We start from the raw sequence: 72,089 nt of genomic DNA on the forward strand, positions 1-72,089 counted from the left end.
GGGCATGTGGCTTGAGTGGGAGTGGAGAGGGAATGATGAACAACAGCTGGTTTTCTAGATTGTCACTGTAGTGCAGATGAGGATTTGACAGTTAGTCAGACCTAAAAGTTTCGCACTGGGAGTCTGGAAGCTGTGGGCCTCAGTTTCCACCTCTGTAAAAAGAGGGTTGGGGCCAACCGAACTTTTCCAGCTTTTTTTGTAACCTATGATTCTGGGGGCAAGTTTTGCTAGTAAGGAATGGGGAGACAGCCTGGCCCTGGGGAAGGGGCCGGAAGGAGGAGGAGGGGGTCACCAATAGGGAAAGGGGAAAAGGACAGGGGCCACTTGGGCCATGGAGAGTCACTAGCTGGACCGTGACATTTTGCCAGGAGTGGCTAGATTATCTGCACCTGCTTGCTTCTCTTTAGTGTAGACAAGTTTTTTCAGTATTTACATTTCTCCAGATCATATCAAGATCAAGGTCAGGTCAAGTCCATTAAGCCTAACCCTAGTTGGCAGAAAGTGAAACAGAAGAGGATGCCAGTGGTACCCGAGCCTCCCAGACCCCCTCTCTGTCCTCTTTCCAGTTAATGTTTCTGGTCTCCTGCCTCTGGCCACCCTCTACTGTGCGGGAGGACTGGCCTGGACACTGAAACCCCATACAGACCTATGTTCCAGAAAGTCAAGTGGATGAACTTTTCAGGAAGCCCTCTTTGGGGAGCAGGAGGGGGGGATGCTCAGCTGGCATTCAGTTGCTCACTGCATGGAGAATGCTTCCTTCAGCTTGGAAAGCCTTTCCCCAGGCCTGGACAGCCCACTCCCACAGGGACCCTCTAGTTGGCCTCCCTAGCCAAAAGGAGGCACAAAGCTCTTCCCAGCAGGAGCCCCAGGAGCTCCGGAAGGCACCCTTTGGGCGGGTTTTCTTTTTTTTTAGAATATCTTGTCTTTTTTTTTTTTCAGATTCTGTTTATTTATTTATTTCTCCCCTTCACCCCCACCCCCCTGCCCTGGTTTTCTGTTCTCTGTGTCTATTTACTGCGTCGCCTTCTTTGTCCTCTTCTGTTGTCCTCAGCGGCACGGGAATCTGTGTTTCTTTTTGTTGCCTCATCTTGTTGTGTCAGCTCTCCGTGTGTGCAGCCCCATTCCTGGGCAGGCTGCACTTTCTTTTGTGCCAGACGGCTCTCCTTATGGGGTGCACTCCTTGCGCATGGGGCTCCCCTATGCGGGGACACCCCTGCCTGGCACGGCACTCCTTGCACACATTGGCACTGCATGTGGGCCAGCTCCACACGGGTCAAGGAGGCCCGGGGTTTGAACCACGGACCTCCCATGTGGTAGACAGATGCCCTATCCATTGGGCCAAGTCCGCTTCCTTGGGTGGGGTTTTTATGAGATATTCAAAGTCTCCTTCAACTCTCCTGCCACTCAAACTCCGGAAGGCTGGGGTGATAGCTCTGAGGGAGGCCATTTCTCAGCACTTCTCCAGCTGGCCCAACTCCTCTGTTCCCTGAGCTCTGAACGTCAGCAGGGCAGAGCCAATCATAACCGTTCTGGCTTTTAGATGTTTTGAGAGACTCATCTCTCTAGCTGGCTTGTGATTTCCTTGAGGCCTGGCAGGTATGTTTTGGTGCTTTTCCTCCTCTTGGTTTGTTGGTACTGTCATGTTCAGTTCCTGGTGAATACTTTTGTATTCCATCCATATCTTTTTTTTTTTTTTTTTTTAAGATTTGTTTATTTATTTATTTCTCTCCCCTTCCTCCCCCCCCCACCCCCATCAACTGTTCTGTGTCTATTTGCTGCGTCTTCTTTGTCCGCTTCTGTTGTTGTCAGTGGCATGGGAATCTGTGTTTCTTTTTGTTGTGTCATCTTGTGTGTCAGCTCTCCATGTGTGGGGCGCCATTCCTGGGCAGGCTGCTCTTTTCTTTCACGCTGGGCAGCTCTCCTTATGGGGCACATTCCTTGCGCGTGGGGCTCCCCTACGCGGGGGACACCCCTGTGTGGCACCGCACTCCTTGTGCGCATCAGCACTGCGCATGGGCCAGCTCCACACAGGTCAAGGAGGCCCGGGGTTTGAACCGCGGACCTCCCATGTGGTAGACGGACGCCCTAACCACTGGGCCAAATCTACTTCCCATCCATATCTTTTTTATCCATCATTTGGTCATTCCCTGAGGCCCATGATGGGCGTTACCTTCCCAGGGGCTGGTCATATAGAGATAAAGAGGTGCACCAAAATTCAGGGCGGTGGGTTCTGTCCTAGGCTGGCTTCCATAGGAGCATCCAGGAGAGGACCTGGCCTTGCCTGGGTGGGTGAGAGGCGTAGAGGGCAGGGATTCTCAGAGGAGGTGATGTTTGAGCAGTGTCTTCAAGGAAAACCAGTCAGAGTTCCTTAGGTGGAGGTGGAGGGGTGGGAGAGAATTTGCTGCCAAAGGGCACATCAGACAGAGGGAAAACACATACGAAGGCTGGCAGGGCAAGAGAGCAGGGCCCCTTCTGTGCCTGGAGAGTTTGGTGCTGCTGGAGCATATGCATGTGGCAGGAGGTGAGGCTGAAGATGAATGTAGGATGAAGATGACAGAGGGTCTGGGATCCAGGCTAAAGGAGCTGGGGCCTTGGCTTGTAGACTGTGTGGAGATCTGTTAGGAGGTATTGCATTAGATCTGGAACAGAAGAACAGGAGGTCAGTAAAGGTAGGGCAGTGCAGAAGGAGAGGAACAGATTTGGAGAGACTTGGTGGTGAAGCATCAAATTGGATGTTCATTTAGACATGGTGGATGAGGAAGAGGGAGGAGGTGAGGCTGACCCCAGCTCCTGGGATCAGGTGACCTATTGCTCAGAGCTTCTCACCAGGGTGTGGGAGAGGAGGAACTTGCTGGGTGTGGGGCATGGAGGTGGATGCAGCCATGGATACACTGAGTTTTGGATACCTGGAGCCACCTGAGGAGAAGATGTAAGCATTTAGTGTAGAGTTTGGCAAGAGCTCACTTGTGGAAAATTGACTTAGGCATCATCAGCATTTGGGTGATATTTGAATCCCTGCAGTGTAGATGAGGTTATTAAAGGGGCTTGAATAGTGTGTGAGAAAGAGAAGGCCTAAGTTATTGGATGAGTTGGAAGAGGATGCAGGAAAGGGAGTGGGCAATGGACTAGGAGCAGAGCCAGAAGAGAAGGGGTTATGGAGATCAAACAAAGAATGGTGCAGAAGGAGGAGTTAATGTTTTTAAGGGCTGAAGATTAAGTCTGATAAGATTGGATTTGTCCATTGGAAGGCCATTGCCCCTTGGACCGAGTAATGATGGTAGAGGTCAGTGTGACCTCTCCTGATTGGGTGTTTGGTGCTTGGTACACAATGTGCATTCCATAACAATTTGTTGAATGAAGGACTTTGGATTCAAAGAAGAGACTTCTGTTTAAGATTTTGGTGAGACTTAAGCATCTTATCTGTCCCACCGTCCTGACCCTGAAGTGATCAGTAAAATAATGGATGAACAGGAAGTTTCCATTTCTTATCCAGATCTGGAAATTATAAGCTAACCTTGGCAAAATGTCAACACCTGCTTAAAAAGGCATAAATACACCCTGCCTGAGAGTTGGGGTCTCTGCGGCTTTCCTGTAGTTCCAGCCTCACTGGACCTTTGGTGTTCGGTTTGGTGTTCAGGGATGTTGTGACTCTGGAGGCAAAGTTTCTCTCTTTGGAGGATCAGCTGATGAGATCCTAGTCCAAGCCAGCAGCTATCATAAGGAGGGAGCACTGAAGTAGGAGTCCTGGGCGAAAATTCTGGTTCAAGCTCTGCGTTATATTGTGTGAGACATTCATCTCTCTGGAACTCAGTTTTACCATCTGTAAAGCACACACTCCCATACTGCATCCACAGGGGTATCCCAAGGATACGGTGGAATCATGGATGCTAAGATAATGTGAACAGTAGAAAGTGCTATACGCATGTGGAGTTTATTCAGTTATTCACTCTGCATGCATGTGTGCCATGCATGAATTCAACAAAAATGACAAAGCACCCAATAGGTGCTATGATTACAAAATACCAAGTGGTGGGGAAATAGGAGTGGGCAGACCCTGCGATAAGAGCTTACCTTTGGCCCTACCCATCCCTGCCCTTCATTTCCTTCTGGGCTGATGGGGCAGTGGGCATCCGTGCCCCTGGCTGGGAGGCGGCCACCAGCCCTGACATTACCCTGGAGTGAGATCCCAGAATTGGTATTCTGCTGCCCGGGCCTCGGCTGTGCTGGGGATTTTCCCTCTCAGTTCCTGTGGGCCGGGGTTTATACTGAAAAGGGCCAAGGGTTATTTTTCTGCTTTGTCACTTGCCTCTCCTGTGAACCAGCCAAAAAAGGGACATTGGGTATTGACATGGGTCAAGGTCACTGTCGGGAGTTGTATGTGAAAGAGAATCATGGGGCAGTGTCAGCAGACATGGAGAGGCTCTTGGCTTTGAATCAGGTGGGGGAACCGGGAGGAGGGGGAACTGGACAAGGTGAGTGACCTTAAGGAGGTCCCATCTGTAATGCGGGAGTCTTAACACCTGTCCTGTGTTCCCGGCGAGGATAAAGAGAGAGTTGGAAAGACTTTAAAAATGATTCTTCTTTCTCCTCCTCCTCCTCTTGCATTGATGCCAATTCATCATCAACATAATCAGGCCCTTATCTGACTCAGGTGTATCAGATCTAACATACAGGCAGGAACAATCAGCACTCAAGCCCTCCTCAGTTACCTGGCACCTACTTCGGGCTAGGCTCCTGGTGATAGGAAGAGTGTCCTGGAGCCACTCCTCTGAGGTGAATAAAATGAGATGGTGCCTGTTTAAAGGAGAAGAAGCAGAAGCCCAGGCTGACTCCCTGCAAGTGGCAGTTTCCTCATTTGCTCCTCCACCTGGGGCCCTGCACACCACCACCCCTCACTACTTCTGAAGACAAGTACACGAAGCCTTCCCAGAATGCGGTACCACTAACCAGAGCTGGGAAACACATCAGGCAACAGAGCAGTAAGCAGAGAGGAAGGCCAAGGTCCTAGCGATCCCACCCACTTCTTAAACTTGACGTATGGAGGCCCTTTTGGATCCCTCTTTCTGAGCTAGGTTTGCTGAAGAGCGCAGGAGCTAATGGTTTTGACCTGCTCCATCATCTCGCCTCCAGTTTTGGGGGATTTCCAGACTGATCAACTACTTGCCTGATCCCCTCCTCCACCAGCACCAGCTCCCTTTGTCCTAGCGTCATCTAAATCTGCCTTCCTGATGGACCAAGAGCTTCCTGAAGGCAAGAAAGATGTTTTATTTCTCCCTGGGTCTTGAGGGATGATGCAAGCCTGGCTCAGAGAAGGGGTGCAGTGAGCCTGGCTGCACGCAGGAGGGTGCGCTCTCCTAGTGACCCACTGCTCTCCAGGCTCCAGGGCTGTCCAGTGGGTGCCTGAGGGGTCAACATGGTTATCCACGTCGTGGTCACCTTGCTGGGTGCTGTCTCACACTCCCCCTTCTGATGGACTCCTCTGGGGGTTTGGGGACAGGTTTACTCAGTGGGACCATCACCGAGCATGCCCACTTTGTACTTCTTTGGATCTAAGTGACCACTCAATGTCCAATTTCCTCGTGAGGAAATTGGTTTCTGGCTTCTTGGCATCATTCTTTTCTATTAAAACTCACTGGGGTTGTAACCCAAAGGATTCTGGGTCTTGGAAGCACAAAATATCAAAGGAGGAAGAAGCCATGGAGAGTGAGGGGTCTGGCCTCATTATGTGCCCAAAAAGAAAATGTAGCTTACAGCTGTTTGGACCACTCCCCTCAGACACTAGTGGCTTTGTGATCCTGCCAGCAATCTGACTCACAGTGAATCTGAGGGGGTCATGGTGGGCCCCACTCAGGTGTGCCCATCCACCAGCAGGTACCTGGCAGGAGAGTCAAGGTACAGGGGATCATTGGGTTTTGCAGATTTATCTTTGGGGCTTAACCACCCATAAATGACTTCACAGTCCATGACATGCTGCCATTTGTAAATTAGATGAGGCTGAATGTGAACTATGGATGCTTGAGGCTCATGGGAGGGAATGAGATTTGCTGTGGGAGAGGTCCAGCTCATCACCCAGCATCTCTTCTCAAAATGGGTTGGCCATTTTCTTCCTGTGATCAAATGCCCACTAATTCCCATGAACTGGTAATAAAGAAGGCCACCTGCTGGGGCCAGTGGTGACAGTGAGGAGGAGTTCACGGTGCATAGGAAAGTCAGAAAGTAGAACTTTGAGGTACCTTAAAAATTTTAAGTTATATATTTTTGTCCTATGGGAAAAGTTATGAGTTGCACTATATTAGTAAATTCAGGGATTCACAAAATCCTTGGGATGCGTTCTTTGAAATTGTTACATGTCTGCTGAATACAAGAGCAAAAAACTGGAAAAAACTGGAAACTCCCTTAATAGAATATGAGATAAATACATTTTATGGTACTTTCATACTGAGGAATGTAATGCAGTTGTTAAGACCTGTAAGAGATGGTTTAATGAATGAGAAAAGCAAGGCACAGAAGAATATGTAAGTATAAGTTCATTTGTGTAAGTTTTAAAAAAAATTAATTTGTTTTTGATTGTGGTAAAATCTACAGAACATAAAAATAAAGTTAATCATTTTAAGTGGAAAATACTCTGACATGAAGTACACTGACAATACTGTGTACCTTTTACCACTATTTCCAGATTATCTTCATCAACCCAAACCAAAACTCATGCTCATTTAGCAAAAACGCCCCATTCTTCCTTCCCCACCCCCGTAACCACTGTTCTACTTTCTGTCTCTATGAATTTGCTTATTCAAAGTATTTCATGTAAGAAATACTTACATGAAATACTTTGTCCTTTTGGGTCTGGCATATTTCACTTAGCAGGTCCCTAAGTCTGCAGGGTTCATCCTTCATCCGTCATATGTCTATGCCACATCTTGTTTATCCGTTCCTCTGTTGACGGACACTTGATTTCGGTCTACCTTTTGGCTATTTCAGATAATGCTGCAATGAACATTGGTGTTCAAATATCTGTCCGAGTCTTTGCTTTCAGTTCTTTTGGGTCTATTTCTAGGAGTGGAACTGCCCGGTCATATGATAGTTCTATGTTTAACTTTCTGAGGAACTGCCAAACTTTTCCACAGCGACTGCACCATTTTAAAGAGTACTTACCATTTGCATATGTTTTCTAAAAGCTTACACATTCATATTCCAGGAGAGGTGCTATTTTTTTGTTTTGTTTTGTTTTTGTTTCTGTTGTTGTGTTTTTCTGGAAGAATACATAGAAATTGTGAGTGGGCGTTACCTTACGAAATCCTCACATCGACTCTCTGAACCTCGGTTTCCTCATCTGTAGAGTTGGTCTTATAATCCCACGTCCCAGGATGTTAGTGAGGCTCCAGGGGACACTCCCTGTGAAGGCAGCATGAGGTGGAGGAAGGATGGAAATCTTGAGTCAGGCAGATGGCCCTGCTCCTCTCTTGTGTGATTGTGGGAGAGTTGTCTTTCGCTTCTGACTCTCAGTTTTCCCCACAAACAAATCTTAAATATAAAGGGCCTTCCACAGCACCTGGTGCTTGACCACCTCCTCCCCAGTTGCCGAGCCGTACCTTCTAGGTCTTCGTGCACAGCTGGCCGTGGGCCCAGAGAGTCGCCCCTGGACACCAGATAGCAGCTGCCTTCCAGGTCTTCCTGCAGCAGCGGCTCTTCCGGCATCCCCTGACATCAGGGCCCCCTGCTGGGCCTGGGGGTCTCCCTCCCGGGTGGCCATAGGGAGAAGTCTGCTCTGACCCCCAGGCTCCTCAGATGCTTTTGGCGGGTGGGCATCCTTCCGGGAACGGGCCTAGACATCCAAAATCGATGTACTAAAAGCCAATTTGCCGAATGATCAATTTGCTGAATGACTCATTTGCCAAGGACTGAGGATTTGTTTTTTTCAATTTCAGTTTCCCTGCAGCTTTGGGTAACAGTTCCGGCAGCAGAATTTTGCATGAGTGCCACATTTCAGATGCTGAGCTTGACTCGAGTGCTCAATATTTGAGTTTGAAAGGAGAGGCTTGCGCCTTCCCCTGCCCCTGAATCTGCCTTGGCTCTGCTCTCCTGGCGAGCTTTCCTTTCAGAAGCACTTTCCATCTCCTCCCTGTTTGCAGACTTGCCCAGGCCCTGTGTCTGCCTCTTGGGCAGTGACAATGACGGTAGGTCGATCCCTGATGGAGGGGGGCTGGGACCCCTTCTCTGCGGGGGCTCAAGGCCTCCCTGAAGGAAGGAGAGATAGTGTTATTTCTTGCACACCTGGGCTTGTGGCCTAGGAGCCAGACGTGATTCATTATTATTTATCATTTCAATTAAAATTGTAACAAACATTGCAACACTGAGCATTTCTAATCGAAGAGAGTCAATCTTTTATTTATTTGTTCTAAACTTCAGTCTCTGAAGTTTAGCTTAGAACCATCTATTGCCAGCATGTAGGACTGTGAAATTTGCTAATCATTTCAAAAGTGGCAGTTAAAGATATTGAATTATGGGGGAAATATCAGTTATTTCAACTCTTTGATTTTCTCTCTCTTTACCTCTATGTGTATCCATATCCATAGCTATATCTAGAACTATCATTTCTGTCATGTCTACCTGTATCATCTGTTTTTCTATGTATCAGTAGGCAATTCGAAAAAGCTGAATATTTTACATGCTTTGGAATGTGTGATGCTCTTTGTTGGTAGATTTTCCTCCTTAACAGGCTTCACTTATATTTGCACCTATTCACGTACACATACCCGGGGACGTTGTTTAATCTTCGCCTCTTCATAGTGCTGCGGTGGTATCTTGAAAGGAGCACTGTGCTGGTGACCTCTGGGTAACGTAATTAATTTCACTGTGTCTCAATGTCTTCATCTGCAAAAACAGGTTAAAAACATCTACCTGATGAAGTTGCTGTGAGTACAGAAAGAGATAATATTGGAAAAACACTGTAATCTTTTACGGAGTTGAGCAGATACAGGATGTTGATCTGGCTTGAATCCTGGATAGGAAGAGAAAAAGAGCTGGTCTAGGCCAGGTGAAACAAATTACCACGGCCAGGCTAAAAAGCAGACAGCTCCTCCCCTGCTTCAACCCTTCTTGGGCTCTTCCAACCCCCAAGACTAGAGTCTTGCTAGCCTGGAGGCCCTGCTCCTGCCCAGCCTGGTCACTGACCCCTCTATCCCTCACGATTCTGAGATCCAACTGCACTGACTTTTAGCACATTTCTGGAATGTTCCATGCTTCTGCCTGCCTCAGGACATTTGTACAGGCCCTTTCTACTTCCTCACTTCTTCTCCAAAGACCATCTTTATATCTTAGCTAGAGCATCATTTTTTCCTCTGATACTTCCTCTTCTGTAGTTTTGCTCCTCCTAGTGAGTGCTCTTTCTTTGTACCCTGTATGTATTTATTCTTCAACAATTATAGCAACAGTTAATTGAGTCATTGCATAATTATTTGTTTAATTTCTGCCCTTTTGATTGGACTGTCTCACTCACCGCCACATCCCAGCCTTTAGGACTGTGCCTCGTGCATCGTGGGTGTTCAGTAAACATCGTTTGAATTAACGGATGAGTGAAAGAGTGAACAAAGTTGACCGAGGTTCTATTCTGGGGCAGGAGGGCAGGGAGTGATAACTGTCTGCCAGAAACCCCCTTTCCACTTTCTCATTCTGGCACAGCCCAGTAGAGCTGTTTTTGCTTCCCCTCCTTGGTCTCCCAGTCCTGGTCTCTGACTTTACTCTGAGGGCTGGAGTCGGTCAGTCCATCAGCAAACCTTCTATGACGTGGAATAGGGAGCAGCCTGGGTGACAGAGTGTATGGTCTGGAGGCCACCCAGGAGGGAAACAGCTCTAGGGCCTGGGGTGACTGGAGGGCTGCATGGAGGGTGGGGCTTGTAGCCCAGGCTGGATTGGGGCAGGTTGGTGGGGGAAACTCATAGTAAGTGAGGACTGTTCAACCCGTGAGGGCCTCAGCCAGTCCTATCTCATGAAGAGAATGCCCCCCATCCCTGGCAGAGCCTGGAGCAGTCTCCCTCGTACCCTAAAGCCTGGCCCTCTAGGGAGAAGCTTTGCTTACCTGGGCAAGCTCCTGCCAGTACCTGAAGGCAGAGAGGGAGGTGGTTCTCAGGTGACTTCAAGGACTGACTCATCCTTTACCTGCTTCTCCAGGCTATGTGCAAAGGTGGACTGAGGCCCACATGGGGCTCTAGCTTGCAGGCCTCGGGAACTGGAGGGCTGCTGGGGATGGAGAAGCTGTAATCCTCTGGTTTCTCACAATTACCCTGCCTGTTTAGCCTGTTTCTTGGCCTTAAGCTAGTTCAGATGAGCCCACCTCTCCCTAACTGCCCCCATGTCCTGCAGTCAGTGCACATGTGTTGTGATCCTTTTATTCCGGACCTCGGACCTGATACATCTTTTTAAAATTTTTTATTTATTAATTGTCTTTTTTTTTTTTAAGATACATAGATCACAAAAAATGTTACAATAAAAAATACAAGAGGTTCCCACATACTCCACACCCCATATCCCCCTCTCCTCCCACATCAACAACTTCTTTCATCAGTATGGCACATTCATTGCATTTGGTGAATACATTTTGGAGCATTGCTGCACGGCATAGATTATATTTGACATTGTAGTTTAAACTCTCCCCCAGTCCATTCAGTGGGTTATGGCAGGATATATAATGTCCAGCATCTGACCCCACAATATCACTCCAAATCCAGAAAATGACCCCACATCACACCTCTTCTTCCCTCTCCCTGCCCTCAGCAACTACCATGGCAACTTTCTCCACATCAATGATACAATTTCTTCCATTGCTAGAGTCACAATAGTTCTATAGTAGAATACCAGTAAGTCCACTCTAATCCATTCCTCCACCCTGTGGACCCTGGGATGGTGATGTCTACTCCACCTGTAAATCGAGAGAAAGCTTAGATCCCACATGGCTGATGGATGGGATTCTCCTGCTTGTAGTTGTAGGCACTCTTGGTTCCCTGGTGTGGTGGTTGACCAACTTCACCTCCCTGTTAGCTGACGTGGGTAAGTCCAACAAACTGGAGAGTAGGATTTGCAACTCTGCTGAGGCTCAGGGCCCACCTGGCACATGGCCAGTCCAGAGATTCACAAGTCTCCTGAGTATGCACCAACCCCAGCACCAACCACAGGTTCAATAAAAGTGACAGAAGAGGCATGTGTAGAAAGGTTGCATCTGAGTCCAACTCTATCACACTCAGGAGCACAAATTCCAAAGTAGGGTCCACTGACAAGGCACTGACCATGACCACAGAACCTGTGTGTCTCTGTAGCCCTCAGGAGTACTAGTACCTGGGGATGTATCTACTCTGGCTATCTTTGGGATCCTACTGAGACGTGAATAAGTGCTACCCCTCTGATGACCTCCAGACTCATTTTGAAGTCTCTTAGCCATACAAACTCATTTGCTTTTACCATTTCCCCCTTTTATTCAAGGTCTTTTTCTAGTTGCATCACCAGCTGGTGATTGGTAGTACTCCCTTGGCACCAGGGAGGCTTAACCCTGGGAGACATGTCCCACAATGAGGGGAAGGTAATGCATTTACATGCTGAGTTTGGCTTAGAGAGTGGCCACATTTGAGCAACATGGAGATTCTCAGGAGGTAACTCTTAGGTACCCTGCAGCTCTAGGTCTAGGTGAAATTTCAGGCACACAGGTTCATAAGCATAGTCATCCATATCAAGGGCTCATCATTGGACCATCCTTCCTCACTGGTCTTTGCCCTTGCACTTGGGGGCATTGTTGCTGTTCCATAGGGGAATGTAACAGAGTTCCCCTGGCTAGGAACTCAGCACTCCCTCATTTGTCAATTTTTTTTTTAGATTTATTTTTTATTTATTCCCCCCCTCCCCCAGTTGTCTGCTCTCTGTGTCCATTCGCTGTGTGTTCTTCTGTGACCACTTCTATCCTTATCAGCAGCACTGGGAATTTTTGTTTCTTTTTGTTGTGTCATCTTGTTGCGTCAGCTCTCTGTGTGTGCAACACCACTCCTGTGCAGGCTGTACTTTCTTTTGTGCTGGGCGGCTCTCCTTACTGGGCGTACTTCTTGCGCGTGAGGCTCCCCTATGCAGGGGACACCCCTGTGTGGCACAGCACTCCTTGCACTCATCAGCACTGCACATGGACCAGCTGCACACGGGTCAAGGAGGCCCAGGGTTTGAACCTCAGACCTCCCATGTGGTAGGTGGACACCCTAACCACTGGGCCAAGTCTGCTTCCCCTCAGTTGTCATTTGTAACTCTACCTACTACGACAATACTCAATGAATATCCAAACATTTTAGTATACCCTATATACATGCCCTGGACAACTCCTTCCCAACCATGTGTCCCCCATCAATAACACCCCACATCAGTGTTCCTCTGTCATCTAAAACTTCTTCAAAAATGAAGCCTAGTGTATTGCAAAATTCAGTTACGAGGAAAATGAAATAGTAATGATAGGTTTAAAGATTAGGAATAGAATATATACTAATTTAGAAAAACTAAAATAAAGTAAAAAATAAATTGGGGTATTAAAAAATTAAAAATATCATAAAACTTTGTTTTTGATGTTTTGCCTTTCATCACTGTAATAGGCGTTTCCCTGTATGTGCAGTGGCAAGGCAATTTCTTTCATTCCTTCCTCAGTGTCTACATCCTTTTTTTAAAAAAGTTTTAATTTTGTCTTCAAAAAAGTTTTAGATCACAGTACAGTCACATATACAATATAGGGGACTCCCATATATCCAACATCAAACCCTTTTTCTCCCTTCACCGGCAATGATCTTTTTACATGTTCATGTTATATTTGCTGCAGCTGATATATAGATATTGAAACATAGCTACCAAATACTGTTTCATCTTCTTTTACATTATGGTTTATATTTTAGACTGTACACTTTTCTAAATTTTTAGTTACATTGTGGTTTACATTTTAGACTATATACTTTTATAAATTTTTGGTGAAATTTAACAGTTCTATATCCATCATTTTAAAAAAGTCATGGAAGGGTGAAGGGGAGAGTATATGTTTGGTTGAGATGGAGAATATGCAAATAAAATTAACAACAAAAAACCACGAACAACGTATAGAATTAGTTATGCTTCCCTCTTCCCAGTAAGTTTTTTATGCAGCTGTAGAACGTTGGAGCAGAAGGGAAACTAGTTCAACCCTGACCTTTGAGAGAGGAGGCTGAGACCCCGGGAGGTAAAGTGAGACTCCCCGAGCCACCTGCCATGCCTCAGTGATGCATTCCTTGCTTAGAGTGTTGGGTGGCCCTCTCTTAAGCATGCTTAGGTGTCCTCTTTAAGAGGCAGTGGACAGCCAGCAGAGCCAGGCCCAGAAGGAGCAGGAGACTGGATGCAGCCTCTGAGGCAGGAAAGCACCGACCCAAGAACCCGGAGACCACGATTCCTTTCTGGTCCTAGTGCCTTCTGGCTGCAGAGTCCCCTGGGAGCTGCCCACCCTCTGGGAGTATCTGTTCCCTCATCTGCAGAATGGGAGTGTAATCTTGTGCCTGGATGGCTACTCCTCAGGGAGGGATACAGGGTTTGCCTGACTTCTGAAATCTTCCCTCATTCTAGGGCTGTCTGCCGTGGAGCCTGGGGCATGGGGCACGGGTCCCGGCATGGCCTGAGGCGTGCGAGGGCTGAGACAGCAACGTGGAAGAGGGTGCTTCCTAGGTGAGGGGCCAGGGGGGAGTTCCGTGGAACCAGCTTCTCTGGGCCCCTCCCTGCCCTGTGCCTGTCTCCACCCTGTGCCAGGCAGACTGTCGGCAGCCCCACCTCTTGCTCGGAGAAACCGTCGTGGATGCCCAATCTCATCTTGAGATTCCTGTTAGAAAAGCCTCGGAAGACTTGAGCTGTGCTCTCCTAAGAAAAATTCCGTGTTTCCTCTAGCTTTGGGCGAGGCCGCTGATAAATGTGTCCTGGCTCGTGGGAACCCCTTGGCTTTGTCCCTCAGTGTCCTTGAAGTCCTGGCTTTTTAGGACTGCAAAGGACCTGTGATAGGAAGCGCTATTTTTGTACTACATGGCCAAGAGACAACCTGGTGTGCTCCCGTGCGTCTCCAGCCCCTCCTCAGGAGTGAAGTGCTCGAACCCTGCTCCAGACCCCTCCCCACCCGGGGCAGGACCCTCTGCCTGGCTCCCTCGGCCCCTCCCTCAGGCCCATGCTGCCTTCCTCTTTCCAAGGATGCAGAAAAGGGTACCAAGGTCCACGTTGTGACCTCTCTTCCTCTCCGTCCCCTGTCCTGTCATCTATTTTCCTTTCTGTGGCGGATTGAATCATCCCCCGCAAAGAAGTGTCAAGTCCGAACACCCTATCCTGCGGGTGGGGACTCATTTGTAAATGGGATAATCCTATTTGGATGAGGCCAGATTGAATCAGAGGGCCTTAATCCAAAGGGCATGGGGTCCTTGTGAGGAGGGAACTCTAGATACACGGACAGCTGAGCAGGAGGAGTAGAAGCTGCAGGAGATGGAAGGAAACAGATCCGTGTAATGGAGACAGAGACTGTCTGCCAACCAGCCACTGCCAGAGGGCTACAGAACCAGGGAGAAGGTGCAGCCTCTAAAACTAGGAGACCATAAACTCCTGCTGTTTAAGGAAACCGGTCTGTGGTATTTGTCATAGAAGCCCTGGCAAATTAAGATGCCTTCCTTCTCTCTTCCCAGCCCCCACGCCGAGAGACTAATGAGGTGGCCAGTCACATGGAGAAGCAATGAAAGAGATGGGGTGAAAAAGGCCAACAAGGCTGGGATAGCTACGGAGGTCTTCCTGGAGGAGGAGGCCTGGGGCTGGGCTTTAGCAGATGGATAGTGTTTGGAGAAACACAAGGAAGGGAATAAGAGCTTAAGGGTGGGTGTTAAGGACTGGTTTAACCCAGTGGTTTAGCCAGCGGGTCAGGAGGTAAGAAGGGCATGTGTGTGTGCAGTGAGTGTGCAAATGGGAGGGAGCTTGGCTAAGGGAAGGTTGGGAAGCCAAGACATTGGGCCAAGACATTTTTCTTTGACTCAGAACCCAGTGGTCCCGACTGCATCTGTTTTAGCTAAATAAAGCCGTCACTGTGATTTTGAAACCACAGTGGGCTTGTTCCACTGTGATGACAACTAATTATGGATTGTACTTGTTTAAACACAGGGAGGTGTTTTGACCTGAATAGTAATAATGTTCCGGGCCTCCTTCGGTGTCCCCCTGCAGCCGGCCCCCTAGCCACGGGCACGTCTGCCCCCTCCCCGCCCTGCTCCAGATGCTTGGCGAGGACCAAGGAGAAGCCCAGGGCAGCTGCCCCCCTGGCACGGGGAGCTGTCTTCTCGGAATCCTCACGAGGCGGGCCGTGGTGGTGGAGAGAGCCGCAGAGGCATCCGCTCAAATCCTTGTCTGTAAAGGGGGCTGGCAGTGCTTACCTGGACCGGCTGCGGTGAAGATGAAACGAGCCGCCACAAGGCAGGCAACAGCACACGCTGGAAAAAGGAGGCCTGTTCTACGCTGAGTAGAAGGCAACGGTGATCTCGTTTTACAGAGCAGGAAACCGAGTCCCAAGGAGAGGGTGACCAAAGATAGGGGGCTTTCAAAGGACTCTCGCCAGCCTCATCTCACTCTCAGTCGCTGTGTGGATGAATTACTTTACCTTTCTGAGCCTCGGCTCCTTCGTGTGTGAAATGGCAATAATTAAAACCTATTTGATGGGCCCCTTCTGAGGAGTACATGAGATGGTAAATATGAAAGTCTGCTGTGCCCGGCACACAGGGCATGCTTCATGAGGGCTGGTTCTCCCCATCCCGCCCCCACCACGAGGCCGTGGCCAGTGGAGGCCTTCAGTGATGTTGCACAATTCTCTCTACCCTGCTGGGAGAAGCGTTGGCTCAGCAGTGGCATGTCCCAAGGTTGATGCAAGGCCTGGACTTGTTCTGGTCACTGTGCCTGATGAACTTTACCGAACCCTTCATCTGAGCTTGCTTTCTTTGCCAAATTCAGTTCTCTACTTAAAGCTCTCAAATAGGATGAGTTTTCTCTGTCCATCTTGTCTGTAAACCCTAAGAAAATGGGGCCATGGTGTGAAGTGATGTGCCCTCTTGCTGCCCCGGCATAACCTAGCAGAAGCCCTAATAAATATTTCATAGGACCTGAGTGCAGAATGCTCTTTTTATAGCTAAAGAGGCTCAGAGCGGGATGTGATGTTCCTGCACAGCCAAGGGCTTAAAGTCAGGTCTCCTGACCCTTACTTCAATGCTCTCTCTGCTGTCTTGTTGAGTTCACATCAGAATCGTCCTCCTGGGTTGAGCTTTTAGTTCTGGCTGCCTGGAATGCTGCCCCTACCTCTTTGCTTATCTGGCTTCCTCATATCCTTCAGGCTTCAATGTTATGGCCTTGACCCCTCCTTGCCCCATCCTGGTTGACTCCCCCTGTGCTTTGCTCTTACTACAGTGCCTGGGGACAGCCCTCTAGTCCTTTCCTGATATCCATGACTCCTTTTCTCTTTTTTTCTTCTTCTAAATAACAATATAAGAGAAGTGATGCATACAGCTGAAAGACCACATTTCCTGGATGTCTTGGCAGTCAGGCAGTTGCTGGGTGAGGCTTCTGGGAGATTTAGAAGGAGTTGACTCATTTTTCGCTTTGAATTTTGTTCTTTGCCCTTTGCTTTTTGCACTTTTCTTTCAGTTTTCCTAGAACACAGATGTGATGGCTGGAGCTCCAGCAGCTATCTTAAACCTATGTATTAAGAGTCAGAGCAGTAGCACAGCAGGAGGACCTTATGGGAGCCACCACTCCAGCTCTGAGCTGCCCACCTATGCGCTTGTTTTATGTGAGGGATAAAGCCTTCATTTGTTCTCATCACTACAGCTGGCTTTCTAATATTGACTGCAAAACCCAATCCCTACTGATAAGACATTCTTTGTAGCTCTTATCAATCAATAGTTTATGCTAATTAATTATCTATATAAACCTTTCATTCTTCCATCACTGGACAGTGTGCTCAGTGAGGTTAGAGACCCAATCTTCCTTGTTTACTCCTGTAACACCAGCACCCTAAACAATACCTGGCACGTAGTAAGTACTTAGTACATTTTCTTCAATGAATGAATGAATGAATGAATGAATATGCCCCGCTGAGTACCTGATGTCTGGCAGGGGTTCGAAGGGATAATTTGAAGAAAGAGTGGCTTTGACAATGGCCTTTGGGAAGGCTACAAGGAATCTCATTGAACTCAAGGGCAAGGATGAAAACCGGTCCTCATGAGAGGCTCCAGGTGGAACTGGAAAATCATCAGAGACTTAGACAGCGCCTTGTTCATATTCTCCATCCCTTCTCTGTGACCATGCAGCCTTTTATCTCAGCCTCTCTTGATAAGTGTGCTTCATTCTTATCCCAGCAGATTGACTTTCTCTGTTTTTCCTTTTTCAGGTCCAAAAATGTTCACCTCAACCTGGACATGACCTCTAAGGTCATGGACCCAACCCCAAGATCTAAATCCAAATTCCCAGAAGAAAGACTCTGATTGGCCAATGGCTGGCCAATGGGAAATTTCCCCTTAGTAAGGAATCCATCTCTGTTCCAGCAGCTGCAGCCAGGGAAAGAGGTAACTGCAGGGGGATAAACATGTGGCTGGGAGGGCATTTCTCAGAGAAGGGGGCACCATGGACAGGAATGTTGACTAACGTGCTTGCTGCAGGGAAAAACAGGAATGACTAAGCTGTTGGATGAAATTTACAACCAGCCTACCATGTATTTTAAAAAATGAATAGCTTCTGAAGCTTGGGGTCCAGGTCGTCATAAAGAGCTCCATAATAGTGGGTTTCTGAAGAGTATCCTCCTCATTTTCCAAGTCTTTTGAGAGAGCAGTTAGTAGAAAATGTTAATGACCAATTTTAGCAAATGGCCGTTTTGGTGCTCCCAGGCCACTAGCACTGGCTGGAGCTAATTTTTTAGAATGCCCCCTGGATGATTATGGCAACTTGTTTAATATTGACCTAGAGACATGCCATGGGCCCACGTCCAAACATATGGCTAAGCCTACATTGGCTTTATTTGTGGGCGAGGAAAAGCCTCTCCAGCTCCTCCATGTGGATTTCCTGTCTTCTGAACACGGCATGACTTGCCTGGTCACACCGTGGAGCTGCCTGGCGAGGCTGGGCAGGTTGTGTGCAATCTGATGAGGTGGCGGGCTCATGCTTCTCCTTAGAATGGCCTCAAGAGCCTGGATTTCACGCTGGTTTCAGGTTTCTGTGCTTCTGCTCTCACCCTCCCCCCACCCAAGGGATGAACCTTCCCCTTGCAGCACCACGTAGCTTGCGCAAGCCTGGCCAACGGCTCCTCTCTCCCTGTTCCCTCTTCCCCTCAGGGAGACCCTGACATCCACCCTTACCCCTAGATGGGAAGAGAGGCCACTGCAGTCCTTCTCCTGGGACTGCTGCTTCCAAGGCCTCACCTTGTGGCATAGTCAACTTTGACTCCCGTTAAAGGGTCTTCAGCCCAGCTGGCAGGGAGAACGCTTTTCCAAGGAATGGGTTGTCCTCCATTCTGAACTCATACTCCATTATGACAAGAACCAACCCCATTTTTCTAGATCTGCATCTTTGAAACACGGTGGCTGCATTAGCTTATCCACAAGGGCCCTTTTGTTCTAAGCTTCCGGTCCTATTTAGCGCAGCAACTGGCACCTAGTAGGTCCTGGCCTAATTAATTGGTGCTTGGTTGATGTATGAATTAATCTCTTAGAGCCAGTGAGCCCAGTCCCCAAGATCCCAAGCACAGGGTTTGGCTTACTAGCCTGGGGCTGCCTCACTGTCATTTTTTACTGGCCCCACCCCAAAGGACGGCCTCTCCATGTAACCTTTTCCTGCTGCTCGGATTTCCCTGGAGTGTTGACTTAGCCGGGGAGCACGCTCCCTCTCTAACCTTGGCGTGTTTGCTCAGCGGAGGAGCGGGGCATGAGGTCTGCTTGACTCAATGAGCACACAGGTTCCTCTGTCTTTACAGGAGCGTCCCACGGAGGGGGTGCAGCGGAGCGAGGGGGGAGCAGGAGAGGGAGGCGCAGCTTCCTGTTCTGCCGCCGGTTATCACAGGCTGTTCTAATGCTGCTCAAACAATATTGAGAATAACCCTGGCTCAATAGCACCAGTGTTAGGCTGCAAAGTCAATATTGCCTGAGCAAACACAGCAAATAAGGAGTTGCTATTTGCGTAGCTATGAGTACTTGTGCGCTCCCGCTGCCTCCGCCGGGCCCTTGGAAATGAAGGGGAAGGGAGGTGGTGTCTGGAGGTGGAGGGGCCCGTGAGAGGCCAGGGTTTCTCACCTCAGCACTATGGAGGCTCAGGGCGGGATAATTCTTTGTTGTGGGGGGCTGCCCTGTGAGTTGTAGGATGCCTAGCAGCAACCCTGGCTTCCACCCGCTAGATGCCAGTAGCATTCTCCTCCCCAGTTGCAATAACCAAAAAACGTCTCTGGGCATTGCTGAATGTCCCCTGGGGGACAAAATAGCCCTTGGCTGAGAACCACTAGGCAGGGTGAGAACCACCGGGCTGAGGGTCAGAAGGCCGAACAGGACCTTCTCATGTCTCCTTGACCCCTCGGCTCTCCAGCCTGGCTTCCCCCCTGTGTGTTCTGCCTGAGAGAAGCCAGCCTCCCTAAGAAATAAAAGCAACGTACAGGAGCCTCTCCAATCCAGTCCGGGCTGGGGCTCTGTGGCCACCTCCTAGGCCTTGCCCTGTCTTGGTACCCACTCCCGGGCTCCACCCCCAGAGAGAGTGAGCTGCGGGACACTCCGGTCATTTACATCGGTCTCCCTCTGGTAGAATTTCTGGCCTGCCTCGCTCTGGCCTGTGACCTTCTCAGTCAGACATGCCTATTTATAACCATCTGGCTCTGGCTCGACTTCCTCCTCTTCGCCACCTGGGACTGGCCTGTGTGCTCTTGAGTCTTGCCGTAGCCAAGGCTGGGCCCTGCGAGGGCCTGTGGAGGGAAGCCAGCAAGGCCCGCGGCCCGAGGGGCTCTCTGGGGATGAGCTGCTCCAGCTTGGCTCTCCTTTGGGTCCTGCAGAGTCGCATTCAGGCTCACCTTTGGCCCTCTCCCGGATGGGTGAGAGGAAAAGTGTTTATGGCCTTGCGAAGATACAAGCGGCGTCAGGCGTTTTCTGGGCCTTAATAACCTCCAGGCCTCGCTGCTGGGCCCTAAGCTGGCACAGCAGGAGGTCAAGCAGCCAGTGCCAAACAACTCTGTCCCTTGCCTGGAAACTTAAGTGCTAGGTGGGGCTTTTGAGATTCCCAGGCTGGGGGGATTAGGAATTAAAATACTGACACTGACGTTGTCCACAAATGCTCATTAAACATGGTCCCCTTCCCCAACATTGATTGCTTTTGTTTTCGTGGGAGCAGAGGGGGGAGCCTGAATTTGAGAAGCTGTGGATACGGGGTCATGACCACCATGCCCACTGGCTTTGCCTCCGAAAGGAAGCATTTTAGGAGAACGGAAGGTGTCTGTATGGTCAGATGTTGAGAAGGAAGGAAGTGTGTTTATGTGTCGGAAAGGAAGGAAATGGGCAGCCAGAACAGAACCGGGCAGCTTCAGCATGTTTAAGCAGCTGCAGAAAGGCATAATAAATATTTTTTCATTTTCCAAAGTTAATACACTTTTCCATGCTCCACCCCCTTTGACTTTCCCTGCCATCTCCTCATTCCTCTTACCTCTGTGGCTTTCACAGAGTTAAAGGAAGACATGCACTATACGTGCCAATTATGCAGCTTCCCAAGGATATTTCCCACTAGTATCTCACAAAGCAATGGGAAATCATTCAAAACTTTTCAGGCCCACCACCTGATTTCTTTAGAAACATGGCTGAGGGCAGCTGGGCATGATTAGACCCAAGGCCCAAAGGTCCAAAGGAAGGAAACCCTCCTTATGCATCCACCTGGGGAATCTGGGTTCCCTCCAGAAGCTGGGATCTGTGGTTGGAGCATCTGGAAACAGTCTCAGGGCACAGCCCACCCCAGGCAGAGCCCCTGTGTTGTTGCCCTATCCTGGCTCCCCAGCTCCTGGCTCGCTGCAGGTGTACTTCCCTTTCTGCTTAGCAGGTGGTGTGATGCAGGGTTGCGGCTGTCGATGGACCAGCCTTAGTGGCTGCTGTGGGGATGGGGAGGTTCTGGCCTCCACATATGGGCTTCAGAAGGAGGATCTCACTCTTATCTCTCTTGCTTCCTGGGATTCTGCTTCAAATCCATTTGAATAGAGGTTTCTACCACTTAAAAAACATCTGAAAGCTACAGGTGTAGTAGAAAATGATTTGACTTTCAATTCAGGGATAACTGAGTTCTAGTCCTCCTACTGGCCACATGCACTCCTGATCCCCAGTGTTCCCACCCTTGGCATGGGAAAAGTAGCATTTAGCCCATAAGGGTAGAATGAGCCAGCACGCAGATGTGGTAGCCAGTCCTCACACCACGCTGCAGATGCTTGGTCAAGGTCAGGCTCTCCACGATGCCCTTCACCTTTCACCTCTCTGATCCTGCCTAGCTTCACGGCCCAGTCTAAGCCCAACCCCTGCCAGGTAGTCTCTTCTGATCTCACTTCTTGAGCCCCCAGAGATCTCTTCCCTTTCTGAGAGTATTAAAATAGAAAGAACATTACTGAAGCAAAAGACCTGACTTTGAATTCCAACTCAGCACCTTAGTAATTGTGAGACACCAGGCCACTGACTTAGCCTCTCTGAACTTCAGGTTCCTCATCTATCTAATGGATCTGATGAATACTTTCCTCAAAGGGTAGGAGTAAATCAGGATAAGGCGGTGCTTCTCAAATGTTAATATAATGATGAAGTCCCCTTTCAAATTCATTAAAATGAAGATTTCTTGACCCTCCTACTCCAAGCTTCTGATACAGTTGGTTTGGGGTGGGGCCCAGGAATCTTTTTTTTTCGATAGACAAGCAGGTGATTCTGATGTAGAAGCCCACAGAGAAAGGCCCAGGCACGGGGCGTGTGCAATCCCAGGGTTCTGGGACAACATTGGACGGTGTATCAAATAAGGTCACCAGATTACACAAATATACTCTTCTCACCAGTTGCCTGTGCAGGACTATTGGTAAAGCCTTCAGTATTTCTGAGCTCCTCAAGTGCCGTGCCGTGCTACAGCCACTCAGAGCCTGTCGGGATCTTCCCCTCCCACCCGGGCTCCTGCCCACCCATGCCCTTTGCCTCCCTGTCACAGCTGTTGGCAGTGCCCAGCCTGAGAACATCCTTGTCTGCAAGGAGGGCTCACACCCAGATGCTTCCGAAGGTGCCCACTGTGCGGGTATCAGATGGGGGCTGGGTCCTTGGAGGGATATGGGGCTGCAGCTCTCTGCAACTCGGTGTCACATTTGCCATCAAGCCCCAAAGCCGTACAGTGTCTCATGCTAAAAGCTCCTTGGCTTCTGGCCTACACCCTTATCCTAAGTAGGCTAAAAACACAGTTCGAGAGCTGGGCAGGGCCATCCCTGCCCCACAAGGTGCTGAGCTCCTGCTGAGCGCACGCGTTTCTCCTGTGACGTCTTATAAAGGGCTGGGAGCTGTGTAGAAAGCTGGGAAGTGCTTGCAGATGAGTTGGTGGCTCTGTGGAGTGGCCTTGCCTCTTTTCTCAGATCTATCCTTTTGCTCAGATGCTGCCGCCCTAGAGGGGCCAGAGGCTTAGCTGCCAACACACGTCCCCTTCGCCCACCATGAGCACATGCCCTATTTCCTGGGGCCTCGGCAGCTGAGTGCCCGTCTTCTTCCCTGTCCCCCGCACTGTCTGGGGGCTTCAGGGTCTTGTGAACGACGCCTCTGCCACACAGGCCGCACAGGCCTCCTCACCCTTTCAGAGGCGAGGGCCACCACTGCCCCTCCGTGCTCTCACTCATACCCTCGTTTCTCCCCTAAATGCTAGGGCTCCCGAAGCAGGCTGATCGTCAGCACTACTTGGGGAGCTTTTGAGTATAGATCCCCCAGGCCTCAGACAGGCGGATTCAGAAGTTCCAGGAGAGGGGCCTCTCAGAGTCTGGATGCGGCATTTTAATGTCAGCCCGGTTGGGAGCCACTGGTCCTTGTCTTGCCAGCCTCTATCATTCTTCCCTGTGAAATTCAACCTGACAGTGACCTACCCCTGCCACAGCCGGTCCCTCAGACCCCTCACTTGCTGTACCTGGTCTCCTCCTCATGAAGTCATCCAGGCTGGGGGCCCCTCAGTTTTCTTCCTGTCCGTCGGCTTCCCCCTGTCTTGGTCTCTGTCCCTCGTGTCATCCTAGCTCACGTGAGCCAGCACTCAGCACTCTCATGCCCATGGCCTCTACTCCATCCCTGCTCACTCCCACGACAACTGACTCATAAGCCAGAGGTCCAGCTTCTCGGCTTCTGCCAACCAGGCTGTCCCTACTGCCCTGGGATGGCTGCCACGTGCAAAATTCAAGGAGTGCACACTCACTCGGGTTCTTCCAGAGTGCTTACAATCTTCTCAGGAGTTGTCAGCCCCGTCTCCCAATCCTCTCCCAGCCATTTCAAACTTCCACTGTTTTCCTCACTCCCCTATCCCAGCACCTCTCATCTTATGCACCTGCTATGTGCCCCGCAAGAGATATGGTGCTGACCAAGCCAGACACAGCCTCTGCTGTCATGGAACTTATAGGTCCCTCCTGCTGCACAGGGTCACCCCTTCTCTGTGCTCTGGGATCCTGCACCTTGCCAGGGACTTCATCAATTTACTCCTCTCTCAAATGTTCGCTCTCTTCTTCTCTATTGTCTCTTTCCTTTCTGCTCCATCCTTTCCATTTATTAGTAATGTTGGTAACTGCTTGCTGAATTTAATGCAAGTTAGTCTTATGGACAAGATTACCCACCAGGGACCGTCTATATTATAGACTTCGTAAAATGGTCACTTGGGGCTTGTGAAAAAGCAGGAAAACATGAAGCATTGCCAAGGAGAAGGGGCAGAGGAGAACCAGGGCTGTTTGAGCACTGACTATGGGTCAGAGACTTTCAGATGGATGATCGTATTTAGTCCTCACAACAACTTTGTGAAGTATGTGTCATTTGCCCCATTTTGCCTGTGAGAGGTGGAGTAACTTGCCTAAGGTTGCCGAGCTGTAGTGCCAGCCAGTCAGTAGGAAAAAGGCAGCTCCAAGTACGAAGAGTGTTAATTCAGGGAATCCGAGGCTCACACAGAGGCTGGGCGGGTTGGGGCACCAGAGGTAGGAAGTCGTCACCGAAGGCCAGGCTGCAGCTTCCGGGAGGGGAGGTTTCCAAGGCCTCCCTTTCGTCTGACATGCCTCTTCTATTTCCCCTGGGCATTGGGTGACACCCAGGTTCTGCAGAAGGTCAGGTAGGACAGACAGGAGCTTCCTCTTAACCCAGAAAATGTTGGCAAGTGGCGGAGGTTTGCAGGAGAGGAGTGGCAAAGAAAAAGACCTTTTCTATTTCCTCCCACCCTCACATATGGCTTTTAAAGCTCCATGACCAGACTTCTTTAGAAAGAAATGGAGGCTCAGGGTTTAATGTCTAGGAGTGGAGCTAAACAGAAGTCTGTGTCCCTTTGACTACAATTTTCCATGAACCTCAGAATCTTTTCTAGAAGGTCTAGGGACTTTGTTGACCAACAGTTTCCTAGTCTGGATGGGACTTTCTTTAGGAATCCTTAAAGTCCAGATTTTTGTTCTGTTTTTCCCTTCCTAGTTCCTGCAGACCCTAGGGCAGTGTGTGTATGTGTGTGTGTTTAAGTGAGGGAGACACTGGATCTTAAATTCTTCTTGGTGACTTGCAAATATTGTGAAATATGTTAACATTCTGGGCCAAGACAATGCAATTTTGGATTATTAAGTCCACATGACAAATGAGCACTTATTCATTTTTATTTATTTTGAGTGAATTAATAGGGCTATTAATGAGGGGGAGGGTGGAAAGAATTGTCTTTTCTACCCCTTTGTAGGGAATAACTGATTTGGAGAAAGCCCTAAGAAACAGTAGCACAACCTCATAGACTGTTGGAGCTTAGAGAAAACTTTATTTGTTCTAGTTTAACAAACATGTATTGAATACATCATAAGTCCTGAAGATGCCAAAGCAAATAAAAATATGTTCCAGTCCTCAAGGAGCTAAGAATCTAGTGGCAAAACTGCAACAGTGGAAATTTGATCAAGGCATTGTTGTGTAAGTTTGGAATGAGCTATCATTAACTTGTTGGGAAAGTCAGGGAAGTCTTCCTGGAGAGAGTTATATCTGAGTTGGATTTAGCTGGAAGAGTAGGAGTTCGGTTGGAAAAACAAGTAGAGAAAGGCATTCTTGTCAGAAACAAAAAAAAATATGAGCTTTTGAAACCATGTAGTGAATTCAGAAATCCAGCAGTATGAAGGTTTAAAGTGAAGGGAGATGAGGAAAGAGAGATGGTCAAGGGCCAAATCCTGAAAGTTGAACTGAAGATGCTCCTGGCCTTGTCCTTGGTGTTGGAGGACCAGCAAAGGGCATGAAGTGGGGGGAGAACACTTTGGTGGTCTACGGAGGACGCACTGGAGGAGGTGAGGCTGGAAACTGGAGACACTTAGGAGGAGACTGCAGGGGAGAGGGATAGAAGCCAGGCAAAGGTAGTGGAAAAGAGAAAAGCCAATGGATTGTATTACTTTCCTGTTGCAGTTGCAAACAAATTTCTGCAAATTTGGTGGCTTACAACAACACAAGTTTATTCTCTTACGTTTCTGGAGTCCAGAAGTCTGCGATCACTTCCACCAGGCTAAAGTCAAGGTGTCAGCAGGGCGGGTTCTTTTTGGAGGATCAAGGGAGGAATCTGTTTCTTTGCCTTTTCCAGCTTTTAGAGGTCACTCGTATTCCTTAGCTCATGACCTTCACTCCAATTGCTGCTTTGTCTTTTCCTCCTGCAGCCTCCTCTAAGGACCACTGTGATGACATCGGGCTGTCGCGACTATCAGGATAATCTCCCCTTCTCAAGATCTCTACCTTCTTCTCTTCTGCCATGTGAGTTTGACATTACAGGTTCTGGGGATTGAGATGTGGACGTGTTTCAGCTAACCACACTAATGCTGGACATTGAAAAGTGTCACCAGTTTGGTGACTGACTAGGGGACAACAGGGCCAAGAAGGGGTCGTTGAGGTAACCCCTTTGGTTACTGGCTTGGGCAGCAGTGGGATGGTGGGTCTACCAAGTGAGAGAGAGGAGGAGGAAGAGCAGGTCTTAGAGAGGTGTGAGGGGCAGATGGGGAATAATGAGCTCGCTTTTGGACACAATGAATTGGAGATGTCCAGTGGGCCATCAGATATATGGAATTCAGCAGGGGAGAAATCTGGGTGAGAAAGAAATCTGAGTCACTAATGTGGAGCTGGTAATTGGAACTGTGGTATGTGGATCAGGTAACTGGGGGAGATTATATAAGAGGTTCTTGAATTTTCTGGTACCTCAGAATTACCTTGGGATAGGGTTGCCATCTTCAGAAAATAAAAACACAGGACGCCCAGCTAAATTTTAATTTCAGATAAACTGCAGAAGTGCTTTAGTATAAGTATGTCCCAAATATATCATGCATCTCTTTTGCCCTACCTCTAACTGTTTATCTGAAATTTTAATTTAACTAGTCATCCTGTATTTCCTTTGGCAACCCTGCCCTGGGAGCTTGTTTAAAGACACATTACTGGGCCTGGTTCCCAGAGATTCTGGCTCGGTAGGGCTGGGCCAGGCCCAGGAATCTGCATTCTAACAGGTCCCCAGAAGAGATGGATGCAGTTAGACCTGTGAGGAACATTGAGGGTGAACGAGGTAGGGAGTGGACTCAGGACAGGGCCCTGGCTTCTCAGCACTTAGGTGCAGGGAAAGAAAGAAGCCTGCAGATGAGCGGTGGGAGGAAAAGCAGCTCGTGCTGACATAGTGGGGAGCACTTGGCTGGACATGCAGGGGAGTTGATGGCTCCAGGGGCAACCCACACTGGCAGAGAAGGCGAATTGGTGGGTAAATGCCCTAGCCTCCCAGCCTCCCAGCCTCCCAGCCTCCCAGTCTCCCAGCCTCCCAGCTTCTGGGAGCTCACTCTGTTTAGTTTCTCAAAAGGTGCCAGAGGGGCTGAGCCTCAGTTGCCTGCAGCAATAGCCTGCTCATTAATTGCACTTGGTTGGCTTTTATCCTTTCCTGTCTCACATTCCCCCTTCCCATCCGCACGCGTGTTTCCTGGGATCACCTCCTGATTATACTATAGGTGCCCGTGTCCTTTGTCAGTGGCTGCTTCTAGGGAAACCAAACCAAGATCCCTGGAGGCTAGGGGCTGAGCTGAGGGGACTGGGAGAGGTCTGATGCGCCCTTGAAGAAGCTCAGAGGCAGGGAATATTTGTCTTTGGTGAAACCTGGACTCCTCTTGGTGGACCCCCATTTCTTCGTACCTACCTTATGACCCTGGATTCCCCAAGTCCCCTCTGTAGAAAACTTCTGCTGGGGTCCTTAAATCCTGGTGGGCCATTTCATGGGATCCTGCAAATGCACTAATGAGGTCACGTGTTTCCCTCATCCCCTCTGCCCTCTGTACAGGTAATCAATGTTCTTGCATGTCCTCATGGGCCTTTGGTACCTTAGAGAAGGAAGGAGATTAAGCTTTATTGAGTGCTACCACGTGCCCAGCTTTGCTACCTCATTTAAAATTCACAGCCACTCCATAAGGAATTATCATTATTCCCAACTCTCAGGTGAGGAAACTGAGGCACAGGGGAGTTAAATAACTTGGTAAGGTCACCCAGCCAGGAAAGTGGTGGGGCTGGCCTTGTGCATTGACGTGCCACTTTCTGGGCTGAGCCGCAGGCCATGCATTTGGAGATGGCACCCACGTTCAGCTGTGGCATTGCCCCCTTCCCCAGGCTGCAGTCACATTTTCTTTAGGTAGTTCTTCCAGGGCATGGCTCCCAGACCTCTCACCTCTGGGGTGACGTTCTTGGTCTGCATTCCCAGCCAAATGTGGTGCCCAGGGCTGATACCTTCCAAACCCATAACCTCTGCTGACCTAAACATTATACCTCCAGTCCTGATCCCAGGATCACATTCGCTTTTGAAACAGCCACAGCCCTACATGGGCTCATGTTAAGCTCTGGGGTTACCTAAAACCCTGGAGTCTTTTTCACCTAGACTGCTGCCAAGTCAGAAGGTTCCTGGGTAGTCCTGGGGCAATTAATCATTTTGATCCCGATTGCAGGTTGTGATATTCATTTGGACTGCAGTTTCACAATTTGGGCCAATATTATAAGAAAATGAAATGCATTAGGTGTTGATTTCCCTTTGTGGCCATTTATTGATGATTATCTGATCGTCAATAGTATTGGAATACTGTTTTTATGTCTCATATTACCAAGTAGATTGCTAGCTCCTTGAGGGCAGAGAACATACTGTCTCCTCTGCATTGTCCAAAGGGCCTGGCACAAAGTTTCTCAAACACTAGGTGCTCCACGAGTATTTTCCAGTTGCCTGATGGAAGCACAAAAACGCACAATCCGCAATTCCTAGGGCAGCAATGGCAGGCGGAGTGGTGGGGTGAAAGAAATAGCACTGCCCTGGAGCTAACAGATCCAGGTCCTGTTCCCAGCCCCAGCTCTCACCTGCTGTTTCCTCATCTGTAAAATGGTGACAGTGAAAATTAGTACTATAATATTGAGCCTGCGAAGCCAAACTCAGCATGTAAATGCAATGCCTTCCCCCCAGCGTGGGACATGACACCCGGGGATGAGCCTCCCTGGCAACGAGGGACCACTATCAACTACCAACTGATGATGCAACTGGAAAATGACCTTATACGGAAGGTTCAATGCGGATCAGCAGAATATCCATGTCTACATAAAATACCATGACTTTAAAATGCTGTTTGACCTAAAGTAAGGGGGAAATGGAAAGGAGAAATGAGTTTATATGGCTACGAGTTTCTAAAAAAGAGTCTGGAGGCTGGCAGAAGGTTTGCCCTCATGCACAACTGAGCAGAGTCAGAGAGACAGATAAAGCAGATACAACCCCCAGATATTGGTTCCTTTGAGGGCTAAAGAGACCCATGGGAGTTATGGTCATGGCCGATGGGGTTAACTACCAGGGCAGATGGCCCCTCTTTGGAAATGGTGTTTATGTGTGATGAATCTGGACTCAGATGGGATCTCCCTTCATAAGACTTTCATGCTAATGTGCTGGAGGTGCAGTTAATGTTGGGGTTTAAGATATATTTAGGGGATTTGAATCTCTGGACTGACAATGTGATAGCCAGATCCTGAGCCTCAACAGACTCCAGCACCTACAATCTGATTTATTGGACTTACCACACTCAGCTAAGATGGAGGTGAAGAAGGACAACCACCACACCATGGAGCCTAGAGTGATTACAACTGAAAATGGGAGGATTGCATCCAGCATCCAGGTGGAATCTGAGCCTCCTCTTGACATAAAGGTGCAATGGACACAACCAATCCAGTGTCCACATAGAAGAGGTGGCATTGGATTGGGAAAAGTGGACATAATGGACAAAGGGTATGGGGAAAGGCAGGAAGAGATGAGAGGTGGAGGCGTCTTCGGGACATGGAGCTGCCCTGGATGGTGCTTCAGAGGTAATCACCGGACATTGTAAATCCTCACAGGGCCTACTTGATGGAATAGAGGAGAGTATGGGCCATGATGTGAATCAATGTATATGAGGTGCAGAGGTGCCCAAAGATGTACTTACCAAATCCAATGGATGTGTCATGATGATGGGAACGAGTGTTGTTGGGGGGGGGGGAGGGGGGGGGTGGGGGGGTGGGGTTGAATGGGACCTCACATATATATTTTTAATGTAATATTATTACAAAGTCAATAAAAAATAAAAAAATTAAAAAAAAAAAAATAAAATAAAATAAAATACCATGACTTTAAAATGCTGTTTGACCTAAAGTAAGGGGGAAATGGAAAGGAGAAATGAGTTTATATGGCTACGAGTTTCTAAAAAAGAGTCTGGAGGCTGGCAGAAGGTTTGCCCTCATGCACAACTGAGCAGAGTCAGAGAGACAGATAAAGCAGATACAACCCCCAGATATTGGTTCCTTTGAGGGCTAAAGAGACCCACGGGAGTTATGGTCATGGCCGATGGGGTTAACTACCAGGGCAGATGGCCCCTCTTTGGAAATGGTGTTTATGTGTGATGAATCTGGACTCAGATGGGATCTCCCTTCATAAGACTTTCATGCCAATGTGCTGGAGGTGCAGTTAATGTTGGGGTTTAAGATATATTTAGGGGATTTGAATCTCTGGACTGACAATGTGATAGCCAGATCCTGAGCCTCAACAGACTCCAGCACCTACAATCTGATTTATTGGACTTACCACACTCAGCTAAGATGGAGTTGAAGAAGGACAACCACCACACCATGGAGCCTAGAGTGATTACAACTGAAAATGGGAGGATTGCATCCAGCATCCAGGTGGAATCTGACCCTCCTCTTGACATAGAGGTGCAATGGACACAACCAATCCAATGTCCACATAGAAGAGGTGGCATTGGAATGGGAAAAGTGGACATAGTGGAAGAAGGGTATGGGGAAAGGCAGGAAGAGATGAGAGGTGGAGGCGTCTTTGGGACATGGAGCGGCCCTGGATGGTACTTCAGAGGCAATCACCGGACATTGTAAATCCTCACAGGGCCCACTGGATGGAATGGAGGAGAGTATGGGCTATGATGTGAACCAATGTATATGAGGTGCAGAGGTGCCCAAAGATGTACTTACAAAATCCAATGGATGTGTCATGATGATGGGAACGAGTGTTGTTGGGGGGGGGGAGAGGAGGGGTGGGGGGATGGGGTTGAATGGGACCTCACATATATATTTTTAATGTAATATTATTACAAAGTCAATAAAAAATAAAAAAATCAAAAAAAAAAATATTGAGCCTGTACTAGAAGCTGGGATCAGTGCTGTACATCCAAAGTCTAAAGCCAGGAAATTAGGGCTAATTTATATCCCCATTTTTTTTCAGATAAAGAAACTGAGACTCAGTTAAATACTTGCCCAGGGTCACACAGGAGAGAGTGGCAGAGCTGGCATTCAAACCCACGCAGTCTGCTCGATGTGAGCCAGTAGGTTACGTGAAGTGAACTCAGAACCTCATAGGTGGGAAGCCGGTACTCAACACTGAACCACATCGGCTCCCCTGAGTTGGTGTTTTTCGTTTGGTTGCTTGTTGTTTATTTTTGTTTTTAAGGGGTGCAGGGGTCCGAACCCAGGACCTCCATGTGGGAAGCAGGTGCTCAACCACTTGAGCCACATCTGCTCCTCTTCATAGACTACTGCATGGAGTAAATGAACACTTGTATGTAAAGGGCCTATTGATACACCTGGTGCACAGTAAGTGCTCAATAAGTGCTAGTGCTCCCCCTGCATCTCCCCCCTGCCTTAGGGCACAGCTTAGGATTGAGGGTGGAAGTAGGAGGAGGGTGGCTTTGTTGGGCAGAATCCTCAGTTCTTGAAGGAGGAGGGCAGAGCTGGCCGGCCAGTGCTGGTGCTGGGACTCCTGCGTCAGTTTGGAGGAATGGGAGATCCCCATGGGAGGGCTGGCTGGGAACTCTTGGGTCTTTGAGAAAAGAATGCATTCATTCTCTCTCCCTTGTCTCCCTTGTCTCTTGCATGCAACCCATTGTCAAAGTGTTTTGACTCCGCCTCTAAATCCGCCTCCCCTCCTCTTTGCCCTCACCTGCTGCAGGCACCGGCCCCCTCTCCTTGGCCTTGGCCTTCTAACTGAGAGTGCAGCCTTTTTTTTTTTTAAAGATTTATTTATTTATTTATTCCTCTACCCTCCCTTTTAAAGATTTATTTATTTATTTATTCCTCTACCCTCCCACTCCCCCCCCCCCCCCCCCGTTGTCTGCTATCTGTGTCCATTCGCTGTGTTCTTCTGTGACCTCTTCTGTCCTTATCAGCGGCACCGGGAATCTGTGTTTCTTTTTGTTGTGTCATCTTGCTGTGTCAGCTCTCCGTGTGGGCGGCACCATTCCTGCACAGGCTGCACTTTCTTTCGTGCTGGGCGGCTCTCCTTACGGGGTGCACTCCTTGCGCGTGGGGCTCCCCTGCATGGGGGACACCCCTGCGTGGCGCGGCACTCCTTGCGCGCATCAGCACTGTGCATGGGCCAGCTCCACATGGGTCAAGAAGACCTGGGGTTTGAACCGCAGACCTCCCATATGGTAGGTGGACGCCCTATCTATTGGGCCAAGTCCGCTTCCTGAGAGTGCAGCCTTTTGACCTTGGCTTCATTCACACAGCACTCTGCGGGATCTTTACAAAACACAAAGGGGTCAAGCCCCACCTCAGTTCAGGTTCACCCCCGACCCCAGCTTTTCCACCTCTTTAGGAAAAGTCCCAAGTTCCGGCCTCTGAGGCCTCTTGGCTACAGTTGGCTGCACTTCTCAGGGGTCATCAGAGCCTGCCTCTCCCTCTGCCTGGGTCCTCTTTCCTGTGTAACTTTTTCTCTTCCTTCTCATCTCAGCTCGCACATTTCCTCCTCTTGGGAGCTGTCCTTGACCACCCCTTTCCCGCATGCGCACTTCAGTGGACAGGGCGAGTCTCCTGGCCCCTTGTTCTCAGAGCCCCCACCTCTGGCTCGTTGCCAGGGCCTGGCCCTGAACCACGCATCACAAGTCTTTCTTGAGACACCAAGTGCCAAGCCCCTGACTGGACCCTGAAAACACAGAGACGCACCAGTGGCATTCCTGGCCTGGAGGAGCTCACTGTGCAGTGGGAGGCAGGTTCAGGCCAGCAGGGGGTGACGTGCTGACAAAGGCAGGCCCAGGAGCACAGGGCAGACAGATGACCCAGGATGATGGAGCAGGGAGGGCTTCCTGGAAGAAGAAGTGCTGAAGTGGAGTTTTGAGGTCTAAGTAAGAGGCAGGAAGCCAAAAAGGAAGGAGAAAAGTGGGAACCCAGCTGGAGTCCTGAGTGAGCAAGATAAGCCTGGGGACCGCGGGATGGCCGAGCTGAGGCTGGGCATGACCCCTGCAGGCAGGTGACATGTTGGGGTGGGCGGGAAGGGGGAACCTGGAGGCCTCCTGCTTTTCTGGAAGGGCACTAGTAGGATGGAGGGGCATTCGTGAAAATGAACAGGAGACTTGCTTTGGGGGCACGATGAGATGAAGAGGTTGGTTTGGGTTCCCCGAGGGACCGCTGAGGGGAGATCACTGGTTGGGATGGGCGTGTGAGGCAGGAGACGAGCACAGGTAAAGGCCAAGAGTCCAGAGCAAATGGGCACGGGCGGTGGGACGGCATGCCCGGCAGGGGCATGGGGACGAGGAGGGAGGGAGTGGGGAGAAAGCCAGCCTAGAGTTGGCGGGAGGGCCTCCTGAGGGTCGGTTATGGGCCAGATCCGGTGCCAAGTGCTTTTTGCAACGTCACCTTTCTTCTTCCCAACAATCCTGTACCATTACCTGTTTTAAAGATGAGAGCACTGAGGCTCAGAGGGATAAAGGACTGGCTTGAGACCACGCAGCGCCGGCCAGAGCCTGGCACACAGTAGGTGCTCCATAGACACGCATGAGAGGGCCGACCGCTGCCCAAATGGATGAATGGCTGGATGCATGGCAGAATCCAACCCGCGAGTGTCTGGCTTTAAGCCAGTTCCTTTTGCCAGAATCCTGTCCACCTCAATAAGAACGAGGAGGAGGAGGAAGACAGTTTCCCACTGCATCTGAAATGCCCCTGCTGCCTTGAACAAAGTCCTCCCTTCCTTCAGCCCATCCCTCCCCTGAGAGCCCCTGGGCCACATCCTTCCCCGCTTCCCAAATCTTTTGTAACTGCTCCTGGGGCTGCTCCACCCAGCCCCACAGCTGCCCTTTCTACCACCATGCTGTTTGCTTTTCCTGCCTCAAGTTTTATCATTTTCTCCAGGAAAATATTTGTCTTCCCATTACTTTAATCAGGCCTCTGGGGTCCGGCAGGGAGCCTGGGAGGAGAATTAGTCCTGTGTTTTGTTTGCTGTGCTGGGAGAACAAACAGGCTTGTTTGACTTACCTGCCTTTTCCCGGTAGGTGGACCCCTCGGAGCAAACGCGAACAGGCCTGCCTCCTGCCCCTTGGCTCTAGAGCTGACTGTGGAGCATTTAAAGCCTACAGAGCTTCACTCAAGCTAGGCTGGGTGGGCAGGTCCCTGTCCTCACACATTCACGCCAGAGCATGAATTCTTCTCATCACACAAGGTGCCTGGACTGACATTCTCTGAAGTCCAGGAAACATTCACCTTCCTTCAACAGCAGCCCAAGCCCTGTGGCAGTTAGATGGCTTGATCTAAGAGTGAGATTTCAGAATGAAAGGGTTCCGTAAGTAAGTGGTGGGCATTCAGTGGGGGCTGTGACCGGGAAGAAACTTGAATTTGTTGAGGGCAAAGAGCCCTAGTTTTGGAGTCAGATCTTGGCATACATCTACCAGGGGGACAGACAGGAGGGTGGTAGGTGGGGATCCTGGCAGGACAGCATAGCTGGAGCCCAGTGTGGGTGTAAAGTGGTGGGCCTGGGAGGCAGGCCAGGACTGAACTCTGATGGCCAGGACTGAACTCTGGTTGAGGAGTGGAGCTTGACCGAGGAGAGCCGAGTCCAGCTGGGAAAGCCAAGGCCCATGCACTGATGTGCACTACCCTGCTCCCTGCCCTCCCTAAATTTGTCCTGGAGACAAATGAATTGAATACACATTTATTGAGGACCAACTAGGAGCTGGATGCTTTAGAAGCTTTCTCATCTATGCCATTCTTATGGCAGCTCTGAGACAGGCAACATTGTCTCTATTTTACAGCCAAGGAAACTGAGGCTCAAAGATCCAAAAGCCTGTGGGCTGCTGACTGACTGGGTCACAGATTTACATCTGTTTGATGTAACAGACTATCCAGTGTTTACTACACAGGCATCATTGACTTCCCCATCTGAACAACGGCCGACAGCATCACCAACATCAGCATCAGAATCGGCATTATCATCATCAATGTCAAGATCATCATCACCAAATGTCACCACCAGTGTCAACATCACCATCACTGTCACCATCACCATCATTTTGACCTTAGGCCTCCCATCCATGGCCTCACAATCATAGGCAGCAGAGTAACAAAGTGGAGTCCCAATTCCACCACTTGTTAGGCTTTGGGAAAGACGTGATCTCGCTCAGCTTCAGCTTCTTTGTCTATAAAATGGGGATAAACATACACCCCAGACGGTAGGTGAGGTACTTAAATCAGTCCTTTGTTTCTACCACTCCACTGAAACCAGTGCTCTTGTCGAAATCATCAATGACTTTCATCAATGTCACCATGATACTTGCCCTCCAGGAACATTTGGTGCATTTGACCACTTCCTCCTCCTTTTCCCTCCTGGTTTCTATGACGCCCACTTTCTGATTTTTCTCTCAACTCACCTATCCCCTCTTCTTTGCTGGCTCTGGCTCTTCCACCTGACTCCTCACGGATTGAGTGTTCCAGGACTTGGACATAGCCTCTTCCGTTCTTCATCCAAGCTCTCTACTGCTTCACGTCTCACTTGCGCTATAATAACCCTTGCATCACCAGGGCCTGGTCAGGGAAGCAGACCTTAGAGTAGCTCGTGGAGCCCCTTTGAGGAAGCAGAAGTCCTTCCCAGTCCCATCCAGTAGAGGGTCAGCCCTGAGCAAAATTTGTTGCAGGTAGTTTGAGGGGCTGCTGCCTCTTAAATCTGTGTCCCTTCAACTTTTCTGATGCTTACTAGGTCTGGACTTGCTTTATCTCAGATGATCAGAGCCCTCAGGTGTCTTTCACCCTCAGACACATCCACATGTGTCAGTGAATGTTAGTGATGTAGAACCTCTTAAAGTGTGCCCCCTGCCACTTGGGGGGCTTCCATTTAGCAAAGAACAGAACAGAATGCTATAGAGAGATCTCCATTTAGTGGATGGGGACATTTGTAGGATGCTTTCTTGGAAACTCTGAAATAACACCCCTTTGGGGCTACTGTTTCTGCCCCCACATTGGTCCCGTCCTGAGACAGATGGTCCCCCTTTGGGCTGTTCTCACACACATAAGCAGAGGAATGCTTTTAGGTCCTCTTGGCCTGCGGAGTATTCTGAATCAGATGCCAGGAGAAACAGATTGCCTATCCCTTATTCTCGGTGCTGTGGGTGGACAGTTTTGAGATGAGATCTCTTCCAAGAATGTGTTTTCTCTTACATCTTGAGGATGCGATGCTCTTCCCTCTCTGCTCTTTTGAGGCTGGCATAAGTGTGAGAGTTGCTTTGGGGGTAACGCCTGCACAGCCTCTGCCCCCACAGCTGAGGAGAAACAGGGAGTGGGTGAGCCACTTTTGGCATCATTCTTTGTGCCCTTTGTACAGGGCTACCCAACTGGCAACACTGTGGGCTGCTTCCCACTGCCAGATTAATGTTCCTAAAATAGCTTGGCATGATTGGACCATTCCCCTTCTGAAGGACCATCCAAAGTCTCCCTTGCTTGTGGAATAAAATCCCGGGCTTCAGTCTAGTAGTTATGATCCCTACGTTCCAGCTTTTATTGGCTTTCCAAAAGTGTCCCTCACTCTTTCTCTACCCAAAGTCTTCCTCCAGGCAGTCACATCTCTTCCCAGAATGCCTTGGGATCATGGCTGCCTCCACACCACTTAAAATGCCCTCTCTCCCTTATTGCCTATCTTATTCTTCCTGCTCTCCTAGACAAGGGTCAAATTGGACCTTATAATGACAGTCCTCTTCTCCTTGGTGGTCATCCTTGATCCTTCTGTTCATTCACCCTTGGTCCTATAAGACCACCCCAGTCAGCCTTGTGACTTCTCCCACTGAGGACGGTTTATTTACAAAGGGACTGTTTACTAAGGTGTGGGCAGTGAGTGGGAGAACCACAAAGAGTAATACAGTAAACCAGGGCTAGTAAGAGTAGAGCTGTTACGACCCCGCCTTAGTTTCCCAGGTGCTAAAACAAATACCATACAATGGGTTGGCTTAAATAACAGGAAGTTATTGGCTCATGCTTTGAGGCTAGAAGTCCAAAATCAAGGTGCCAGCAAGGTGAGGTTTTCTCCCCAAAGACTGTGGTGTTCTGAGGCTCACTGCTGATGATCCTTGGTTCTTGGCTTTTCTGTCACATGGCAACATACATGGTGATGTCTTCTCTTTTCTTCCCTGGGTTTTGTTGACTTCTGGTTTCTTCCTGTGACTTCTTTCTCTGTGTCTAATTTCCTTTGTATATAAGGACTTCAGCCATATTGGATTAGATCCACTTTCATCCAGTTTGGGCACCTCTTCATCTTCAAAGGTCCTATTTTTAAATGGATTCATACCCAAAAGGACCAGGATCTGAACATGTCATCATGGGACATAATTCAATCCCTAACACACCCCTAAGCCTGAACAAACATGGGGGGGAAACTGTTACCAAACCTGGGAGAACAGAGTCCTGTAGAATAGGTTGTCTTGAAAGGAGAGCTTAAGGAGACTTTTCAGGGATGGTCAGGAGAATGAACACCTGATCTCACTCTTCTCTCTCTGGTCTCTTGCTAGGGCTTTCTAATTGGCTTAGCCCACCTGGAAGCCAGAAGGGCAAGGAAGCCCAATATGTAGACCCTGCAGTTCAACCCTTGGATAGGGAGGAGGATGGAGAAGAATTTGGAAGGGAAACTAAATGGGAAGATGGTTATGCCTCATAGTTTAGGTTTCAGGTGGTTAAATTGTGAAGACTTTGAACTTCACAATGGGAACATTCTTAGGCTCAACCTGTTCAATTTCATTATTTCACAGATAGGACCATGGAGATCTAGAGAGGGATCAAGTTGGTCTGAGGTCACATAGTAGGGTAGTGTCAGAGATGAGACCAGAGTAAAAGTAAGCCCTAAAGTTCCTTAGTAAGCCATTTCTTTGGAACAGATGACCTAATAATTACATAGTAGGGATCTGAGTTTAAGTTGTAGTGGTCATGCTAGCCATGTTTGGTAACAGGCAAGATGCCCTAATAGAAGTCTACTTGGAAGGGACTGGTTGACAATCCTATCAGGATGAGAGTCATCCTGAAGGGAGAAGCCAAGAATAATGGGTTTTACCCAATTGTAAGTGAATTGAAGTTACGAACTGTTTTAGTTTGCCAAAGGGCTGCTGATGCAAAGTACCAGAAATGTGTCAGCTTTTATAATAGGGATTTATTTGGGGGTAAAATCTTATATGAAACATCCAAACAAGGCATCAGCAGAGATGCTTTCTCACCAAAGTCAGATGCCATGTGGTGAAGCAAGATGGCTGCCTATCTCTGCCTTCCCCTTCAGAATCTACCGACTTCCAGAGATCAGCTGAGGGTAACCAGGCATAGGGCTTGTCTCTTACCTGGCCTCCTCTATCTGTCTCACCTGCTCTGCTTTCTTCCCGAGTTCAGCTGTAAGTTTTCAGGCATATATGGCTCATCTCCCCTGGGCCTCAGTTCTTTGAGACTCTCAGGGGTTTTTCTCCTTGCAGCTCAGCTGTGAGTAAAACATTGTAGGATCAAATATGGTGGCTTCCTTTATCTGTGTGTCTCTCTCTGTGTCTCCATTTATATCAGACCCAGCAAGAGGGAGGAGATTCCACCAGAGTCATGCCTCACTGACATAGTTCAATCAAGAGGATCTCACACCCACAGGAATGGATTAGTAAAAAAACATAACCTTTCTCTTTTTGGGATTCACCAAATTCCAGCTGTCACATGAACACAGTGTGTGATTGCTTGTCAAGTCTGTTCCTCCCTTGGCTCCTTGGTAGCATATTTGAATCCATGGAGAAGAGTGGTGTGTGTGTGTTTAAAGAGTTCTGCAATAGAATCTAAAAGAATGTTTTCACTAAACTCTGAAACACCTTGGATCCCAAGCAGTGCCTCTGTGACCACAATAGCAGATCAAAACACAAAGACAGAAAGAGGAACCCTCCCTCACCCCGCCGTGGGCCTCACTTTGTTTTAACTCTTTCACTCAAATTTTTCTCTCCTCTTTTAGGAAAAAACAAAAGCAGTTATATAGTGATTTTATAATATTCAACTTTCATATTTATTACTTCTTTGCTTTCATACTTCCTTTTTCTGATTCTTTTTCCCTCCTTTTTTAAAAAAATTATTTCTCTCCCCTTCCCCACCCCACCCCCAGTTGTCCACTCTGTCCATTTGCTGTGTGTTCTTCTGTGTCCGCTTGTATTCTTGTCAGCAGCACCCAGAATCTGTGTCTCTTTTTGTTGCATCATCTTGCTGTGTCAGCTTTCCATGTGTGCAGTGCCATTCTTGGGCAGACTGCACTTTTTTGCACTGGGCGGCTCTCCTTACAGGGCACACTCCTTGTGCATGGGGTTCCCCTATGCGGGGGACACCCCTGTGTGGCAGGACACTCCTTGTGCGTATCAGCACTGCGTGTGGGCCAGCTCATCACATGGGTCAAGGAGGCCCTGGGTTTGAAACTTGGACCTCCCATGTGGTAGGCGGACACCCTATCTGTTGGACCCAATCTGCTTCCCTCCCTCCTTTTCTTCATCTCCATATTTCTCCTTTTTCATCTCCATCTTCCTCGTCTTCTCTTCTCTCACTCCTTCTCTTTTTTTCCTTCTTCCTCCTTCTGAAAACCATAGCTTCTCTCTTTTTTTTTACTTTTTTAAAGATTTATTTATTTTATTTATTTCTCTCCCCTTCCCCCACCCCCCACCCCAGTCTGTATGTTTTTCTTTGTCCACTTCTGTTGTTGTCAGTGGCATGGGAATCTGTGTTTCTTTTGTTGCATCATCTTGTTGTGTCAGCTCTCCGTGTGTGCGGCGCCATTCCCGGGCAGACTATACCTAAAGTATTGTTTGAGGACATTCCTTCCTTGTTTCTTGCTATGAAGCCTGACTGTACATGGATGCATTTGTTTTGAGAGTCTCTGCCGTCATGGAGAGAGAAACTAACTGGTGACTTTCTGCTTCTTGTACCAACTAAGGAGCTGTTTGCAGATACTATAAAAAAATTATGAGCACTGTAAGTTATTGTGCAATCTTTCCTTGGACCTATTAGATCTGGACTTCTGCTTACTGTTTAATTATCTTCTGACTGAGGAAATGGAAAAGTTGACAAATAGTTTAACCCAACAAGACTCAATTTCCTTATTTTCCCCCTTTGTGAGAGTGTTTATAGAACACTGATCTGCCAACATCTCTTAGACTTTCCAGGGCACTGGCAAAAAATAGAGACAAATGTTTATATCCCATGAACTCAAGATGGTTTTCATATTGTTTTCATGTTTAACTGATTTCAGATGAACGACAATGGCCTTTAATGTGGTTACAAGAATTTGCCATTCATTTTCACTTAAAATTGGATCCAGCCGGTTTATTTGCCTATGCTGTATTCTAGGTCTTAATGATTTGCCTTCCAAAAAAGGCTGATTGGCACAACAGCTTGGTGGGACATCAGTCTCCTATTACATGTGAATGAAAATTAAGTTCAGAATATCACGCCTGTTTTGGAGCTCTTTGCACACAGCATTTGAGGCAGACAGCTGGGCAACTGGGTGAAGGCCACAAGAGTAGGCTGGCTCGGAATGGCATCCTTTCCTGATGGCGAAGATGCTGGCTCCCCAGAAGCTCCAGGAAGGAGACAGGGCTGGGCTTCCAGGGACACAGGAGTGTGGTTCAGGGCTCAGAACATTTTTAAAACTTTCCTGTACCTTTCCACCTTGACCTGGATGCACCAGGGTAAGGCTGTGGGTTCTTCATAATGTTTCAGGTTTTCTCTTCCTTGATCTAAGATGCTAGATGTGAATGGTGGAACAGAGAAGGACCATGGCATAAAGGGAAGAGTTGAGGCAGAAGAGTAGGATTGTTGACCATTCCTCTACCTTTAGGGAAGTTGTTTAACCTCTGCAGGACTCTGTTGCCCTTTAATCAGGGTAACCATTTAATTTTTTGAACACTTTTGTAGAAAACAGATATTAAATTGAATGGGAAGGTGGCAAACAGGCCTAAACTGGAGATAAGGTCAACCTGTGGATAAAGAAGGGGTTAGTCCAGATAAGGGGTGGCAAATAGGTTTCATATCTATATTAACTCCAAGAGAATGGTAGGACTGCCTGGAGTGCTTTGTGGAGAAGGATAATGTGGCTGCTTCGAGCTCAATGACAAAGAGTTCCCTATTGATTAACAATGTCTGTCCTGGTCCTGAAAAGGAATGGTAGCATCTGTGCCGTGTATTTGCCATTATTGCTTTGGACAACCTTCAAGACCCCTTTCAACTCTATTTTTGTAGTAAAGAATAATCAAGTGGTGGGAACGTAAAATGGTGCAGCTGCTGTGGAAAATAGTTAGGTGGTTTCTCAAAAGGCTAAACACAGAACTATCATATGACCCAGCAATCCCACTTCTAGGTATATACACAAAAGAATTGAAAGCAGGGACTAAGACAGTCCAATGTTCAAAGCAGCATTATTCACAAAAACCAAAAGGTGGAAGCAGCCCAAATGTGCATAGCAGTTGAATGGCTAAACAAAATGTGGCAGATCCATGCTGTGGAATATTACTCATCCTTAAAAAGGAAGGCTACAACATGGATAAACTTTGAAGGCATCAAGTCAGAACCAAGTCAGAAACAAGGGGACAGATGTTATGTGATTCCACTTTTATTAAGTACTAGGATAAGCAAATTCATAGAGACAGAGTAGAGTACATGTTACCAGGGATGCAGAAATGGGAATTAAAACTTAATGGGTATAGGTTTTCTGTTTGCTGTGCTGGGAAAGTTCTGGTAATTAGATAGTGGTGATGGTACCACAATATTGTGAATGTGATTAATCCCACTGAATAGTATGCTTAGGAGGGGTTGAGATGGGAAAGTTTATGTCATATATGTTTCTACAATTAAAAAAAAAAGAATCTAAAGATACGATGCCAATTAAATGTAATATATGATCCTGGACTGGATCTAATAATGGAGGAGGACATTTTTGGAACATATGAAAAAATTGGAAGATAGACTATAAGCTTTATATCAGTGTTATATCCTCTGAACTTGATATCTACACTGAAAGTGCTTAAGTAAGGCAATAGTCTTCTTAGGAAATGTACATGGAAGTAGTGTGTGTTCAAGGAGAATGATATACACATCTACTTTCAAATATTTAAAAAATAGACAGATGATAGCTTGATAGGATGATATGGCAAATGTGGCAAAATGTTAAAACTGGTGGATCTGGGTATGTGGGGATGGCATGCTGGAGTTCTTGTATACGTTTTGTATTATTTTTGTAACTGTCCTGTAAGTTTGAAATTATCTCAAAATAAAAGACTTAAGGAAAAAAGTATAATTGATAAATAAGTCAAACTAACCACCCTACCAGTTAAACGTCCTGGAGGTTGAGGCCTGGAGAGGCAGGCTTGGAGGCCTAAGGCAGTGCTTCCCACACTTGAACGGGTACACTTGAATCTTGTTACAATGCAGATTCTGATCCAGTAGGTCTGGGGTAGGGCCCAGTATTCTGCATTTCTAACAAGCCCCTGAATGATGTCCAGGCTGGTCCATAGGCCCTACTCTGAACTGCAAGGACCTAGGGCAGCTCATTCATGACCCTAAGGCAGCTTGCTGACCCGGAGCCAGTGCCCCTGTACTGCAGGCTAAATAACCTTCAAATGGTAACCGACCTGTGTTAAGCACCTCCTGTGTATATGCTCTTTCCCAAGGATTTTTCACAGGCCATTTAATTCACCAACCCCCCCTTCCCGACAGCCCTTTGATGTTGGGCAGATTATTTCCCACCACACACTTGAAAACAATTTTGTTTTTCGCAGGTCTGGCGGGGTTTAGTGCCTACCCCATGGTCTGTAAATGGCTGAGCAGGGACTCACGTCCAAGTGTTACCCCTGCACCAGGCTGGCCTATGAGCACTAACTCTCAAGCTAATGGTTAAGCTAACGCTGTGAGCACCCTCAGCTCAAACGGGGCAGCTACTGGAGCTGTACCACGGGACTGGGCTGAGGCCAAATGTGCCCTCAACTCGTGTCAGAAGGCTAAGCTCTGGGACCGTGCCTCGAGCACCACCTTTTCAGACGGTCATTAAGGCGCGCAGGAAACACCTCGTGATCCAGGGTTCGTGGGAAAGAGCTCTCCTTGCCCTTCTGAAGGTTTTGGGGCCAGACTGACCCAGGTCCGAATCCAACTGCATTACCTGATCTCGAGAAAATTTCATGACCTCTTTGAGTCTCGTTTCCCTCACCTGTAAAAAAGGGTTATAAACATCCTTACCTTTCAGATTTGTTGGGAAATTGAAAAGATATAATATGGTAAAATCCACAGTATACTGCATTTGATAGGGAGCACTCACTTTCCCCTTTAGTCCTTGTGAAGAACTGTAATGGTTTAGTTTTTGCTACTCAACTACTGCACAAATAAAACTATCCTAAATTCTCCTTCAGTGCAATGTCATAATCTGTGAAAATAGGTTTGAAGTAGAAGTTTAACGTGGTGCCTTCCCCATCTACAATAAAATAGAAAATTGCGTTTTTATTAAAAGTCATTCTTTCCTGATATAACCCCCCCAAACTCCTATTTAAACAAACTTTAAAACTTGTACTCTAAAGTAAAACATGTCATCACTAGGAGATATTCAGTCAACACAGACAAATTTGAAAATTAAAAGCAAACTTGAAATGTCTCTGTGATTTGGCATTAGCAAAATCTTTGATAAGTTTTGCAACTTCTGCTGCCTTGTTTCTGCAGTGAGTGGTGTTAATTCTGTTAAATGTTGTTGTCACAGAGCGTTCCTTAAATAGTTTTTAATTAGTTTTAATTTGGAGAAAGAATGTTCTGCGTAAGATACAGGAACAGAATTTGTCAAAAATAAAATTAACCGATAAGATTCTGTGGAAAGACTTGCAGACATGAGGTACTAGTCTCTACTCCCTTGATAAATGCACAGATACTCTTAATTTTGTAGATTTCACTTGCTAATGATTTTCACAACGCAGTAATTCGATTGTCAATGCTTCCAATATGTCACTGGAACATTTCTTTCCCCCTCTGTGTGTTCTTCACAGTGGACTTTTCATCCATATGAATTAATTAGGATGGAAGAAAACATGTAAATGAGTCAGCAGCTGTACTTAATCCTGAAATTTTAGGTGTATTTAGGTAAATAACCTTACTAATTACCTGTGGAAAAGGGTGAGAAACATAAAATCTCTTCCTTAAAAACAAACACTGCTGAAGATGAAAGCACTCTCTTCCTGACACTCAGCAAATCAACAGGTAGATGCAGATGGTATAAAAGTCTTTTAGTTACTACAGTGTCTTAGCAAATTACAGCCAAAGCAGTCTTCTTTTTGGTTTGAAATACATAGAATTTTTTCCACCTATTTTTAAGATATTAGCATAGTTCTATACGTATCAATGCATGATTCTAATAAAGGACTCCATGTCCCTTCAACTAAGGGAGCAGCAGCTGCTCTGACAGCTCCCAGTCTTTGCAAATGCCAGCCAAGGCACCCGCATTCACTTGGCTAAAAGGATGGCAGAGATCAAAATGCTTTTGTAGGAGTTTCCAACTATTGCCAAAGAATAGCCCAAATCTCATTTCTCATAATGTTTCAGGCATGCCTTACCCTACTCAAGTGACCTGTGGTGTAAAATATGTATTAGAAACTATTTTTTCCAAAACAGAGTAGATTTGAATTATGAAGGGTGAAACTGACAAGTACAGTGGTTGCTATATGTCTACACTTGTGCAGTCTGTAATATGTCCTTGCATTTGCTTACCCTATAACGTAGTAAGGAACAGGATTTGAATACTACTGTTCAGCAGACTGAAGTATGTATTCATTACGCTATAGGTCATTGGAATATGAACTAGATGTACCTGAATATTAATGGAATTTCACTCACTTGATTGTCATGGAAGCCACGGTGGAATTCAATTCAAGTGCAGTTTTGTTTCATCATCGGTGGTGTCACGTGTATTTACAAAGAAGTTGCGTATGTGCTCTCCTTGGTTGGTACCATAGAAACTTCCAATTCTTGAGAGCCCTAGTAACCCATGGCCCCTATAGGGCATCATCCTAGTATGACATGGCTCCCCTGGTTTCCCGCTCTCATGGACCATTCACAACCTGGGCCCAGCTACACCTCCAGCTCCCCACCTACCTTGAACCGCCACCTTCACAGCCTCTGGCCCAGCTGTTCTCACTGCCCTGTTCTCCTACTTTGCTCTTTCTCTCTTCTCTGCCCGCATCAATCCTGCTTATCCATCAAGACCCCGTAGAGACCCCTGTACCAGTTAGAGTCCCGCAAGGAGCAGGTGGTGAGCTCAGAAAGGGTGATTGAAGAAGGTTAAGGCAGGGACTGTTTATAAAGGAGCAATCTGAGTTTAGGGAAACCAAGAGATGTTGCAGCACTCTGGGGCTACCAACATTGGAGCTGAGACTGCCCCCAGGCTTGAAGGGCCCAGGAGAGGGAGTGATACAGAAGAAAAGAACCATGGCTGTCAGCGAGGTAGAGGAAACTGGTCAAGGCTAACCCTCAGCCTGTCCATCCAGAAGAACACAAACCCTTTTCCTCCCACCCTTACTCTCCTCCTATTCTTTGACCTACCCAATGTGAAGGTGGAGGCAAGATGTCTTTGACGTAGCCCTTCTTGGTCAGCCACCTTGCAAAGGAGGGTGGGAAAGCATGGAGCCCGGGTGGGAGGGAAGTCCTCCACAGGAGCGGGTGTGGGCAGCGAGTGTCACAAAAACCAAAGGGCCAGAGGCAGGGATTGGAATGAGATGTGAGTTAGGAGTGTAGAACCAGGGGACCTGGGCAAGTGACTCACCATCATGGGAGGGGCTGGGAGGGACTTGGGTGCCAGGTGCCAGGACTGTAATCTAGACTCATGCTGTCCAATCTGATAGTCACATGTGGCTATTTGGATTTAAATTTAAATGAACAGAAATTAAGTAAAATTAAAAATTCAGTTCTTCAGTTATATTAGCCATAATTCAAGTGTTCTTGGGAAGTGGATGTGGCTCAACTGATAGAGCATCCGCCTACTGTATGGGAGGTCCAGGGTTCAAATCCAGGGCCTCCTGGCCTGTGCGGTGAGATGGCCCACGCACAGTGCTGCCACGTGCAAGGAGTGCCATGCCATGCAAGGGTGTCCCCCACATAGGGGAGCCCCACATGCAAGGAGTGTACACTGCAAGGAGAGCCGCCTTGTGTGAAAAAAGCGCAGCCCCCAGGAGTAGTGCCGCAACATGGAGAGCTGACACAAAAAAAAGGTACACAGATTCCCGGTGCCGCCAAGAATGCAAGTAGACACGGAAGAACACACAGTGAATGGACACGAGAAAGCAGACAAGGGGAGGGAGGAAGGGGAGAGAAATAAATAAAATAAATCTTTAAAACAAAAACAACAATCAAGTGCTCTGTAGACACATGTGACTATGGCTCTCGTGTTGGTCAGCACACATTAGAACATTTCCCTCATTGTAGAATATTCTGTTACACAGCCTGATCCAGAACATCTCAGAAATGTTAGGGTCTCAGCAGTGCTAAAGAAAGAATTGTTTTGGGGTGTATGGGGACCTCTTATATTTTTTAATATAAGTTTTTTTGGTGATCTATGTAATTTCAAAAAAATGCAACTAAAAAAATAAAAATCTAAAAAAATAGATAAATTTCCATGGGGACATCAAAGTAATCACACTAGAACAGGATATTAATTTCAAGTGTAATTCAAATGTTACAACTGTTAGAATAATAAAAAGGTTTTTAAGGTAAATACTAAATAATTACCCTGTTGTCTGGGCTACTTTCTCTCTCCAATGTTATTTTCATTGTATTTTTACATAACAAAATTCTAAATGTTTGTTACAGAAAATGCAAAAACATGTAAAGAAAATAAAAATCCACCTGTAACACATTAAAAAAAAAAAAGAGTTGTTTGATGTGATCAGGGTAAATCTGTCCTGATATATCAAACAGACCTAACTCCACATCTCCCCTTTGCTAGTGATAATTTTTTTTGCCTTTTAAAAAAAAAAGATACATAGATCACAAAAAATGTTACATTAAAAATATATATATAAGAGGTTCCCATACACCCCACACCCCACCTCACCCCACTCCTCCCACATCAACAACCTCTTTCATCATTGTGGCACATTCATTGCATTTGGTGAATACATTTTGGAGCACTGCTGCACCACATGGATAATAATTTACATTGTAGTTTACACTCTCCCCCAGTACATTCAGTGGGTAATGGCAGGATATATAATGTCCAGCATCTGTCCCTGCAATATCATTTAGGACAACTCCAAATCCAGAAAAAGCCCCCACATCACATCTCTTCTTCCCTTTCCCTGCCCTCAGCAACTGTGGCCACTGTCTCCACATCAGTGATACAAATTTCTTCCATTGCTAGAGTCACAATAGTTCTATAGTAGAATACCAGTAAGTACTCTCTAATCGATATTTTATTCCTCTATCCTGTGGACTCTGGGAGGGTGATGTTCACTCCACCTCTAAATCGAGAGGGAGCTTAGATCCCACATGGCTGATGGATGGGATTCTCATGTTGCAGTTGAGGACACTCTCGGTTACCTGGTGTGGTGATTGACAATTCTCACCTCCCCATCAGCTGACCTGGGTAATTTTGTGATGAATCTTCAAACCTCAGTTTTCTCATCTAGAAACTAAGGATAATAATAGAGAAGTAGATTGAAGACTGAAAGGTGTCTTGAAAAGTGACCAAAGTGCATATTAGTTCCCAATTTCCCTTGCATCAATATTGTTAAATATCACCTATTGAGACCTTGCTTTGCTGGCACTATGCCAAATAATTTGTCTTGATTGCCTTACACCAACCTCACCATAACTCCATGAGAAGATAGTATCGCTGTTTCCATTTTGCAGATGTGGTAAGGAGCTTCAGAGATTAAAAATGGGCCTAAGTTCATTATATTTGATTAACATCACCCATTGTTCTCTGTCGTTTCCTATGTCTTATCTTCTCACCGAGCTCAGTAGGAAGATTATCTTGGCTTCATTTGAAGCTGAGATATGCCTAGCACAAAACTGGACCAACACGTGCTTGCTAATTGGCACATCCATTGTGATGCACTTTGATAGAAACATTAAAAAATGCTTCAGCACCACTCGACTTCAACATTTGCTCCCCAACAGAGGTCTTGAAAACAAACCGAGGGAGGCTCAGTCTCGATCTTTAAGTGTATTGCTTGCAGGGGATTTTTAGATGCAGGAGATCTAAGAAGCACTGTGATCTTGGAGAGGGAAGAGTTGGGTCATCTTTTTCTTTCTGAATTTCTGTTCTTCATCTGCAACTCTCTTCCGTGGGTTGTCATGAGGGTTGAGTGGCTCTATGAGACTCCTGGCCCAGGGCCTGGGACATGGATGCCCTCAGCAAGCCTCCCCTCTCCCCCCACCTGGGAAGCCTCCTGGGGCACCTCATTCTCTTTGATGGACAGGAAGGAACCCTTATTGTCCAGACCACACATTTTTTAAGAAACGGAAGTCCTGAGTTCTGGAAAGTAAGCTAATTATATTGAGGTCTACCTTGATGAGAAGATCTCTCAGTTCCATGTGCCTGTGTTTAGGGACATTAGCAATGCAGAAGGACAGGGAGACTCCAAAAGCAGGTGCCACCTCCCAGCCTCTCCCAGAGCTGGGCTGTGGGCTCCTCTCTGATCTAGATGCCTCTGAGTGGTCATAGGGTCTGCTTTCCAGATCCTGGCTGAGGACATGAGGGGGTCTTGCAGAATTCCTGGACAGGCCCTAAGAGAGCTTGAAGGAATAAGAGATACATGCGAGCACCCGGGTGGGGCTTGGGGTGTGGGAAGGTGAGGAAGACTGAGAGCCTCTGACGCAAACCCCCTCTGTGGCCCCAAGTTATTAGGTGGCAGCAACCTGAAGAGAGACCTGGGTTTACCGGCCTCTCTCCATTCCTCCCAGTCCCTCAAAGCTTGCTGTCCATCTCCACAAGGAGCTGTTAGTGTAGTTTGCTCTGATGATTTGCACATGAGCTGGTCTTTCCCTGGGTTGTCATTTGGAATCTGTGGGGGTTGTGAGCTGCATTGGTGGGAGTCACTCTGTTGTCTGGAGGGACCATGTGACCAAGTGTCAGACTCAGCCTAGAAGATTGGGGGGTTGCAGTTTGGTGTGGAAAATACTGATTTTAGTATCAGACTGCCCTGGGTTCAAATCATGAGTTTGTCAATTATGAGCCGTAGTCACTGGGCAGCTACTTCTTGGATATTTTTGTAGCATTGGCTTAGTACCAGGATTTTCACAGAAGTTATACCTTCCAATCTCACAACAGGTTTGGTGTAGGGAATAGCATTCCCAGTTACCGATGATGAAACGGCCTCCAAGAAGTGAAGTGACTTACTTTCCCTTCCTCCCTCCCTCCCTCCCTCCCTTCCTCCTATCTACCAGCAAAAGGGTAGAGAGAAAATTTGGAATCACTCACTCTTTTCTCTTCCAGAATGAAGAAAAGCTGGAGGTGTGTCCTTCCATGAGCTTCACTCCTTCAACATCTTCCTGGATGCCTGGCGCAGCACTGGGCCTTGGGGAGGTTCTCAGCCGAGGACAGACAGACAGTGTGTGTGATTTCAGCCCCAGGCTATGCTGGTAGGGGCTAGAAACCAAGCTCTGCCTCCAAACAAACCAAAATGCACGCCACACACCACATACCACACCATTTGTTTCCAGGGGAAACACCCTTAGAAATTTCTCCTGTCATAGCCCCATTTTCTAACCACCTCCTGTTAAGTCAGCTTAAGGTCCAAACCTGCTTCCTGAAGCCCCTGCTTAGTTTTATGACTTCAGCTCTTGCCCTTCTCCCTTGACCTCTACTTCTTTAATAGTTATAGTTTCTTATTATTATATATTAAGTAATATAATTTATTATTATTATATGGAGAGGCAAGAGGCTGGCTGAAGACTGGGCTCAGAGAGGGGAAGGGGCTTGCCCCAGGTTGCACGACTCAGAGCAGCCTGGAACCAGGCTTGCTCTGATTCCCAGGCCAGAGCGTTTTCTGCCAAAGCTCCTCGCCCCACCAGGAAGTTCACTCGCAGGGCTGGCTGGTGACCCCAGAGCTACGCAGCCTGGAGCCCATTCTTCAGGGCTGGCTCCTTTTCTTCCTTAGACCATCACCACCTAGAAATGCCTTGACTTTTGGTACCTCATTGAGAAACACCAAAAAGATTAAAAAAAAATAAGCAAGTAATAAAACCCTCCGCCATTCCCCCAGACCTGTCCCGAGAAGGCTCCCCTGCCCAGATCCACAGGAAGGGTTCCCGTTGCAGGCTCTGATCAGTCTTTTTGCAAGGAAAGGGACAGGTTTGCGATTACACCCCACCCTGCCTTTGTAGGTGTTTTTCATTTGTATATTTAGGTTTTAATGTCTTCAGAAGCATCAGCCCTGCTAGTTGTTTTCCTCAGACTGTTTCCAAGCAGAAGCCCAGAGACATCACTGCGGTGCCTGGAGGTTATCTCAGCAAACTACATTTCATCTCTTTTTAGGCAGCTGGGTGCCAGCCCCTGTCGGCTACCTTACTGGTGGCAGCAGCGGCCCTCCCCTCCCCTGCCTTTGCTTGGAGATGAGATTGGCTGTGTCTGTTCTGTAACCCAGGCTTGTTTAATTTGCCTGGAATGCGTCGTGAGAGTCGTCTTCCACCATGTACCTCCCGCACACCTTCTAGGATTATAAACTCTAGTCTTGACGGCAAAGATTACAGCTCATTCTCCTTTAAGCCCCTAGCACCAAGGGCGGGCCAGACTCAGAGCAAAGGGAGGGTCTGTCTAATTAGAATGTATTACCATATGCTTCTCTTTCACTCAGGTTGGTCATCTCACCAATTCCTGAGCCTGCCTTTTGCTTCTACACCTTTGTTCAAACTGTATTCCTTCCTGGAATGCCACTTACTCTCTTCTGCTCAGTATCTTGGCAACTACCATTAGTGAGCTAATCCCCCCTATCCACATCCTTCACTGGAGAAAAAGGGTTGAGCTCGTTTGTGCTTGTATCCTGTTTTCGTTTCCTTTGGTTGCTCAAGCAAATACCATGCAATGGGCTGGATTAAACAATGGGAATTTATTAGTGCCTGGTTTTGAGGTTGGGAAAAAGTCCAAATCAAGGTGTCATCAAGGATGCTTTCTTCCCAAATACTGGCATTCTGGGACTGGCTGCTAGTGATCCTTGGTCCTCGGCTCCTCTGTCACAGGGCAGTGCACAGGGCAGCCTCTCCTGGCCTCTCCCTTCTCTTCTGGGTTCAGTTGATCATCAGCTCCTGCTTCCTGTGGCTTTCTTCTTCCCTGCCTGAGTTTTATTCTGCTTATAAAGGACTCCACTAACAGGATTAAGTCCCATCCCAATTGGTTTGGGCCATACCTTAATTGATGTAACATCATCAAAAGATCCTACTTACAATGCGTTCACACCCACAGGAATGGGTTAAGTTTAAGAACATGCTTTTCTGGGGGTACACACAGCTCCAAACTACCACATATCCCTTAAGAGACGGGGCTCAGTTTAATGAATGAATGAATGAATGTCTAATTCCTCTGTAAGTTCTTCTTACAAATACCCTAGCCCATAGAGTTCTCTCCCTTCATTGGACTGACTGCCCAACATGTCTCTTGACCTTTTTTTTTTTTTAAAAGATTTATTTATTTATTTCTCTCTCCTTCCCCCCAATCCCACCCCGGTTGTCTGTTCTCTGCCTATTTGCTGCATCTTCTTTGTCCGCTTCTGTTGTTGTCAGTGGCATGGGAATCTGTGTTTCTTTTGGTTGCGTCATCTTGCTGTGTCAGCTCGCCATGTGGGCGGCACCATTCCTGGGCAGGCTGCACTTTCTTTCACGCTGGGCGGCTCTCCTTACGGGGCGCACTCCTTGCGCGTGGGGCTCCCCTACATGGGGGACACCCCTGCATGGCAGGGTACTCCTTGTGCGCATCAGCACTGTGCATGGGCCAGCTCCACACAGGTCAAGGAGGCCCGGGGTTTGAATTGCGGACCTCCCATGTGGTAGACGAACACCCTAACCACTGGGCCAAGTCCGCCACCTCTCTTGACCTTTTGTTGTCTATCTGGCTCCAGCATCACATGCTGTGTTTGACTGTCTTGGAGAAATTTTCTCTTTGGCTACTAACACTCTTTGTGTATTTGTCCCAACTGAATTGTGTCTAAGGGAAGCCCTAGAAGAAATGCTGTTGGAGCTCAGATCCCAGGGCAAAGACTCTTGGCTCTCAGCTGTGATTGGTTGTTCTCTGCTGGACCTGGGGGCCGTTGACCAACAGAAGCTAGCAGTGGCTAGTGGGTAGCTAGAAGCCTACATCTGAATCCTGTTGCTGAAATATTCATGGTCTTGTAAGCTCCACAAGGGCTGGGATCATGTTACCACTTCATCTCAGTATTTGTCAAAGTCCCATTGAATAATTGGAATCTATGGTATGAGCCCTAAGGACTTTCATCTCTAACAAGCTCACAAGGTCCTGGGTAGGCATACTAAAATTTGACAACCACTGTCTCCTATTTCTTTGAGTTCTCACAAACCATAGCTTCTGGTGGGGCACATAAGAAGCACAACATAAATATGTTGCATGACTAAAAAAATTGGTGTATATGTCATCTGGGGTCCATCCTGCCCCTTGAGATTCAAGTAAGATTGACTCAGACCCCCAAATTCCTTTCCCTGTGGAGATCCTTGAGATTTCTGAGACTCCAGGGGATACACATTCTACTGCTCTTGCTGCCTCAGGCTCTTGCTTTCACACATACTATCTTTATCTCAAGCCACATGGACGCAGAAGGGAAGCTCAGCCTCTTCTCATTTTCCATAAAACAACCCACTGGCACAAAGTATTTGTGGGTGAGGCAGATTTATTTGAAGATACTGGGTGGGGCGGGGGTGGAGGAAGGGTTTATATCACAGCAATGCAAATCATTGCAAATTGAACATTAGGCATCCCCATTCTTAAAATGCCCTTCTGTCCACCCTATACCAGGGTATTTTTCCCTTGTGGGTATTTCATTCTACAGAGTTAGAGCTGTCCCCTAATTCCCCCCTTTCTTATGGTCTCCCTCCTTCCTCCCATTTCCCATTTTAAGTGCCCCTCCCCCAACTCCTTTCCTCATTTCCTACAGATCAATTAGCCTTTGCCTCCATGACCTTGGCTCTGGCATCTGCCTGTGTCTTCAGACGTCATCATCTACTCTTCAAGATATTTCCCCCAATATAGACAGTTTCCTTCCTAGTACCTGATAGCAGCTGCTAAAGTAAGAAAGTTTCCTCTTATTGCCTATATGGGGAATACTGAAGTTGGAAGTGTCTCTGAGATCCTTAATCAAACCTAAGACAGGCTGTCACTGGCACAAGGACTCCAGGCAGAGAGAGGCAAGATGGAAACTAAAACCTAGGTCCCTGACTCTCGTACTAGTGCTCTTTTTGATCAGTTGATTCCACAGGTAACTCAGGATATCTAAGTATTATCACTGGTATAGAAATTGGGAGCAAGGCTTTGGGGTTGCTGATAGCAACTGAAGGCACCCATTGGTGTTTCCGTCTTTAGCCCACCCTGGCTCAGAGGTTGGTTCTCATAAGCATAGACCTCCTGCCTCTGCACAGGGTTTTAGTCTGGTAAACAGAGCCAAGATTTCAGCCCTGTTTCTACCATTAATATGCTGCTTGACCTTAATCCTGAATAGTCTTCCCTTTCAGCCTCAGTTTACCCATCCTTAAATAGAGATCTATATTTGTTGTTGTAATTTGTAGAAATGTCTCAGGTGACTTCAAAGGGTGGCACATTTGACTCCAAGTCTGTGTGTGGAGGTGGGTAGGGAGAAATTCAGGGATTTTTATCCTCACTCCAACCAGAGGCAGCCCTACTATGTCTGTTCTAATGTCCAGGGCTTCATAAGAATTTCTAATCCAAAAAAGGTTTCCATTGCATATAAAATCCTTGAAAACCTCTGGTTCAGTTGTCGTCTTGGGTCCAAGGCTCTGGTGCTCTATGAGCTTTCAGGGCTACAGTGAAGGGGCTGTCCCCACAGAGCTCCCCAATGTCTGTACCTTCCACGTGGCCATCATGTCTAACAACTTGGGATCCATCACGAGGCAGCAGCTGGGGCAGCTGGGTGAGTGGGCAGGTCCTCATTGTGGGGGCTGTTTTGGGGACTTTCTGAGAATTGGTAAATGTGAATCAGGCCCTGAGGTTTCCATTTCCTCTGCCCAATACACTCTTTCAGAAGAGCGTGTAAGTGTGTGTTTCAGCAAAATGCAGGTGCTGAAGTTCCATGAGTCCAAATGGGGTGTGGGAGAGAATAGAGGGCTGGGCTCAGGTAGGCACCCAGCATTTCCACTGTGGGCAAAGAGCAGGCCTTTCCTGCCTGTAGACCTCCCTAAGGGTCAACTCCTTGCACAGCCCTGAGTACCCACCCTTGTCCTGAGTGTCTGAAGTTCAGGGAGAAGCTAAGGCCTAGAGAGGTAAGGCTGCTGCCCAGTATGACCCAAGTTAGATGGGGATCTCTTGATCACCCAGTATGGCCCTGGTTCTCTACCCACATACAGGTAACAATCCTGGGTCCACCCTTGGATTTCTTTTGGTCTCATACCAAGATTAAACAACAAGCTCTATATACAGCACTTCAGAGTATGCCAAATGCTTTCAGACCCCTAAATCTCATTTGATCTCATACAACACAGAGAGGAAGACAGAGGGGGTACCACTGAGATGCCATGTGAAAGACACATACGAGGTGTAACCCAGCCCTCTGGTTCTAAATCCAGAGCTCTTTGTTCTCCACCACAATGCCTCCCAATCCCAGTATCAGTCCTCAGCTTAATTTCAGATTTTCCCTCATTAAAATGGAAACATTTCTAAAGGTGTTTTCTCAGTATTTCTTAGGCGGTCTCAGTTATTAAAACATCAACCCTATGGTTTGTTCCTAGGCTCATTCATTCATTCACTCACTCTCTGAATCAATCATTTGTTTACCCACTCACTATTTATTCAGTTGCTCATCCCATTCATTTAGTCATCCATTCATTCATTCTTTCAAGTCCTTGTTGAGTCCTTACTACGTTCAGCTGATGGGAAGAAACTTAGGGACTACAAAGACTGCTAAATTGTGATTCCTGACTTTGGGAAACTTATGCTCTGGTTGAAGAACAAAGGGAAGGGGTGTAGGTAGCACGTAATTTCCAAGTCACAAAGGATACATTTTATTTGCTCCTACCATTGAGGGTTAATAGACGTTACTCACTATCTGGCCTTGTCTGAGTCATTCAGCTTCCTGATGTCCCAGAGGTGTTGTGGGTTGGGGAGATGCTGGGATTGGTTAACAGGACTTGGTGGTTCTGCAGGACTTTAGGGAAGGGAATGTCCAGATAGACTGGGGTTGTCAGGGAAAGCTTCTTGGAAGAACTTGAACTAGGGTAGGCCTAGGAGAGTGGGGAGGATTGGGAAAGGAGAAGAGAAAGGAAGCACAGACCAAGGATGGTGGAGGAGCACCTGGGAGGCCTACGCTTACTCGGTGGCTTGGGAGAGGTGGCCTGGCCAGGTATACAGGAGTGTGTGAGTGAGGGAGTGTGAGTGAGTGTGAAGATGAGTGTGTGAATGCATGTGCTTGACTGTGTGTGTGTGAGGATGCATGTGTGAGTATGTGCAAGTGTGTGAATGTGAGAGAGAGGGGGTGAGCCTGCGGGCAGGGCAGGGCATGGGGTGGGGGTGAGTGTGGGCCAAGGTGCAGGAGGGCTTGGAAGAGCCCGTGGCCTGCACTGCAGCTCTGGACCCCTTGGCTTTCTGTCAGCTGACTCTGGAATGTGAGGGGGCAGCAGCTCCCAGCAGTGCTGCCTCCAGCTTTGACCGGAAAAGTATGCTCAGTTTGAGTGGGTAAAACCATGAGAGTTGCCTCTTTCAGCCTTTGGCAAAACTAACATTATCAAAGGGTTTTCCCCCCTTTTTCTCATTTTTAACTGATTTTTCTTGTAGGAAAGAGATAGGAAAGAATGCATGGAAAAGGAAGAAGGAGTAGAGAGAAGACAAAGAGGACAGAAGGGAGGAGCAAGGAGAGAATGACAGAGGAAGAAAGAAAAGGAGTGTATAAAGAGAGAAAATGGGAGTTAAGGGAAATGGGGGGAGGAGAAAAGAACAGAGGGAAGAAGAAGGGGTAGAAAAAAGGAGAGAAGAAAAAAGAAGGGGAAGAGAATAGAAGAGAAAACAGAAGACAGAGGTGCGAGAAGAGAAAAGCCAACGGCAGTGCCTTAATCCTCCTTAAAGCTTTTGCTACTTCTTGCCAAAAATACTCAGCATAAATATCTGGATTCCTCAGAAGCAAAATGGCACAGAAGGACCGAGTACCCAGGGTTACTTATAAAACCCACCGCCTCCTCCGGTGGCTGCTTCTGCTTCTGCAGAGGGCCAGGGAGCAGTGGTCTGGAAGCCTGTCCTCTCTCTGCCTCCAGGCTCCTTCGCGTCGCTGTGAGCAAGTCCTCGGCAGGGCAGAAGCCCTCGCGTGCTTGGCAAGCAGAGCGGCAGGTGGTGATGGCGGCGGTGGTCCCCGATGTGCCTTCCCCTGCCTTTCCACTGAAAGGACCCTGCAGGCACCCGCGCTTGAGGAAGACGCACACATGCACACAAGCACACCCAGTTCCGAAAACCGGGATAGAAGAGATTTCCCTAACCTACCTTGAAGAGGGGGTCTCCCTGGGACTCCCCAGTGGCCCTGCTCCCTCAGCGAGGGAGGGTTGAACGCGTGGGCAGCACAGCTCTCCTTGCTCTCTGATTACTTTTCTCTTGAACAATTGGTAGGGGCACTTCTAGTGACTGTCTTCTCCTCTCTGATCTATGAGATAATTGGACAAAATCAATAACCGTTTGATATTCCCACAATAACTAGTTTGAAGAAAATCGTAAACAAAATCATAACCCTGCCTCTGAATGCTCTTCGGTGAGAATTGTGTGGGACTTAGGTGAAAAAAGCCACGGAACTTTATTAGTTTTGGGTGAGAGAGGATCTGAATAGGTTTGTAAAAGAAGATTTGAATAAGTGGAGAAATTCAGCATGCTCTTGGGTGGGGAAAAGGAACAATGAAAGATGTTAGTTTTTCCTAAATTAATACATAGATCTAGAAAAAGTCTAATCAAACTCTCAGTGGAAACTTTTGGTAATTTGTCAAAACAACTCTAAAATGAACCTGGAAGAATAACAAGCTAAAAATAGCTAAGAAAGTTTTGAAAAAATGAAGATGGGATTTGCATTAACATATATTAAATTGTATTTTTTAAAAAGATTTATTTTATTATTTATTTCTCCCCCACCCCCCACCATTGTCTGCTCTCTATGTCCATATGCTGTATGTTCTTCTGTGTTGTCTTGCATTCTCAGCGGCGGCACTGGGAATCTGTGTCTCTTTTTGATGCGTCATCTCTCTGCGTCAGCTCTCGGTGTGTGTGGCACCACTCCTGAACGGGCTGCACTTTTTTAGCATGGGGTGGCTCAATGTGGGACACACTCTTTGTGCATGGGGCTCCCCTACATGGAGTACACCCCTGTGTGGCAGGGCACTCCTTGTACACAACAACACCACATGTGGGCCAGCTTACCACACAGGCCAGGAGGCCCTGGGTTTGAACCCTGGACCTCGCATATGGTAGATGGATGATCTATGAGTTGAGAGCCATGTCCGCTTCCCTTAAATTGTATTTTGAAGCTACAGCAACTGTACAGTGTGATATTGGCTCAAGAACCAATCAGCATCCATGGTACATAAATGATAACTCAAAAACCAACCTATTTTGTAAAAACAATATGAGGTAAAAAGAAGAATTGAAAATCAATGGGCAAGACTTTGATTATCTAACAAGTGGTGTTGAAAATATTGACTACTTGGGAGACAAACATTTTAGGTCTTTACATTTTCGCCAGGAAAATTGCAGATAAATTATGGCATTAAGCATTTAAAAACCTGCACCAATAGAAGAATAAGGGATTACTTCAGTGATCTTAGAGTGGGTAACACTTATCTAAGCTTAAAAGCAATGGAAGAAATCACAAAGGAAATTGTCAGTCGAACTGCCTATACAGATCTTCCAAATGTCAAAAAAAAAAAAAAAAAAGAAACTACAAAAATAAAAAGGCAGACGAAAAATTAAGAGGAATATCTGTAATAGCCTTAATATATAAAGAGCTCTTACAAAGTCTAAAGGAAAAGTCTGATATCTCAGCAGAAAAATTGGCAAAGAATATTCACAAAATAAGACATGTAAATGGCTAAAGGCCTGTGAAAAAATGTTTAATCTTACTGGTAGTCAAAGAAATACAAAATAAAACAAAAATAAGATCCAATTTCCACTTGTCTAATTCTCAAGATTGCCAGTGATGATTATGATGATGATGATGATGATGATGATGATGATAAATGTTAGAGACCACATGATAGAATTGGAACATAAATTGGCATAACCTGTCTGGAAGAATTTCAAGTTTTCTTATTTTTTGAATTATAGTTCTACTTCTAGGAATCCATTCCAATAAAATACTGGGGATGGATTCAGCATGTTCATCACAAAGCTATTAATAAGACTTCAATTTGAAAAAAATTGAGACATATAAAAAAAAGAATTGGTAAATAAAGAACATTTATGTCACAGAATATGTTTTTTAAAACATATATTCGAAGAATATTTAATAAAATGGGAATATGTTTATGATGGAATGTTGAAATTTTAAAAATAATAAAAATTATATGTGTGTATTTCCTTTTTTTAAAACACTTATTTATTTATTTATTTTTCTCCCCTTCTGCCCCCCACCCCATTGTCTGTTCTCTGTGTCCATTCGCTGTGTGTTCTTTGTCCGCTTCTGTTGTTGTCAGCGGCACGGGAATCTGTGTTTCCTTTTGTTGCGTCTCTCCCTGTGTGCGGCACCATTCTTGGGCAGGCTGCACTTTCTTTCACGCTGGGCGGCTCTCCTTACAGGGTGCACTCCTTGCTTGTGGGGCTCCCCTACGTGGGGGACACCCCTGCATGGCAGGGCACTCCTTGCGTGCATCAGCACTGCGCCTGGGCCAGCTCCACACAGGTCAAGGAGGCCCGGGGTTTGAACCATGGACCTCCCATGTGGTAGATGGATGCCCTAACCACGGGGCCAAGTCCGCTTCCCTATGTGTGTATTTCTGTGTGTGTGTGTGAACATCAATTTTCTATTTTTCTCTAACGTAGAGAGGACAAGAGCCAGAATTAACACGGTTAATTCTTTGCCTATAAAATGGGGTAATAATGCTTGACTCTCAGGTTGTGTGAGGATGAAATGAGGTATCCTATGTGGATTGTAATTTGTAATTTTTCATACATCTCTCCCTTCCTTCCTCAGGGAAGCTGGATTTTCTTTAGGGCAGGAACCATATGACTCCTTTACCTGTAAGATTAGGGGTTAGACTAGGTATTGGATGAGATTTAAGGTTAAGGCTGCATTTAGTCCCAGTCCCAACTCAACCTCACCCTTCACTGCACAACCTAAGCAACTAGCCATCCGTCCTTGGGCTTCAGCTCCTCTGGAATGGTGACTGCGCCCTTGAGAGCTGTCATGATGTGATTCTATTTTAACCGTATGGTTAAAAGTCACTGTCCACATCAAAGACCATCTGGGTCAGGGCTGGCTCACAGATGGACTGATGACTGCTGGAAGCAGTGCATAACAGCCTGACGAATGTAGGCACATGATGGCAGGGGCTTCATCTCTTAAGTTCACTTCCACATCCCCAGTCCCAGAATGAGGTCTGTGATCTAGGGGGAGATCAATTGTTTGATTGAATGAAGAACGATGGAAAGTGGACTGAGGATAGACTGCTTGAAAGGCAGGCTGGGTGATTTATTTGAGATGGGTCTCCTCAGGGACCAAAGAAAAGAAGTGACAAGAAAGGTGGAGGAGGAGAAGAGAACGTGCAGGAGACCACAGGCCTTTCTCAGCCCCCGGGACAGTCTGGTGGAGGCTGGGACTTGCTGACTTCACCGTGTGCACACTGAGCAGTGAAGTTGGTGGTCCCAGGAGCCCGAGCCTGGTCTTGTGCTACTTGTTTCACCAGCATTATTTGAGCCTCACTTTGATCTCGGGAGGCTAGTTTTATTATCTCCATTTTATGCACAAGGCAATAACCTCAGAAAGGGGGAGACTTGAGCAAGATCACATAGTTTTTAAGGAGAGGAGCCAGGGTTTGAACCCAGGTCTGTCTGGTTTCCAAACCCTTGACCTTGTCACTATACTCTACAGTGTGTCTCTCCCTAAACTTCTCCCCTTAGTAGAAAGGAAAGAATCTACTTTTGCTGTGTTTGCATCTTGGGAGGGGTCCTTGCTCTGCCCTTAAATCATCTCCCCAATCTGAGTGCTGTGCTGGGAATGGGCCGTCGGCGCGGTGATGAATCTCCTCCGTCCATCACACCCCCCGGCACTCTGACACGCAGTGCTGGAGTGTAATCAGAGCGATGGTGTCCTGATCTATGGGGGATGTTCATCATCTCAGGGCTGGTACCTTGACATATTACCTTAGCTTGCTGTCAGCAGGACGGCCCCTTAATGTATTTCTGTAATACATCACCCACTGATGGTGGCCAAGGGGGCCTGCTGACACCAGTTGGCTAGAGACCTTTCCATGAGTCTTCCTGAGTTCTTGGTCCCTTAAAAATTCATGTGTGTTTGTGGGTTGTTGTGCGCGTATGGACAGAGAGAGAGCCTAAGAGGGCCAGAAACAGAAAAAGGGAAATGGAGAAAAGATGAGAAAAGAGAGGCAGAAAGAAAGATACAGGTAAAGGAAGACAGGCAAGAAAGAGATGAGAGAAGAAAGGGGAGAGAGAAAGAGAGGAGAGAAAAAATGGAACGAGAAGAGAGCCATGATCAGAGTGGGGAGGATTATCAAGATGGCAGAGAAGAAAGAATAAAAAAACAGAAGAGAGAGGATGGTTCAAGGGAGATAGGGAAGAATAGAGGCTATGGTAAAGGGTGTGAAGGTCAGAGTGGCAGGGGCATGCAGGGAAGCGACCTGCTTTGAAAGTAAGTGCAGATGTCATTTGTGGAACCTTTTCCATTGACCTTGGTGGAGACCCTGTTCTCTTGGGGCCTGGACTGGCTAGGGGAGGAGGTTTGGTTGCTGGAAGGGCATGGATCCAGGACTGGAAATTTCTACGTCTTCCTCCAGAGAGAACAAATGGAGACTCTGTGGTCTGCCAGGGCCTTCCATGTTCTGCTTCCTTTGCTTCACCTGTTCCCCTGGTGGGGAGGAGCCCCAAAGCTGTCTCTTTAGATCCTAGCTGCCCAATCCCCACTGCCCACTGACATCTTGGAGGACCCCAAATTCTGGTGACCAGTCTATCCCTGGTTTCCTTGCTTCCTCCTTACAATGAAAGGACTCATCAGTCTCCAATGCCTCACATCTCATGGCCATCTGGTCCCCTCATTCTCTCCTGGGACCCCATATTCACTTCTATAAATTCTCCTCTTCTAAGGTCTCTTGAATCCATGTCCTTCTTCCTGTTCTTGCAGTCTCAATTTTTGTCCCTACCACTTGATTCTTGAGCCAGCTATCACTCAAATATTTACTGAGAATATACTCTGTGCCAGAAGCTGAGCTAGGCCAACAACTGGTACCAGGTGCCGGGTCTCTGTCCTCATCAACATAGCTGCCCATCATCATCCAGCTGGCCTTCCTAAGCACCCTTTTGTCAGGTGTCTTTTCAATCTCTAAAATTTCAAAGGCAGGCTCCTCACTGACAATTGGATGTCTATGTGCTGCTATTAGGGGTGGTCAGAGCAGAATGGGAACATGATTTGCAGGTAGGTGGCTCTGGGGGATGAGTCCAAGCCTGGAAGTGTGTTGCCATGCTACCCAGGTATGTCTTGCTTGGCTGCAGGACAGAGCTGTAGGGAGGAGGAGCTCCAGTTAGAGCCAGGAAGAGTGGAGAATGTGCAAATCTTATGTAACACAAGTCCCACAATGCCTTGTCTTACCATGACATCACAGTCAAAGAAAGTAGCCCAGCAAACAAAAATGGAAGCAATTGCAATCTTTATCGTGTTTCTTACAGGGCATTAAAGAAGACCCAATTTATGACCCTTCTTCAGATCCCTCTGCCTCTTTTCCTCCAATTCCTTCAGCCATGCAGCTGCTCCATGGCCTCTCCCCATCTACACATGCCTCCCTGTCAGTGTCCCACCAAGACTCTTTCTAAGGACTGGCTCTTCTGTGTTTTTCTCCCTTCTCCTCCTTTCCCTCCTGGCTCATCCACTTTGGTTTTGTTTTTTGTCTTCTCTCTTTGCTCTGCCCATTATATAGATTCTTCAAGAACACAGGAGAGTCTGGAAGCTGACCCTGCCAGCAGGAATCTTTCCCTCTGAGAAGCTGAAGGTAGATTACCCATGAATAATTTTGGTTCCTGTTACATATTAATAATTTTTGCCTCTGGTCAATGATTTTTATAACTGGGGATTGAGGTGAAGTCATAACAAAAAACAGATAGCAAACTAAGTAGCCAAGAAGGTCAAAAGAGGTTCTCCGGGGGTCAGGAGATTAGTTCAAGAATGAGACTGTGAATGGAAAGTGTGAGCTGGGGCACTGCTCTTACGTGGGGGCTGGCCACTGCTTCTTAAAGGGGCTGGACAGGCCCTACAGGACAAAGGTCAAACCCCTTGCCTTGACTTTCAAGGCCCTTGACAACGTGGTCCCAACATTCCATTCCTGAACTCGCACCATCCACAGATTCCCCTGCTAAGCTAAGGCTTTCCTGGAGTGATCTGTCCTCTACTTCTTCCTATGAAAATTCTGCCTTTATTTTAAGGATTCATGGAAATCTCTCCTCTATGGAGCCTTCTCTTGCCTTTTGCTATGTTGATTGTGTGAGTCACTGACTTGACATACATCCTGTGTGGTCAAGTTTTATGTCCTCAACTAGACTGTGAGCTCTTTGAAGGCAGGGACCATGTCTTCTATTTCTCTAACTCCCACAGTAGACTTCTGAATGAACAAATGCAAAGCAGCAATTGCATGAGACGTCAGAGGAGAGAGGGACTGTTCGGAGACTGTGAAAATGTCTAAATCAAGGCATCATCAGAGATGCTGTCCCACCAAAGTTCAGCTGCTGGCGATCCTGGACTCCTGCCACAAGGCAAGGCACAGCAGCTGCTGATCTCTGCCAAGGTCTCCCCTTTCTCTCCAGGCTCACTTTCTGCCTGAGCTCAGCTGTGGTGATCAGGCATGTGGCTTGTCTCCCCTCTCTCCTCTGGGCCTCCTCTCTTTCAGCCTCAGGGGCCGCTTTCTGTGCCTCTGTCCTCTGCTGATTCCAGCCTCTTGGGGTTCCTCTGACTCTTGGCAAGATGGCCAAGACCCACTGTGGGTCAAGCTTCACTAAGCTGTCAAGTCAAAGGCCCCCAGCTGAATCCAATTCCACGCCCACAGAATGGGTTAATTTAAGAACATAATTTTGGGGGGTCTGCAAAAGACTGACACCAACACACGGACCAAGATGAGTTAGGACAGGAGTTCCTTTTTTTCCTATGTTATTTTTTTTAAATTAAAGTTAATAGGTCACAAGGAACGTTACATTAAAAAACAAAAAACAAAAAACATAAGAGGTTCCCATATAACCCACTCCCCACCCCCACCTCATCATTTTTGTAAATTGTTTCTTTTGAAGATATATACATCACTAAAAAAATGTTACGTTAAAAAATACAAGAGGTTCCCGTATACTCCCCATCCCCCCACCCCACTCCTCCCACACCAGCAACCTACCCCATCGTTGTGGCACACTCATTGCACTTGGTGAGCATATTCTAAGGCACTGCTGCACCAGATGGATAATAGTTTACCCTGTGGTTCACACTCTCCCCCAGTACATTCAGTGGGTTATGGCAGGATATATAAAGTCCAGCATCTGACCCTGAAGTATCATTTAGAACAACTCAAAATTCTCAAAATGCCCCTCCCCCATCACATCTCTACTTCCCTCTCCCAGGACCGGAGTCTTAACCAAGGGTCCATGGACCCCCCAAGGGGTCTATGGAAAGATTTCAGGTTGTCCGTGAGCTTGAATTGGAAAAAATCAACTTATCTTTGTTTTCTCTGACCTCTAACTGAAATCTAACATTTCCTTCACTTATGAATGTATGCAATAAATTACAGTAGTATTCATTTCATATTTAAAAACTAAAATTTAACTTTAACTTTCATGTGTATACATATTATTTAGTTAGTTAGTTTTTGGGGGGTACCAGGGCCAGGGATTGAAACCAGACCTCATATATGGGCTGAGTCACATCAGCTCCCCTGAGTTGTTGTTTTCATTTGTTTGCTTGTTTGTCCTTTTGCTTTCAAGGAGGCACTGGGACCCGAACTCAGGACCACCTATGTGGTAAGCAGATGCTCAACCACTTGAGCCACATCCACTCCTATATTTTTGATGTATTGGATTATTATTTAATGTTTTTTTTAATAAATGGAATCATACATTATGTAGTACTTTTTTTTTTTAAGATTTATTTTATTTATTTCTCTCCCCTTCCCCCTGCCCCTGCCCCCACCCTGGCTCCCAGTTGTCTGTTCTCTGTGTCCATTCGCTGTGTGTTCTTCTTTTGTCCGCTTCTGTTGTTGTCAGCAGCACGGAAATCTGTTTCTTTTTTTGTTGCGTCATCTTGTCGTGTCAGCTCTCCATGTGTGCGGCACAATTCCTGGGCAGTCTGCACTTTCTTTTGTGCTGGGCAGCTCTCCTTACGGGGCGCACTCCCTGCTCGTGGGGCTCCCCTACTCCGGGGACACCCCTGCGTGGCACGGCACTCCTTGCATGCATCAGCACTGAGCATGGGCCAGCTTCATACGGGTCAAGGAGGCCCGGGACTTGAACCACGGACCTCCCATGTGGTAGACCGACGCCCTAACCACTGGGCCAAGTCCGCTTCCCTATTTAATGTTTTAAGAAAGAAGAACATATGTATAGTATTATATTGTATGTTTTTTATTTTAGTAACTGTATTTCAATATATGTAACTAATTTCCTTTGTAATTTTATTTTATGCATTTAAAAACATTATTGTGGGGATGCATTTATGTGGGTGTGATATATTTATTAAATAATACACAGTATAGTGTGGATTTAGGATGATTTTTATTTGGATGTAGTGTGTTCTGAGTGCAGTGGATAAGAGCCTGGAAAAACGTTGGTAAGGATGGAGGAGATGGTTTTATGACACCATGGGAAAACTTGAATTTCTATTATAAATGTTTGTCAAAAATGACCATTTGAACAGATGTTGAACCGTGTTAGGTTATCAGGTATTGTAATTATGGGAAAGTTGTAAAACGTAATTTTGAATAATCCTAAAGTTTAATCTAAAGTCATGCCCATAAAAGTGTCATAAAACTATCTGCTGCTATGTTCTGAGAAGGGGTCCATGGTCTTCACTTGACTGGCAAAGGGGTCTGTGGAACAAAAAGATTAAGAACCCCTGAGCTAGGAGGAAGAGGCCATGGGATGGGACACAGAGGCCCAGGTCAGACTGCTGAGCAATGGCCAACCTTGAGCAAAGTTCTCTTCATCTCTCTGGGCCAGTTTCCTGATATGTGACATGAAGGGATTGAATGAAATTGAATGGTCTTTACATTTCTTAAAATTAAACTTTTTATTTCCAGATAATTATGGATTGACATGCAGTTGTAAGAAATAATACGGAGAGAACTGTGTACACTTTACCTAGTTTTCCCCAATGTAATGTCTTGCAGAACTATATAGAAGATCACAACCAGGATATAGATGCAGCCAAGAAACAACATTTCCATCACCACAAGGGCCCCTCATGCTGCTCTTTTATAGCTATGTCCAATTCCCTCCTACTCTCTACCTCTTTAACCTCTGGCAACCACAGATCTGTTCTCCATTTCTAGAATTTTGTCACTTCAAGAATGTAATAAAAATGGGAATCATACAGCAAGTAACTATTTGGGACTGGCTTGTTTCACTCAACATACTTCTCTGGAGATCGATTCAGGTTGTGTTTATTAATAGTTTGTTCCTTTTAGTTACTGAGCAGTATGGTGAGCAGTGTGAAGGTACCACCATTCACCCATTGAAGGGCACCTTTTGTCATGAATCATTGCTGAATTCAAATATTTTGTCTGCATCAAGTAATATGACCATGTAATTTATCTCAGTTTCCCCGAATAGTTAAAGGTAATTATATGACTATTCAAATTATATATTTCATATTAGGTGAGTTGTGATAGTTTATGATTTTGGAAGAATTAATCCATTTCATCTAAATTGTCATATTTATGTGTGTAGAGTTGTTCATAGAATTCCTTTATTGTCCTTTTGCTGCCTGCAGGGCCTACGGTAATATCCCTGTTTCATCTCTGATATTTAAAATTTGTGTTTTCTCTTTTTTTCTTTGTAAGTCATCTTGCTAAGTTTTGTCAATCTTATAGATCTCTTCAAAGAACCAGCTCTTTATTTCATTGATTTTCTCTATTGTTTTCTTATTTTCAATTTCATAGATTTATGCACTCATCTTTGTTATTATTTCATACCTGATGTTTGCTCTGGGTTTATTTTGCTCACGTCTTTCTGGATTCTTTAGTTGGGAACTTAGATTATTATTTTGAGACTTTTTCTCTTTATGAATGTACACATTTAGTGCTATAAATTTCCCTCTCAAAACAGCTCTACCTGTGTTCCACAAATTTTTATATATTGTATTTTCATTTTCATTCTGTTAGATGTGGTTTTTTGTAGTTTATTTCCCTCAAGACTTCTTCCTTGACTTGTAGATTATTTAGAAGAATGTTGTTTAGTTTCCAAATGTTTGGAGATTTTTCTGTTATCATTCTGTTCCTGATTTCTAGTTTGATTCCTTGGTAGTTGAACATACTCTGCCTAATTTCAATTCTTTTCAATTTGTTCAAGTTTTGCTTTATGGTCAGAAAAGGTCTATTTTGGTATGTGTTCCATAGGCACTTGAAAATAATGTGGGGAAACAGACTTTGGCCCAGTGGTTAGGGCGTCCGTCTACCATATGGGAGGTCCGCGGTTCAAACCCCGGGCCTCCTTGACCCGTGTGGAGCTGGCCATGCGCAGTGCTGATGCGCGCAAGGAGTGCCGCGCCACGCAGGGTGTCCCCCGCGTAGGGGAGCCCCACGCGCAAGGAGTGCACCCATAAGGAGAGCCGCCCAGCGCGAAGGAGGGAGCAGCCTGCCCAGGAATGGCACCGCCCACACTTCCTGTGCCGCTGACGACAACAGAAGCGGACAAAGAAACAAAAGCAGACAAAGAAACAAGACGCAGCAAATAGACACCAAGAACAGACAACCAGGGGAGGGGGGGAAATTAAATAAATATATCTTTAAAAAAAAAAAAAAAAAAAAAGAAAATAATGTGTATTCAGTTGTGGTTGGGTAGAATGGGTGATAGTGTTAAGCTCCTTTATATCCTCACTGATTTTCAGTCTAGTTGTTTATCAGTTGTTGAGAGGGGGCTTTGAAGTTCTCCAATTATAACTGGGGATTTGTCTATTTCTCCTTTCAGTTATATATGGTTTTACTTCATACATTTTGCAGCACTGTTGTTGAGTTACCCACACTTAGAATTACTATATCTTTCTGGTAGATTGACCCTTTTATCATTATATAATGTTCCTTTCTTACTCTGTTAATTTTCTTTACTCTAAAACCTCCTTTATCTGATATTAATATAAACACTCCTCTTTTCTTTCTTTTTTTTAAAGAATAGACTTCTAAGAAATTTTATTGAAGTATATCACTCATACATAAACATACATAAACAATAACTGTGTAGTAAAAGTTGTGAACTTACATAGCAAACCTGCATAACATCATATAGAGGCTCCATATGTCAACCCACCACCACCACCTTGCATTGCTGTGAGACATTTGTTACAAATTATGAAAGAACATTGCCAAAATCTTACTACTAGCTATAGTCCTTATTTTGCATTTGGTATATTTTCCCCTCAACCCACTCTATTATTATTATTTAAATATATTTTTATGACAGAAGTTGTAAACTTACAAAACAATCATGCGCATATGTAGAATCCCCATACAACACCCCTCTATCAACATACCACACCGTGGTAGAATATTTGTTATAGATTATGAGATAATATCATCAGACTATTACCAGCCCACAGTGTACATTTGGCACACTTTTTCCATACTTCCCCATTATCAACAAAGTACATCTTTGGCATAGATGCATGAATATTACATTATTACCATTAACCACAGTCTATACATCACTCCAGTTGTATTTTTTCCCATTCTTCTCCACATTCACACCGCCCTGCAGTAGTAATGTACACTAACTCACAAAGGACATTCTTGTGTCTGTACCATCAACCACAATTCTCATTCACCTCTGGGTTTACTGTGTTATCCAGTCCCTAGATTATTTTCTAGCTTTCTTTCAATTGGTTTTCCTATCCCTAGACTACCCTTTTCAGCCACAATTTTATAAACCATCTGTTACTCACTATATGTGTTACCATCAACTCTATACATTTCCACACTTTTACTGTAAAGTTATTTAAAACTTTGACATACATTAAACATCAGTAGTCTATTTCAGTCCTCCTCTTACCTCCTTAAAGAGTCCACCACCTACCACCAGGTCTTGAAGATATTTTTCTACATTCTCTTCTAGAAGTTTTATGGTTCTTGCTTTTATATTTAGGTTTTTGATCCATTTTGAGTTAATTTTTGTATAAGGTGTGAGATAGGGGTCCTCTTTTCTTCTTTTGGCTATGGATATCCAGTTTTCTCAGGACCATTTCTTGAATGGACTGTTCTGCCCATGCTGGGAGGGTGTGACAGGCTAGTCAAAAATAATTTGACCATAGATGTGAGGGTCTGTTTCTGAACCATCAGTTTGGTTCCACTGGTCTATGTGCCTGTCTTTATGCCAGTACCATGCTGTTTTTTACCATGTAGCTAGGTAATATAATTTTAAAAGTCTGGAAGTAAGAGCCCTCCAACTTTGCTTTTCCTTTTTTAAGATGTTTCTGGCAATTCAGGACCACTTAGCCTTCCAAAAAATTTTGATAATCATATTTTCCATTTATTTTTAAAGTGCTGGTAGAATTTTTATTGGGATTGCATTGAATCTGCATATCAATTTGAGTAGAAGTGACATCTTAATGATATTTAGTCTCCCAATCCATGAGCATGGGATGTTCTTCCAATTATTTAGGTCTTTTTTGATTTCTTTTAACAATGAGTTGTAGTTTTTTAATTCAAGTGCTTTACATTTTTGGTTAAGTTTATTAAAAAAAAATTGGGTTTTATCTGTCATATTTTATTTTCACTACTTTTTTGACACTTTTACTTTAACTGATATAATCGCATTTCTAGACTGTCTTCCAAGCCTCTCTCCTGTCTTTTCTTTTCAGACTGTATGCAGCATACCCTTTTGTATTTCCTGAAAAGCTGGTCTCTTGGTTACAAACTCTGTTTCTGTTTATCTGTGAATATTCTAAACTTGTCCTCATTTTCGAACGACAGTCTTGCTGGATATAAGATAGTTAGCTGGAAGTTTTTCTCTTGCAGTATCTTAAAATATATCATAACACTGTCTTGCCTCCATGGTTTCTTTTTTTTTTTTTTCTTTGCCTCCATGGTTTCTAATGAGAAATCAACAGTTATTCTTATCTGGTATCCTTCATATGTTATGCATTGTTTTTCTCTTGCTGCTCTCAGAATTCTCTCTTAGTCTTTGGCATTTGACGTTCTGATTAGTATGTGTCTTAGAGATGGTCTATTTCATTTGGATTTATGTAGACAGGAGTACGTTGTGCTTCTTGGACATGGATATCTATGTCCTTCAATAGGATTGGGAAATTTTCTACTATTATTTCTTCAAATATTTCTTCTTCCCCCTTTCCCGTCTCTTCTCCTTCTGGGACACCAATGACACGTATGGTTGAACATCTCTTGCTGTTGTTTAGTTCCCTGAGAACTTGTTCAATTTTTTCCATTCTTTTCTTCATCTGTTCTTTTATATATGTTTGCTTTCAGAGGCCATTTCTTTAAGCTTTCTTCTGCCTCCTCAAATCTGCTATAATGATTTCAGTGTATTTTTAACTTTATTACACTTTTCATTCCCATAAGATCTGCTATTTTTCTGTGTATGCTTTCAAATTCTTCTTTGTGCTCTTCCAATGTCTCCTTAATACCCTTAATCTCTTTAGCCATCTCATTGAATTTATTAAGGAGATTTGTTTGAACATCTATGATTAGTTGTCTCAACTCCTTTATGTCATCTGGAGGTTTATCTTGTTCCTTTAACTGGGCCATAGCTTCCTGTTTCTTGATGTGGATTCTAATTTTTTGTTGGTGTCTTGGCATCTGGCTTACTAGAGTATTTATTCTGGATGCAGGTTTTCTCTTTAGTTTAGGGCTTCTTGCCTTTTCTCCCTTGCTGGTTGTGTAGTAGGAGCTAAGGATGTAGTTGGTGCTGCAAGCTGTGGGGACTCAAGATGCCCTCATTGCCCTGGGGACTGATGAAACTTCTCCCAACTTTCCCCTTTGCCAGAGATAGGGACAGAACCACAGCCTTGTGTAATAATCCAAGCAATGCAGGCTTAGATTGTAGTTGTCCAGAGAGACTGATGAGGCTTCACACCCCTTTCTTCCCTCCCTAGGGCAGGGAGGGAGCTACAGGTGTGGACAGCAATCTATGCCATGCATGCCCAAAATAACTGCAGTTGCCCAGGTTGATTTCTGACTATTGAGTCTGTGCCAGCTGAATGTACCTGCAGTTACCTGGAGAGACTGATGCAGGGCTCACCAGCTTCCTCCTTGCTAGAGGTGGAGTTGAAGCCTAGGTTAGGTCTGCAGCTGATCTTGGTGAAAGAAGCCGGTCCCTACCATCACTGTGATTTTCAGTCAGCTTGGCTTCCCCTCATGCTGGGGGTGGAGTCAAAATGGTGGCTACCAACCTCTTTCTGTTTTGGACAGGTTCAAAATTTAGCTGCTCTTAGAGTTTTAGTTTAGCCAGCTGAATTTACTAATCAGTAGCTGAAATTTACTAATCAGTAGCCAACCATCTCTTCCTCCCCTGTTTAGGAAATGGAACTTCCAATTCCAGCCACAGAATAGCTCCTGAGGCAGTTTGTGCTGCCCGAGTAGGGTGATCATTGGCCTCCACAGCATGGCCTGTATTTTCCCAGAAAGGCTGGCTCAGGACTCCCAGCTTCCTTCCTGCCAGAGGTGGGACGAGGGCTTAGGCTAGAGCTGCAATCCAATCTGGATGGAAAGAAGCCAGCCCCTACCAACACTGTGATTTTCAGTCTGCCCCACTTCTCTTTGTGCCAGGGGTGGTGTTAAAATGCTGGCTACTGACCTCTTTCTGACTTCAAACTTTAGCTGTTCTTAGGATTATCCTTTAGTCAGCTGAATTTACTAATCAGTAGCTATAGTTGGTGCCCAGCCATCTCTTCCTTTCCCATTTTTGGGAAGTAGAGCTTGCAATTCTAGCCACAGGGTAGTTCCTAAGGTGGCTTGTGCTGCCAGTGGAGGATGGACAATGACCTCCCAGGTGTGGAGTGTTCTACTTACAAATCCTCTCTACAGTTGGGTGGTCTCCTCCTTCCATTCTTTCAAGGATGTTTCAGGATGTTCTTCTGATCTCTTGGAGCCCTGAAACAGGTGCTTTAGATAGCTTTGAGTGATTACTAGCTGCCCTGTAGCACAAACTGACTTTAGGAGCATCTTACTCTTCTGCCATCTTGCAGCTTCTCCTGTTTTCTTTTAATTAATGTTTCCATTTCCTTACTTTCAATCTTTCTACACCATTATATTTGAAATGAGTTTGTTCTAGACAGTACATACTTGGGTCATGTTTTTTAATCTACTCTACCAATCTCTACCTTTTAATTGTTGTATTTGGATCATTTATATTTAATGTAGTTATTGATATGTTAGAGCTTCAATCTGCCATTTTATATTTTGCTTTTTTTTGCCTATGTTTTTTTTCTGCCTCTATTTTCTTGTTTCTTGTTTACCTGTAGATTAATTGAACACTTTTTTAGAATTCCATTTTGATTTGCTCAT

General features: G+C 46.4%; 1 long non-coding RNA gene across 2 annotated transcripts; it reads left to right on the forward strand.

The window, feature by feature from the left end:
• The first annotated feature begins 24,239 nt into the window (after positions 1-24,239).
• LOC101442113 (uncharacterized) lies at positions 24,240-58,689 on the forward strand. Of its 2 annotated transcripts, XR_011648449.1 has the most exons (5): positions 24,240-24,348; positions 25,039-25,172; positions 25,898-25,991; positions 49,465-49,610; positions 55,975-58,689. It is a non-coding gene; the product is annotated as an uncharacterized lncRNA (long non-coding RNA). The 2 variants fall into 2 exon arrangements; XR_011648448.1 differs by lacking the exon at positions 55,975-58,689 and having other exon boundaries at positions 49,465-55,622.
• Positions 58,690-72,089: the final 13,400 nt, after the last annotated feature.

The sequence above is a fragment of the Dasypus novemcinctus genome, chromosome 3, assembly GCF_030445035.2.
Source record: "Dasypus novemcinctus isolate mDasNov1 chromosome 3, mDasNov1.1.hap2, whole genome shotgun sequence".
NCBI lineage: Eukaryota > Metazoa > Chordata > Mammalia > Cingulata > Dasypodidae > Dasypus > Dasypus novemcinctus.